Below are 70426 nucleotides of genomic sequence, written 5' to 3' on the forward strand. Positions count from 1 at the left end.
TACTTTTTTAGTCTTAAAAAATAGTTTTATGATTAATATGAAAACTCAACTATCTGCCACCAGAGTCCATGATATTCATCTCTATCAAATCAAACAAAAACCAAAATTCAAACAAAACAAGGAAACAGTCAGAATAATTACAAACCAAACACTCAAACAACACAAGAAAAACAAAACAAAATGTCACAAATCTATCAGGTTTCAATATATTATTTTATTTATTAGATTAGTTTTCCACATGTTTTCATGTCTTCACTGCTGTTGTTCTTTACATTAACTCCTTTGATTGTAACACAATGATATTTTGCATTTTTCCTTACTAAATATGGGGAACTTATTAACACTGTTGCCTGTTTACATCCAGCTGAGCATTGATTTAACGTGTGTCCACCTGCTGAATGTAAGTCCAGCATTCATTCTCCTTTAACTCTTGTTTGGTCTCCACTTAGCTACTAAATGCTTCACTTTCTTCACCAGCTAGTTGCTGATGTTGTCTTTCTGTGACATTTGGTGCTCGGCAGGTCGTGTACAATGTTTTAGAGCTTTTTGGCTGACAACAGCTGCTTGCTATGAGTTACACTGAAACAGTTAAGTTAACTCATGGCAGGATTTTTCATTTTTTAATTTCCTAAAACAGCTGAGCGATGTAGTTTTTTTATCAAACGCTGCTCAAACAGAACTACCTTAGTATTTGTGGGAAATTTCAGCCACCGATTTGCAGCTCTGAGTATTTTTGGAGTTGGTCGGTTTGACCAAAAATAAACTTCAGTGGCCTTGTTCATCATCATAAAGAAACCCAGTGCAATGACGTGGCTCATTAATGTGTTTTTAATGGATTTTGGGAAACAATGGAGCTCTAAGGCACAGAGGAATAAGCTATATAGGCCTTTGGATGCACAGACAATAACAGTTGGATCAATTCATTGTTGTTTTTCCAGCTTTTCGTGGGTTTTGTTGACAGTAAGAAAAATATAGAAATATCACCAGCCTTTTCCTTTAAGTAGGCATGAACCAACTCTCTATTTCCAGTGTTGGTGACTCAATGAAGACAACACCCATCAGTTGATCCGCTCCTCTAGCAGGGTTAAAGAAAAGTGAACGAGGAGCAGAGTGGCTGTTGTGTAAGTAAATAGGTTTTCTCTGATTGACTGAGCATGTAAATGCAAATTTTAGTGCACTAGGAAAACTAGATCATACCTCAAACAAAGCCAATTACCCATGTGAGCTAGAACTTATTGCTATTATGCCATATTTATATTTTTACAAAGGTTTTTTTTCTAATGGTGTAGTTAATTTCTAGTAAGAGACATGAGAACATTTCATCTCTCAAAAATTCTCTCAGAAGTTTCCTCTGATACTTTTATTCACTAACAGTTCAGCTGGATTTTATTTGTAAAAATGTGAGAGCACAGACATGGAAAACCTTCCCCTTTCTGCTCTGCGGCTCAGACAGATCTGCTGTTCTCAGAGATCTCTGAAGCACAACACAGAGGACTCAGTGGGTGGCAAACCCAACATGCTTTCGCCTCATCACTATGGATAAATGGATCCACTTCTTCCGGACGAGCTCAAGAGCATTTCACAATTCCATGAAATGAGAGAGTTGTTCCAAGAAAGCTTCATCTTCAGCGTTTGGTCTCGAGTCAACATGTTAACACACACACATACACACACGTACAGTATATATATATATATATATATGTTTAAACTCTCGTACGGCTTCAAGCGTATGTCGGCTCACGCCTCACAAAGACACGCAATAAATTCAGAGTGACACTTCATGAGTCGTGGTTAATGTAGTTAACCGCACAGTAAAGCAACAGAAAGTGTCTGAGACTTGCAACATAATTTCTTGGCTCAGCGTTGCATTTGTTGACCTTTTAATGTGTTTTTTACCGGATCGTCAGATATCACAACAAATTAAAAATCAGTTTGTGTATCTCATGCAGCTCGCAATATTTTTTTTTAATTAGCTCATACGAAGTGAAGTCTCTGGAGAGACGGCGTTATTTCTGCAGATTTCTGAGTTTGGTTTGTGTCCTCTGTGAGCCCCAGTGCTCCTTCAGCAGACAGTTTGGTTGTCTGATGTGTGACTGTTGATGCAGCTGAGGCGCATTGAAGTGGTTGAACGTGTTGTCGGCTGTGGCCGGAGGAGCAGACATGGGTGTCTACTGATGTGGCTCGGAGGGACTAAATCATCCATTTGCCACCAGCTTTGTTTTTTTGAACTCAGGGCAGCAAACAAATAAATACTTTCCATTCCAGGATCATCTGCTCACTGTTTATTTACTCACACTTAACTTTCTCCTGCTGCCTGACCTGTGCTCCTCAGTGTGAGGCAGAGGCAGCTTTAATAACGGGGACATAATTAGCTCTGGATTGTGTATTAACTCTTCAACAGATTAGTCTGAGCCTGTTTGTGTCTGTGCAACAGTGATACAAGTGGAGCTTCCCTAAAAAAGATATTCAAATTAAAGAACTTCTTACATTTGACTCGCCAATTTCCATTGGAAATCTGAGACAAACAGAATTTACATACACAAGTTCTCCAAACACCTGCACCATTCTGTTTAGATGTTGAGCGAGCTGCTTTTAGTTTTATGGAGATATTAAGTCTATTTTGGGTCTTGACTGTGCCGGTGTGGTTTACCAGCTAACAAAAACAAACCTCAGCGGGTGGCAGCATCATAAACATGTCAGATTAACACAAGAAAACAAACTGTAAAATAGCAGAAAAGCAACCTGCACTCCCTTTGTGCCATTAAAAAAAACTTTATAACCTACATTTGAATTTTGCAAGTTTATAATAATGTACTGGCCCACAAACATGAATTTTATAACCGATGAGAGTTCCCTGCATCCTTTACACACAGGTACTTATTGCTATAATATGTCTTGCAATACTACAGTCTATAAAATCTATAATTGCATTGAAATTGTGGTAAATAACAACTAAATTGCAAAAAAAAAAAACATATCAATGCTTCTTTAACATTTCTGTGTGTTTGTGTGAGTTTCAGTGATAAAAAGCATCACTATCACTTTATCTTTTAATGTTTTTTTGTAATATTCTTGTAAAATGATTTGTGATGTTGTTACAACAATCTGGCATTTTGTATATTTGCATTGAGAGGCTACTGTAACACTGTGCTGCTTGCAGCTCCTCCCATCCAGCTATAAGAGCCCAGCTGACCAGGTAGTCAGGGTCCATCCCTAAAATAGGCCAAAGCAAACTGATGAAAAGTCGGTCAGCTTTATTTGACACGTATTTTCTCCTCAGGTGGTTATATGCAGCTTTCCTGCTATATTGAGATGTAGCGTCCGTCCTTGAGTTGGTTTTCGGGCTGATCTTCCAGAGGATTTGGAGCTGGGACTGCTAAGTTTTAATGATGACTTTTGCCATGCTGCGGCCTGTGGCGACGCATTTGATCTATTCAGACTTCAATATCACATCCGAGGACGATGAAAACCGCAGCGAAAGCGACGACAGCTCGGAGCAATCTTACTGTAGCGCCGAAAAACGAAGAAGGATTTCAGGCAACCTGGAAAGAGACACCACGTCGGTGATAAAACAGAGGAGCGCGGCTAACGCCAGGGAGAGAGGTAGGACCCAAAGTGTCAACACCGCATTCACAGCTCTCCGGACTCTCATACCCACCGAACCGGTGGACAGAAAGCTCTCCAAGATTGAAACTCTTCGCCTGGCGTCCAGCTACATTTCCCATCTGGCCAACGTGCTTCTTCTCGGAGACGGCGGCGCGGATGGTCAGCCCTGCCTCGGCGCGGTCCATGCGCAAGGAGAGAGCGGGGCGAAGCAGCCTCGGACCATCTGCACCTTCTGTCTGAGCAACCAGAGAAAAGGGGTAAATGCTGTTTTATATCTCCATAATCAAACAGGCTTTAACTCCAGTCCAGTTTAAATACAACTGATGCGTTAAATGTGCGAAAAATATCACAGAACATAAAACAAGCTCTTGAGCTCTGAGCCCAGACACGATTTGTTGATCTTGATCAAGTTTTATAAGAAAGCTGTGTTTGCTGCAGCATCTGTTTATCTATTAATCATGGCCATTTTTATGTAACTTTAATATTTTTTTACTGGAGTAGTGTGCGTAAAAGCGCTTTTACGCACAGCATCTTGACACTGGCAGTAAATTACTCACACAAGCACACATAGATTTTTACTGTAAGACTTTCACTGTGGTGCAAATATTATGTGATATACAACATATTTTCAAGCTTAATCTTGCATTTGCAAATTAATTGGACAGGAAATGTTGCTGTTATGAATTGGTTGTTGATTAGTAGAAAATAAAAAGTTTATTGCCGTAGACAAAAAATAAAAAGACGTCTGGGGTAGATACATTAAATCTTGTTCAATCTGTGTATGACTGAAGCATTTCTTTCTTTCCAGATAAAGGATGGAAAAGACTGTTTAAAAATGCGAGGGCTGGGTCCGCTGCGAATGAGACGCTGACTGAAGACCAGTGAATGATTAGCAACCTGAAAATCCTCAAAGACTTTCTCAGGGAAGAGTCAAAGCTGGTGTTACATAGACAGACAGACACAAACACACACACACACACATGCACATGCACATGATGTACATGCTGGATCAAACGATGGAACCAAACAGACTATTTATACGTGACTGAGAAATTTAAGCATAAGTTTTTCAAAGATGCAGCGCATTTGTTTGAAACTTATGAGTGTTTGTCCTTTTTTTTTTTTTTTTTTTAAATAAAATATATTTTATCAAAATATTTCTTGATTCCTAATTTTGATGATTAGGTGTATCTCAACAAAGCTTTCACACAAAAACAATGTTAGTTTGTTGTATTCGTATACAGTGTATGAGGATAAAATGAAGAAAAACATTGAAAATGTTTATGCATCTTTCTGGGACCAACAATCTTTTGAGACCTACTGTGTTTCTAGTTGGGTGGTGTTTGAGAAAGGTTGCTCTTATTATATAAGAAATAGTTCATTTGCAGTTTGGAAAATGACTGTTCTCAACTCAAATTTTTAGCTATAATTTATTTTTATTACTATATTTAGCATATTTTTTGGCAACACTAGATGCTCAAGGAACATACTGTATTTGTTTTAGTTGTATCTTTGGCTCCATTTAAAACCATATATCTTCTTAAGCTCGAACTCTAAGATAAAAAATCTGAGATCACACACACACACACACAGTCCATTGTTTCCAGTAGTGTTGCCAAAATGTTGTTTATGAAGCCGACGGAGTCACAGCAAAGGTTTCAAGGTTTCTGGTGTCATTGCCCGGCATATTTTTTCCAAATGCTTTGAAGTCTGTTATCGATTAGTCACGGCAAATAGTAGCCCACACTCTGCTTGGAGCCCCCGACACAGCTGTTGGTATGTCAGAGGGATAAATCACTGCTGTGGGCCCAATGGACAGGGAGAGATGGGACCAGAGGTCAGAGGTCAGAGTGGAGCCCAGAAGTGAAACCCTGTTGACGTGTAATCATGGCAAATGATGCAAATATAATCGTGTTGTTGACCTAGAAGATGCTTTTCTATCTGTGATTTCATTTCTTATTAGTTCACATGTCAGCAGAGGTTGATGAATCACCCTGAATCTGACAGATCATTACTCTTATTTTTGACTCCAGGAGTTGATCAGTTTTCCCTCGTAGATGTCACGTTCTCTTGCAACATGCTCTCCGTTGCACAGAGCCAATCGAGGCCACTTGCACTTGGAAATATTTCATAACTGCTGAGAAATCAGGCTGCGAAGCAAAAGAAGTCCAGTCCCTGTGGGCTTCTTCTCTGTCTCCTCCAATCTGAAAAAGTCACTCGAGTGATCGGTCTAACAGGCGGATTGCAGCTCAGACACACAGACAGCTGAGCCCAAGTTCCTGTCTGGCATCGCTTTGAATCAGACTACAAACTCAGTCCTCAGAATGACAGAGGAAAGCTCCCCGGTGACACAGGAGGCTGTATGGAAAGTGAATTTTAAGGCAGTTAAAGGTGCATGCTGGGGGTCCAAGCTCCCCTCTTCCCCCTCCATCCCCCTCCCCCACCTGCCCTGTCAGGCTAATTGGAATTTGCTGTGCGAAGTCCTCCATGCTCGGGGTCCAGCAGGCCTCCTCAAATGGCTCCCAGAGGCTCCCACCGGCAGGAAGATGTCACGGAGGCACAGGAAGGGAAAACAACGCAGCCGACCTGTCGGAGGAACTCTCTGTGCGGCGGGCTTTGGGTCAGCGCCAGTCTTGACATCATCCGGCGCTGGGACCCAGATGTACAGCTCTCTGGTGGAAGTTGTCAGAGCGAGTGAACCAAATAGTGAGTTTTCAAGAAATTCGGAAAGGAGACTTTTTTTTTCCCTCCAAGATGACAGGTAACAAATTGATGGCAGAATAAACCGGGGAGAAAAGCAAAGGCAGCAAATAAGGTCAGTGTGGATCTGTTTAACATGTCTGACAGGCGAGGATGTGGACCCACCTGGGGACCCCTGCAAAGGTTTGTACTTTACTTTGGTGAGTTTTTCTCTTCCTCGGACACTCGCATCTCTTAATCCCAAAAGAGATTTTGAGCAGGAGGAAATTCAGTGAGGATTAAATGAAGCTAGACAGCAGTTCCAACCCCTTCTGCCAGTTTTTTGACCTGAAAGGAAAAATGACCTAGATAGTTGTTGTTTTTTTTGAGAAAGTTAGAAACAGAAAACAAGAAAAATAAACATGTTTCTTCTCTTTATTATCTTATATTTCTGCTATATTAAGTTTTTTCTTTGAGGGGCAAAACCTTGTAACTTTATGTAAATAAATATAGTTGCACAGAGACAGAGGAAAAGAGATGTTCTGTCCCACCTTCTTCTCTGAGACTCAAGGCTTAAAATAAACCAAAATAAAAAAACTTAATGACAATTTTCAGAAGATATGGGTGCAGGATTTGGATGCAAGATGGCTGCAGTATTGCAGCGTACGCCTAAAACAATATCATTAGTGTAAAAATGTGTCTTTTTTATTTTGCCCATTGAGCAGCTCAATGCTATATTGTACATGACAGATTGCAGTTTGTGGTTCTTGTTTCCACTTTTGGGGGAGATTTATTCATGTATACTGACACAATGTAACATCTTAAGCTGCTCATGTTGAATGACAACAAATACTTTTTACATGATCAAGCGTACAGGAGAGGAAACAATCACATTCAGGAAGCACAATTGAAAACATCTTTACAGATTAGACACAAATCACAGCTCTGACAGCACTGACTGCTCAAACAACCTCCCAAAAGAAGAAGAAGAAAAAAAAAAAAAGGTGAAATAGATGATCCAGAAACGGGAAGGATGTAACACATTTTTTTCAACTTCATCTGGGAGCGCAGTCCTGATTCCCAGATGGGTGCTTACCTTCAGCATTTTGTAGTCTTGCCAGAGAGCTCTTGTTAGAAACAAACCTGCACATGGTAATATTTTAATAGCTTTTGCTTGAAGCAGAGGCTGTTTCAACATGTTTCAAACACTCACTGGCTGGTGAGATGGCCCCTTGCTCAACCTGGATGTCAAGGATATTAATGGTTCTGAGTCACTTTGTGGCTCGGGACTCAGATACCTCGCTTCCGATTTTTACTGAACATGATTTTTCCAGAGGGGGAGGAGGAGGAGGAGGAGGAGGAGGAGGAGGAGGAGGAGGAAGTCTGCCTGACCGTCAGCTGAGCTTCTGTGGGGGGGAAAAGTCTGTCTGAGGAGCTGGTTGTGTCTCCTGAAACATACAAGAACAATTGTTTTCATGTGCCAGAGCGTTTGGCAAGGCCTTCAGACAGAGGGAGGATGATGGAGGGCTGTGCAGTGAATAGGGCCGGTGGGTGTGGGGAGTTGGTAGAAGGAAATCCCAGAGAAGAAATTACTGAACAATTACAGACCATCAGCTCTGTTCTGCTGCAGGCTCAGACAATCAACCCCGCAGCATTCAGCAGCCTGTCAAAGGTGAGAATCCAGCAATACAGACTTAAAGGGGCTTTTGCTTCCTTAAGTAAACAATTGAACAGTCAGTGTGATGCAGCTCTGCAGCCTCAAGCCGCTCACAAAGACAGGATGATTTCAGCATTACCCTGATCAAAGAGAAGAAAAAAATACACTGAGTTACTATAAAAGTGCTGCATATGTTTATTATTATGAAATGTATGTGTTAGATATAGGTCAATGAAACCCGCAATAACTGACTTTTTGGTCACTTGGAGGCAGCGGAAGCAAGCTGTAAACACAACGTTGACATATCATCAATTTATGGAGTTGATATGGTAAACTTGTTAGTTCATTATCATCCAGGAGATACAGCACGATATTATCATTTATTTTTGCGTGTTTCTGGCCACCTGATGAATATTATATATTATAAATAGGCTAACAATAATCAGTACAGACATTCATGGTCTGCAGAGGATGAATCCTTTTGACTTTGTTGATCCCCTGAGGTCTCCTCTAGCACCACTGCGAGGTTGATATTTGTGGCTTTGAGTAAAATGTCTCTATCAGATGGATTGTTATGTTCTGTTTATCTGAATGAACTGTAATAATGATTATAATGACAATAATGATCTCCTGATTTTTTATCTAGTACCATTATCAGGTCAAAATTTTATTTTGTCCAACGTTATGGACACATTATGACAAAAAAACCCTGCAAAACTAACAATATTCTCATTAGCCTCAGCTGTAGCAAATGTTAGCAAGCCAACAACAATACACATCCCTGCAGATGTCAAAATCACATTATGAAGAGATGTTTTTTTTTATTAAATTAGATGGTGATTACATGGTAAAAAATCACCTGCTAAACATCAGCATGTTAGAACGCTGACATTAGCGTTTAGCTCAAAGCACAGCTGTGCAGTGTACAACCTCATAGATCCGCTAGTGTGGCTGTAGACTCTAGTCATGTTAGAGCTTTTTGCAGAAAACAGCTGCCTGCCTGTTAAAACCAAAACAATGAGCTGAAAGTTGCTGAGAAGGTAGCACTGAGGTGAACTGCAGAATTGGGTGATTCATCTGTGGCTTCTTCACTATGATAGTTGGCATGAAAATACTGAGGCTCCTCACTGAGATCCCAGCTGTATAGCAGTATATAGGCTGCAGCTTTCTTGTGCTTTATTTCTGACATCTCACCACAGACCTGGCACAACATACGCACACACACAGACACACAGACACACAGACACACAGACAGACACACAGAGACACACAGACACACAGACACACAGACACACAGACACAGACACAGACACAGGCACAGACACAGACACAGACACACATCACTTGTTCCCCAGCTGTATTACCATACAGGGGCTTTCTCATGCTTTCACACATCTCACAGAACACCTGGCACAGTGTGCACGGTTCACACAGACTCACACACACGCACACAAACACACACACCTTACTGGAGATGACACTTGTGTGACTGATCAAAATAAAATGCTGTTTTTTCTCTTTTTTGCATAGGAAAGTATATGCGGTAAATTTTGACCCATGACAGATGTTACAATAATCACTCGTTTTAATGTAGAAGAAAATATAAACAAGGTATTACAGGAATTATTTTGTCTATCAGATCATCTCATGGTCTTATTTGCCTGTTTTGTTCATCATAAGAAATAAATGTCATTATCAGTTAAATGTGGTCTAAGGTACATAAAATATCAAAGTTAGTATATATATATTATGGTTATGGATGAATGATAAGTAACTTAGCACATAAAACATTTTACTGGATGATAATTCGTGTTTTTTTCAGTGCAAACACTAACAGTGTAAACCCTTTTCTAACACAATAGGTGGGTTGATTATTGATGCTCGCTACATACTGTAACCTTTTTATTAAATGATTTTTCATTTAATGTTTTCCAGAGTTTCTTTTACCTTTGCCATTCTGCCCTAAAGAGCTACTAACTAACTAACTAACTAACTAACTAACTAACTAACTAACTAACTAACTAACTAACTAACTAACTAACTAACTAACTAACTAACTAACTAACTAACTAACTAACTAACTAACTCGCTGTCTTGGTACAAGAAACTGAGCCTTGATGTGCACACTGAGGCAATATGCAAGAATTAACAGAAAAGACTGTAATTCCTGCAGAGGTTAAATGTGTTTAATGTTGACAGGAGGGTGATGGGGTCATTTTACAGATCAATCATACTGTAGAATCAGTCCTGACCTACTTTGTTAGTTTGGGAATTTAAAAGAATCAAGTGGCGACTAAAATATTTTTATGGAGTTTTACATCCTTCCTTCTGGTCAGAGATACAGGTTTAAAATTTGATGCATCAGCTTTTTATTTCTAATCCAACACAAACTGTCTCTTGGTTCCCTTTGTCTTAAGTTTTTTTTTTCTTTTATCTCATGAGCATTTCATTGTGTGTACAATACCGGCATTTTTAATGTCTTCAGTTGTCTTTGTTGTGTTCATGATTTATGTTTTCATGCTGCCTTGCTGCAAAAAGAACTTCCTCTTGTGGGACAATAAAGATTTGAACTGGACTGAAGTAAGATTGGATTTGTTTTCATTTTAGTTGAGAGTTTAATTGCCATTTTAAGGGATCTTCCCCCTGACAAAATAGACAAAATAATCTTAGAGTATCATCTTTTGGCCTCTGCAGCCTTAAAATGTTGGTACTGGTATGGTACATCAAAGAGCTATATATCTGTCAAGCCCCAGTAAACATGCACAGTCTTCATGGGAAAGTCTCAGTGCACAGGACCTGTGGGAGAGACGGCGGAACCATTGGGACGTTTCATTTCAGAAAACAGAGCAAACAGTCAGAGGATTTCCTCAATCAGAGGCTAAAGAGTGTGCAGTGAACAACCTCGCTGACAGAAACATGGAGGCCAACACTAGCAGCTGGGCGTGCTAACAACCTCTGGGATTTACTGTGGCGTGCAACACCCTTTAACCACAGCTACAGCCAGAATCAAACACATACAAACACACATCACACGTGCACTCACTCACATTTACACCGACAATTAAACCTTTAGAGAATCACAACTTTGATAAGTCGCACAAGCTTCAGCAGTTTTCGTCACTGACCTTTATTTTTTCTGCGTGTAACACATAGTTTGAAAAATTCCCCAGAGCTTGATTAAGATGGTTTACTAAAAGTTGCACTGGAAAACCAGAACATCTGCGCTGACCAACAACCGAGAGATATTTCAAAAGTCTAAAAAATGTGGAGTATCATGCTTTTGTATTTATTGCTCATACTGAGATTACTCCTTGTCATAAATCTCAAACAAGCTCACAGCTGCAGTTACTTGCTTGCAGTAGGAAGTGGCCAAAAAATCCTCATTTCCACTGATGTTCTGTTGTAACATCAGTAAATTTCTGCGTCCCTGCGCCCGTTGTGCCAGCTGCTGCTGAATGAGGTATTGTTTAATGCAGATGGTGGAATCCAAAGACCTCACTCTTCTTCCCTTCTCCAGAAAGCCAGCCCGCTATTAATAACCATATATCGACCTCCTTTGTCAACAAGAGCGACACATACAAATAATATGGTTGAAGGGGGACAATGGGGAGTTCCCTGGGATGAAAACAACAGGATGAGCCAGCCTCGTATGTGTGAGTATGTGTGTGTGTGTGTGTGTGTGTGTGTTTTATGTGAGCCTCCTGAACTTGAGACAGTCAATCTCATAGATATCTGGGAGGAACAGCTTACTGAGCAACAGCAGAATTTATCTTAGCATCTCTAGCTCTCTTCAAAGCAGCGACAATGGATATTTTTCATAATAGCAATGTATCTAATGACAATGTGTCAAAGGTGTGGCTTGTAGTGATGAACCTACAGAGAATTATCACCCAACTGCAGCTTTGTAACAAGTTTCAGCTCATTGTTTAGCTGTCCGGCTGCAGCTTTACTGTTTTGGTTCACCGTCAGCGCTCTCAGAACGTAGTTTTTGGCTGCAGCAGGCAGCTGCTTTCAGATAAAAAAGCTGTAAAAACCCACTGCACACTCCCTGCTCAGCACCAAACAGCAAACAGACACAATTACCAATTAGCTGGAGTTGTTAGAGAGCAATAACGGAGCAAACAGAGAGTGAATATTAGACTTATATTCACCAAGACAGAAACACGACTCCAAATGAATGATAATGTTGCTGCATAACTGCTGGATGTGCGAATAAGCAACGGTTTGCTAACAAGCTCAACATATTAACTTAAAAGGTGATGATATGTTGATGTTGTGTTCACAACTTGTTTTCGCTGCCCCCAAGTGGCCAAAAAAATCAGTTAATGAAGGTTTAAAGCAGCTAATCAATATGTTTACGTTAACAGTGGATCACTACTTGTATGTCGCCATGTTTGTTGCTCATAATGACAAACCCACAGAGAATTATCACCCGTCTGCAGTTCCCCCAACTCTACGAAGCATTTTAGCATCTTTCAGCTCATTGTTTTGGTTTTACAGACTACAACGTCGCTGTTTAGGTTCACTCTCGCTGCTCTCAGAGTGAACATTTGGCTTCAGTTAGCCAGAAACATATCTCCAAGTAAATGCTGATATTGATCTGTGTCTGCTAGATGTAAGAATAAGCAGCTGTTTACTAACAGCAACACATTTTTAATCTATTCCATGTGCAAGAAACACTATTCAAATATGAACTACTTCTAGGTTATTCTCTATTCTACTATATCCTTATTTCTGATTACTGTAGTCTTTTATCATGGACCTTTTTTGTCATTTGTATTGTGTCTGTGTGTTTGGAAGTGAAACATTTTAATGTCTCTTGACGTATTGCAATGAATTTCCCATTAATGCTGCTTTTCCGCAGAACTTCCTCTTGTGAGACAACAAAAGATATGAACTGAAGTGACTGCAAGCATTAAGGAAGTGATCTAAATCTATGTTTGTGTTTCCTACTAAAGACAATATGAGCTACAGTAGTAACACGGTAATGATGCACTGCTCCTTAAACACCACATGGTGTCCTCGGATGCTCTTAATAAAACCTTATTGAGTTCAGATGGTGCCCCTTCACAGGAAACTGCGCCTCCATTTCAAGTGAAGTGAGAGTAAAAACACCACTTGTTGCAGCACACTCAGTGACAGATGAAATGTAAAAGATGTTCCAGACAGTGCTGCTCATTAAGGTGAGTTAAAGCTGACTTTTATATAATTATTACAATTCAAGCTTATAATATAACAATATTTTACTGATAATTTAATCCAATATGAACAAAAGCAGTGTGTTGGTGATCTGTACACTGATAAAGTATTTCATCCTGTCTGGTTTGATTGTATCAGCTGCTGTTGGTGCATTACACAACCCAGAGTCAGACATATTATCGTGCAGACTGCAATACCGATGTTTCACTGAAGTGTTCAGATAACATTGGCATGAATTTCATCTCAATTGCATGGTACAAGGTCAGTTATATTCACCCATTTCAGGCTTTCAGACATAAATTCAAGCTACATTATGTTAAATACTAACAAAAATACTTTTCGTTTCATCTCGTATGTCTCTGACTTTCATTTAATTTGATGTGGAGATCTGACAACTCTGTTTTTGGTTGTTACTTCTAACAGTTCATCAACAAGAAAAAATGTGGCATCATCAGGAGAGGGCCAGGTATAAACTCCACACAGCGCTACAACTTCACTCGTCCTACCGAGTTTGGAGAGAGTTTCGGGAGTCTGTTTCTACCCAGTGTGACACCTGAAGATTCGGGGATCTACGAGTGTGCCATCAGCGCAAACATAGGGGGTCAAAATCTGAATCACGAAATCAATCTGACGGTTCAAGGTAAGCCTTGAATTTAATTTCCACCACCCTGATGCTTTCACTGGCTTGATCTGAACTGAGCTACACAAATATCTGTAGAATATGGGGACATTTTCTTTCATCTCATCTCTAAACTCTGGATTTATAAAGCAGTCACACAATGTTAATGTTTATTTTCCTTCATATGTGACAGTTAAAGATCGCAGGATACAATATCTCTTTTAACAGTTGCATACATACAATTACATAGTAAGTATTAGTAGCATGTCATCAAATTATCCAGTTACCCTATGAGTTCTGTGTCTTTTGAACTGTAAATAATCTAATGAACAGTTACAAGATTAGGATTAAATTAATTTACTTGTTGAACAGCTAGACATTTAACCATATGCATATTGTGTGGTCGTTCATGTGAAAATACGTTGACAGGAAAAGATGATTAAGTACATGACTAATGCAGCATTCCTGAAACCAAGAGTGAGACTAAACTGAATAACTTTATCAAAATAATCTGAATTTATCCAAATAATCTGACAGACAAAGCAACATATGTAAGCAACTTCATCTGGTAAAAAAAACTTCATGATCCAGACTTTTCCATTTTAACCCAATTTTTCTGCCTCTGCAAAAACATGTGGCGCCACATCAAAAAGCAGGAAACACACTTTAAGATGATCCATCTCCTCAAGCACACATAACATTTTCCTTTCCACTGTGACATGTTTTTGCATTTTCCATATATACATATTCTCCATGCATTCAAGATAAAATATATTCCAACAGAAAATGTCTTAAGAACGTGGAATTTCATCATAGAAATTTTGTGAAATTGTCCGCTAAGCTTTTTTTAAGATCAAAACTGTAATCTTAAACGAGATATACGTGTAAAACAATGACTTCTGTAATAGATTTACACCATTTTGTTTCTCATTTTCACACTGATGACCTATATTTTTGTGTTTCATTTTGTCAGCATGTATGACCCAGCCTAACCTGACAACAAGGACAAATGCATTGAACACGACTCAGGAACCTGACCTGCCCTGCCCTCAAAACGATAAGGACCTGCCAGTTATGTGGTGCATTTTTGGCTATGTGGCAGTCGGCATCACCAAAATTATTTTATCACTAATCAGCATTTGGGTAAATAAACTCTATTTATCTGCACACACTTTATGGATTTGTTACAGGTTATAAAACAAACATGGTCATGTGAAGTCAATTCATTTATAGAATACATAACCAAAGAGTTTACAGGTAGATTATTAAAATGAAAATAAATAGAAATTTAGGATGAAAAGGAGTAATCAGTCAAAAGATTCTGAGATCTCAGTCCGGAGGTGAAGGAGAAATTCTTTTTTCTTTTTTAGGATTATTTTTTTCAGCCTTTGAATTAATTTGATAGTTTAAAGTGGAGAAAGACAGGAAACAGGGGTAGAGAGGTGGGTATGACATGCATCAAAGGTCCGTTGTGAGAATCGAATCGCGCACGCCGCAGCCACATGGCATGTGTCAAAACCAGTAGGCCACTCGGGCACCCGCAAATCAAATCTTGAATAATGTGATAATGTGGCATTCGATCATTGATAGAGCAGATGGTCACACTGAGCCTGACCGCATCCTGTTACACAACACAAGAGCCACAGACACAATGGCTTTCCTGCTAGAGACTCCTTCTTATCCAACTTATGAACCCAAGTCTTGTCCTGCTTGTCCTTAGCTTGTTGAATGAGCCACCAAACAAACATTCACCAAGGAAAAGTGCACGACTACAGTCAGTTAGCTGGCTAGATAGCCAATTAGCTGCCCAGCTGCAGCACGTTAAACAGCATGTAAATGTAAACGATGCAAATGTCACTTTGGACCCGTTAGATGCTGGTTTGGTCATTGCCCTTCAAAATCTCAAATGAGTCATAGCTACAGCACTGGTCTTGGTTCAAACAACAAGGAGAATTTTTTTTTTTTTTGTATTTTTACTTTTTGTTTTTATTCTAACAATACAACACTATTAACAATACATTCTACATAACAATCAGTTCTATGTTTTACTGGAAACCAGTCATCTAGTAAAGGGGAAATGTGGTCTCTTTTCTTAGTAGTGACAAGCGTTGCTTCTGCATTTTGGTGAGCTGCAGGCGAGGAAAAGAATACTGACTCCTGCACAAAGAGAGTTGCAGTAATCAAAGCATGAAGAGATAAAAGCATATAAATTAGTTTCAAGGTCCCCCGAAGAGAGAAAAGATCTGAGTACAACTGAAGAGGAAAACAGAGTTTTTTTGTTTGCCTAATGTTAAGGCATAATCAAAAGTGACAGAGAGATTTCTTGCATGTATGAACATTTGAAGACCAGCGAATGGTGCTTAAACCACTGCTTAAACCACTATGTCTTGCTCTTGTTTAGCTGGAGAAAGTTTTGTCCATTCAGCATTTAACAAAAAAAACCCTGTATGTCATCTAGTTTTAAGATGAAGTACAGCTGCATATGAGTAGCGTTTTATAAAAGCAGACCTCAGTGGAAGCATGTATAATAAAAATAAAGTAGGACCTAGAATAAATCCTTGAGGAGCACCACAAGAGACAGGTGCAGTGGAAACAAAAAGTTATTATTCCTAACTGAGACTGATTTATACTACTGATGAGAATCAAGTCACTCCAAAAATGTATTGCTTTTATTTACCAACCACATGTTTGAGAAAGTTGAGAGAAGGATCAATCATTTCGAAAGCAGCAGATGTATGGAAGTAAATCAATGACAAAAGACTGAGAGTGAGCAAAAAAACCCTCCAAAAAACAGATTTGAGCGCTGTTCAAGTCAACATTTGAGAGCATGCAGGCACAGGTTTAGAAGAGCAGAAATAGCTTTGTGGCCAGAAAAGAATCTTGAGTATAGTGGATGTTTTACCCTGCAGGAAGGAATAGTGTAACAGAACTTCTCTTGGTCAAAAATATGAAAGCTACTCACTCTTACTTTCAGTTTGATTTGACCTGGAAGTGAATTGTCATCCTGTTACACCTCTTCACAATTTTAAAAATTAAATATGTGTTGCTCAGTCACTAAAATGAGATTCCATTTGTTGGAAAATTTGCTTGTTTTTAACGGGGACATATCATGTTTTTTTTGTGATTTTCTGTTATTTTTATACAGTTATGATGTAGGATGTCTATGTTAAATATTATGAAAGAGGTGAAAGAGACAGGAGCTAAAACGGCCTGTTTCAGACAGGGGCTGAACTGAGGGGTTATATAAAGAGCCAGTATAAGATAAACAGTTTTTTGCATTTTTTTAATTGAAATCAAGCAAAGATATTCCAGTAGAGCCCCAGAATATAAATATAAAATTGGAAATTAGCATGGCACCTCCCCTTTAAGCCACCATGGAAAAGTTAAATTTATTTAAAACAAATTCATTAAAGAACTTCTTACTTGATTTTTAACATTTTTTCCCTCCCCATTTTCATGTCTGTTTGAAAATGACAAAATCAAAACTAGTTTTCAATCGCCCTCCTGCGATCAGAATTTGCCAAAACAGCTGGAGAAAACATGACAGGGAATCTGCACTAATCTGCACACCGAACACTCTCAAAATGTCGATTCGCAGACTGAATAGTGATCACATTTGTTTTATGCTTGCCTTGTTCTTTTGTCATCTATTTGCTTCCATACAGAGAGGTCTAACAGGATCAAAACAGCACGATTCACTGTGGTTGCTGTGGCGTGTACTGAAACGTGACTGGAATTTGTCAGAAATGCTGTTGAAGTCTAAAATGCTAACACGCTGTGAAAAGACAGCTTATACCTGACTTGACAATTATTATCACAAATCCAAGAATGACAATATTTATATTGGCCAACAGTTATATTATTGCTACATTTATTTTATTTTATTTTTTATTAGTTTTTCATGTTTTATCATACAGTACCTGGTGTGAAAACCTTGCATGCTGTACATGAGTAATGCAGTTTGCCTCAGTGTGGAAATATGACACCTCTTACAATCTGATAGTTGTTGATCTCTTATATTTGGGAGAATGTAGGCGGGCTCACTCTGAGGTACCATTTCCTCTCACTACAGTCTCTCTCCACATTTAGGTTTTTTTTTTTTCCTCTATACAAAGTGGGTGGGCTTATTTCCAGTTGAACACTGTATTGATTTGTTGTTTTGTCTCTTTCTGTTATTGTTCAGGTTATTCAAGCCATTCGTGTCAGATCCTCAAGACGAGACCTGTTTAAGTGGTGAAGTTTACTGTCCAAGGGATCTTGTAAATACAAAAACAACTCCTTAAAATCAGCATTTAGATACACATTTACTTTTTCATACTTTATTTATTGTCTTTAACTTGTTTTCAGAGAGATTGACGTGTGTTTGTGGTAAAACTGGTACTCAGGATGTAAAAATATGCCATGTTTGCAAAACCAGACTGCCACAAAAGAGGTCAACTCAACCAACAAAGGGTCTAGAGTTTGTCATAACTTAACAGAAACAGCAATAAGAAGATGTATTGCTTCTGGAGGAACACAGGTAGCCGTACACACCGTGGACACACTGCCCCACATGTACACAGCATCTATTGTAATATATCATAACTGAATTCTAATACATTATATATGATTTATAACTAGTTTATTTGTTCAACACTGGACTCTCATCTAAACAGACTTCTGATGTTTTAATGCAACTGTGATACATTTAAATTGTTCAGCAATAAAATATAAAATATTCTTTGTTTAATTGTGTTGTTGTTAAATGTAAAATGATTCATTTGCTTTTTATGACAAAATTAAAAAAAAAAAAAGCTATAAAGGCTCAAGCTTGTGGTTTTCACTCACCGCACATTATCTTTAAGTTCCTACCATAAATCAAGTTTTCAAAGTATCAGACTTACAAGAGTGACACCACAGATACTGATAAACATTCTTTCATAGAGTTAAGATATATCATCACATCACACTTTCTTTGTTATATGTTGAGGTCATATCTTGAGGTCAGTCTAGTTCCTGGTTAACAAGTGAAGTGAAACCAAAGCTCAGCGTGACAGACGTTGCATAGGTACTTTCCCTGTTGGGGGGTAAACAAATCCAGCAGCTTCAGATACTTTCCTGCAGCCACCTAAGAGTAAAACCCTCCAGTCATCGCAGAGGATTGAACCTCCACCACTGAGCTCACCTCTGGTTTCAAAGTCAGACTAATACAGGAAATACATGAAACGGATCACAGCCTTTTGTAAATATCGATTTGGGATCATACACTGAGCGAGGCGTCTCACTGAGAGGAGCTCAGCAGGCAGCCTTTGGAAAATAACGTGCACAGATCACCACCTACTGGCAAATCCTCAGACAACAACCACCACCACCACAGTCAACTGAATCATCAGGATTTATGAATGCTGCTATTTTAAAACTGTGTTTAAAGAATTTAAATCTTTCGGATTTGCTCTAGGAAAATAATGGAGCCTGAAGTGTGTCAGTGGAATAATTATAAGCTTTTACAGTGTTTAAAAAGCAATTATAAACTGATTATTTACATGTACTGTTAAATTAAAGCTGCAAGCAGCGTTGAACGGGCCTTCACACCCTTGCGCTCGTCAGGGTGCGGTGCAGTCCAAGGGCTTCTGTCACGGGCATGTGGATGTCTCCAGACCTGCGCTGACAGGTCTGACTTTACAAACATGTAAAGTTTGGTATGACCGGAGCATGTACAATAAAGTTATAGCAATTTCCTCTGTCATGGTGAAACATCAAATCTCAACGGTGTGAGGATGACAATTTTCTGCAGGGTCATGTCTGTCCTCCTCACACCTGTGTCATCAAAATTATGCAAGTTTTGGGCCCTTTCACTGTGATTTCAATTAATAATTTGAAAACTCTTGATGAGTTTGTGTGTAAAAGAAATTCACCTCCTAATTTTCATCAAGTCTATTTTTTAGAAAAGGAAAGACTTTTAACGCACATGACCTGGTCAAAGTTTGATTGAAATGTGTACTGTCAGGTGTGGAGAGACAATAAGTAACTGCAGCTGGACACAGAAAAGCAATTATAAACTGATTATTTAAATGTACAGTTAAATTATGCATTAATAACTAATTTACAAAAGCAAAGTAAAATAAATACATTAAAAAAAGTCATTAAATGTTCTTATTCTGTCTTTTGAATAAATAATTTAATTTCAAAAAGGAATCAGAAGGTTAGTCTTGAAAAGGATTTTAAATTTTACCTCAACATCAATTTATTTCCAACCTTATTTAAAGAAACAGGTTATAAACAATAACATAGACCATGGGCTGGAAATGTGGAGTGAATTAAAGTTGAATAAACCTTTTTTTCATGAAAACATTTTGACCTTTCAAACACAGATGTAACTAATAACAGAATTAATTGCTGCATTTCATTAAAATAATTGCTAGACCAGAGTCATTGTTAATGTTATGATTTCCACCTGTGCTTGTGCTGCTATGACAAGTCAAAATATCTGCTGTTAAAAAAGGTCAATGAATCTGATTCATTTGGGAAATGATAAAGCTACAAGAGTGCTCCGATGCCAACAAAGCTGTCAAGTTTCAGGTTAGCGCAATTTATTCAGAGAAAAATGGTACGTGAAGACTTTTGACAGTGAAGAAAAGAATAACCGGTGATGCTCTGCAAGAAAACACATCAGTCAAAGTCCTGCTCTCGAGTTCAGTGTAGTGAGAGAGCCTTTTGTCTTTTGTGTGTAAAAACTGTCACAGTTTGGGAAAAGTTTAACTTGCATTTCCTATTAGCACCAACAGGCATGAATTAGAAACATACGGAAACATGTCACTCATATTCTTGATAATGCTATTTCAGTAAAACTCTTCTTGGCTCCAAATATTGTTACATATTGATAAATAATGCTGCAAATGTTTATGTCGAGGAAGGGCTTGAATTTTTTCCAGTTTCCAAATGGGGTTACGAGAGAGAAGTTTGTGAACTACTGAGTTTAGATGTTCCTGTGGATCTGTGCCATGTGACTCGATGTACTGACAACTGAGAAAACAGAGAGATAAGAGGAGCATGTATCCTGAGCCGAGGATGTGACAGCATCTGTCAAGATGATGTAATGTAAGAACCTGATCGCAACCTACCGAGGAACTTATGGTTTCTTGATTCCTTACAGGACTTGCAGATTTTGTTTAGAACTTCAACCCCCCTCTTCTTCATCATCTGCTGCTGTTCGGCTCTTTACAGCTACAGCATGTCTGTTTTTTTCTTACATTTTTAGTTGAAATATGCTCCACAATATATCTTAATGTGGAGAGGAGATAGCAAAGGCTTCTGTGATCCAGGCTCATTGAACAGGCTTGCAGCAGTACCTACCGAGATATTCCCTTCTCAAGTTTTTAAGCAGGCCTCGCTCTTTTAACCAATCAGAGAAGGTTAAACTAAGTCAGGGGTGGGAGCTCACGGCTGTCAATCAATATGTGAACATATTTCTTGCTTACTATTCCTCCTGTACCGATGCTCCAAACTAGCACCAGCCAATGTAATACATTACTATAGCTTACTCACAGGCATTAGTCGAATTGAAGAACTCTGTGACTTCCAGTGCCTGGAGAGAAATCAATACATCTGGAGTATCAGGAGTATTTTTTTTTATCTATCTCTATCCGCTGTAATCAGCAGAATGACTTAATTTGCCTGTGCTTTCCAAAGCCGTTAGAAATCACTGTTAAAAGATAATTATGTTTTATGATGTGACAACGCTGTGTTTAAGGTCTGGTTCGGTTTAGGCACTAAAACCACTTGGTTAGGTTTAGGGAAAGATCATGGTTTGGATTAAAATGATCATTTTGTTAAGGTTGTGATGTGGGTTAAAGTTACCACTTTCTTAAAATTAGGTGACCACCGTCGCTATGGCTACAATAATAACCACAGGGTAAAGATTAGGGGATAATGGTAGTTACGGTTTTTAAAAACTGTCCCAATTCATTGTTGGAAATAGGAAATGAACAGCGGTCTCTTGTTGCAGAGTCCACTGTTGGATTAATGCCTCCATCCACCGAGCCCATCAGCTCCAAATGAGGAAATTTGTAAACATATACGTCATCTTAACTGCACCACAGCTCCGGGTCATAATTACGGCTGCTAGGTGGCATCTGTTACTCAAACCTAACTATAGGTCATTTTTGGGCAATTGACAGTAGAAACTACAGTCTTGAGAAATGGGCTTCCTCAACTCAGGCTGAAAATTGGTATTGATTGCCCAGTTGCCACACCTGAGCAAGTGTTTACATCGTTCTTGTAATTCAGAGTCAGATAAAGACACTCCGGGGGTCAAGGAAAGCCAAGTCAGCATGGCGGATACAATGAATCATGAAGTAACTACGGAGGCTCTTTGTGATTGTTTCCATGACCTTCTTATGGACCCCTACAGGCATCTGTTTACATCTGTTAAACTTTAAACACTTGCCTTTTCACCAATCCGTCATCCTCCTTTTCCTGTTGCTTTTCCCCATGAAATTGATGCCTTGAATTAAAGCTCATAATCCTCCTGTTGTTCCAAGAGTTTTTTTTCCCCACAGAACAAAGGCCTGAACTGACCCAAATCTTGCCATGTTCTTACTGTAAGTGTATCATGAGGTATCAGAGCCACCATGTGCAGGCACAGGAAGTTATTCACACCTTGTGGATGTTGTGACCTCAAAGATAAGAAGGAATGGCTGGTGCAGTTAATAATGTCTCATATCTTTTTAGAGCCTTTTAGAATCCTCGACCTTTGACAAACACTACAGCTTTCAAGTTGTCCTGACCTTTACAGGTCCTCATGATTAGGGCATTTATAGAGTCTGGTCCAACCTTCCAAAGGACCCAAATATGTTCAAAGACTAGATGTTTCTCTCCAACAGTGGAAAGCATTTGTGTTGAGGATCCTGGCTTTCATGCTTCAACATATTCATCCTAAAAGAGACAAGCATTTGGTTTGACAGGGTTGTGAAGAGGCCACAAAATATTGGCCAGTGGACACTTCAAGAAGTATTTGCTGAACTGAACAATAATACTGCTTTGCTCCTGGGATGAGTTTTTCTTGGTTGCATGGATTTAGACAGAACAATGTGCACTTCATTAAACTGTTTTGCAATGCTTTTTTCTGAATCAAATGCTGCATACCATACAAATGACTGCAAGTTTTCTGTTTTATCTGTCAGATCTTTCTTTATACACATCGTATTTCCCAAGAATATTAAGCTCTAACAAATTTCCAGGATCATCTCTCTCTCTGTACCTTTTTTTTATGGGAATGTATTTACTTTTTTTGAAAGAATATCAGAATATTTTTCTACATTCAAATGTATTATTAAAATTCATTGATGACACCTGCATTTTGTAATATATTTTATTTAAAGTAGTCAAAAAGTATGTGAAATTTTCTTTGCGTTTGAATGTCTGTACTGTACTAAGGATATAATTATTAGAATATAAGTGTTGGTAACACTTTATTTTACAGGTCCCACACTGGGACATCTGGTAATTTTCTGGGTAATTTTCTGATGTGTAGCTGTTCAAGGGACATTTCACAGAAAGGACAATGTAATTTGGTGCTAATTATTAGGAAAATAGCAAAAGTGTTTAGTTTGTTAATACCCAGTCATTGTATTTGGGTTTATAAACAAAAAAGAGATTCTTAACATTTATTTGACTGACTTGAGGTCCACTTAGTAATCAAGTAAACCAAATGCTAATAACTGTAGCATATTTGGTGTTTTCTAAAAACTCTATCGTAAGTGAGTACCAAATGTACCACCTGATTATTTTCCCATATACAACCAAATGAGATTTACCAGGAAATGTCTTCAGAAGTAATTTTACGACATTTTGTTGTTGTTAGCCATGTTAGCCAGGTGCTCTATGGACGGCAATGTCCGTCACTTCACCTCCTGTTCAACTATTGGATAGATTGCCATGAAATTTGATGCAGAGATTCATGGTCCCCTGAGGATGATGCCTACTGACTTTGGTGATCCTCTAACTTTTCCTGTAGTGGCACCATGAGGTTTTGTGGGGATTGTCTCAACAACTATTTGATTGATTGCCATGAAATTTGGTACAGACCTTCACGTCCCCAATCTAATAACTTTTCATCTAGCACCATTATGAGGTCAAAATTTAAATTTAAAATAAACTTTGGTTTATGACCAAATATGTGCAAAAACTTTGACATCCCATCAGCCTCAGCTGTACTTTCAGTTTAGTACCAATTAGCAAATGTTAGCATGTTAACATGCTAAACTAAGATGGTGAACAAGGTTAACTTTATCTGCTATGTTATCATTGTCATTTCAAGCGAGCATGTTACCATGCTGACTTTAGTATTTAGTTCAAAGCAGCAGAGTACTTAAATACAGCCTCACACAGTCGCCTTTATTTATTTAGACCAAGCGGCAACCTCCGAGGCTGAAAAATGAGGCCAATGCACAAGTGCCAAAAACTGCAATTCCTCGAATGGCCACTTGAGGCTGGCTCCAAAAGTCAGTCAATCCCCATAGACCCCGATGTTAAAGGGCCCAACTTTACAGTAGAAATAAACATGTTTACAGCCTGGTCCAAACATGGTTTTGGTCTCTGTAGCTAATTCCCCCTTTCAAGACACCTGTATATGGGGTGAATTTTTATATAACTCACCCATGTAAATTTTATTAGGGCTTGAGGTTATGCATAATTAAGGGCATGGCTGCTTTGAGTGACAGACGGGTCTGCGGAGTCGCTACTGTGTCAACGTTGGTTAGGTACCGAAACCAACAACGTTGGTAAAGTTATCTGTAGCATTTTTTTAGATTGCCTAAAAAAGTCTTGTTCAGCATTTGGTTTTACTAAAAGACCCTCTGAGAGTCAGATCTTCAGTGTTTTCCACTAAGTACATTTTGTTTTAATGGTTTTAAGTCTGTATTTTGCTAGTAAAAATTAGAATTAGCATTAGCATTATCACAGTTAACCACTGACTGTAAATCCACCGCGCTAACCAAGCTAGCAGCAAGCAGCTAGCAACTAATGTTAGGGTCAGCTCCACCCTCTCGTCCAAATATGGCCACTTCTGGCTCCAAAAATCAAAGATGGTGAAGGTCAAAATGCAAACTCAAGGCTTCAAAACGGGAAGTTTGTCATGGTGGCTACGTCCATTATATTTTACAGTCTATGATTTAGACTTATCTATTTTATTTATTTAACTTATTTACATTCAGTCTTGTTATATGAGCATCAGTAAATTTCTTATTAGTAGATTTCTTATTTATTTATTCATATTTTTAATAATATTTAATGTTTATGCTAGGTTATATGCTACACGTTTCTTGAGTTTTACTCACATTCTTGTCCATAAAATGAAATGTGTGATTAAAATTGTCTTTTATTTAAGAAAAAGCAGGTTTTTTTTAAAGTTCACATTTACTGTGCATGGACTTTAGCTGAAACAGTTTGTCAGCTGAAAAAAATGAGATTTTTGTCAAATTTCCCCAAATAAATAAATCAATAAATTGTTCATTGTTTTTTCTGGGGCTGACCATTAAAGGGTTAAGGTCCACTGAGAAATCAGGGTGCAAAAAATGTGGAGAACCACCGACCAAAAACAGCAACCCAATAAACCCAATAAACATGACAGAGAGACCAGCAGTCTGTCAGTATGTGTTCGAGCTTTGCAGATGCTCTTTGCCTCTAAAGATGCACCACTCCTCTTGTCTGTGTGGGAGAGGCCTACTGGTGGGAAACCTGACAGAAAGCTGACTATCCCGCTTAACTATTTGACACCACCGTATGAGGAGTTAACCTGTAGCAAAGCGTGTAGTTAATCTTCTCTACACACTGCCAGAGGCTTCAAAGTGCAGCCCAACAGGCTCCTCTCAGTCAGTCTAGAGCTTTTTCCCCTAAACGGAGCAAACTTCACTCTGGAGATGAAAATATCAGTTGTATCTAAGAAGCTGTGGTGCACCCACAAACAGCTGATCCTCGTGCTTACTCCACTTATTTTTCTGCCTATACCTTTTACTCTACCGGAAAAGGTGAGTGATTTTTTTTACTCTATATGATTTCACGTGTGCATTTTCCATGAATAAATGAATTTCTTTGATTCATAACACAAAGGCTAAAACTGTTCTCCCTATTAAGAACATATTACAAGGGCACAGGCAAGAGATTTGTGTATTTATTTATTTCTCAGTTACTTTAACCATGACTTTATTTGTTTTCATTCATCAAGAACAGCTCACTAATCAGCTTTAATTAAGCCTCAGGGTGCCAGAGTTTTCCAAGACTGACTAAACAAAATTAAAATGTTTTTTGTTTGATTACATTCTACCATTAGACTGAGAAACTGAAGGAATGTCGGTCTAAAAGATTAAATATTAAGTGACTATTTGCCATTATATTTATGCCACACAGTGCACTGATCACATGGCTGCTTTCTCTTTCTCTTTGACGCACACACACAGTACTTTTATTTTTGAATGGCTGCTGTATCACTAATCCATCACCTGTGAAACACAATTCTGTAATTTGATTACTTTTTGCGTGTGACATCTTCCTTCTGATGTTGAAGTCAGCTAATATTAATTAACAACCATACTGCTTCTCTTTTAGGAAGGGAAATGTCTTTATGTGGTGGTGCTGATGGCGATGTACTGGTGCACAGAGGCCCTTCCTCTGGCTGTCACCGCCATGCTTCCAGTCTGCCTCTTTCCAACACTGGGAATTCTTCCGTCCAAAAAAGTCTGCCCTCAGTACTTCCTTGAAACCAACTTTCTCTTCCTCAGCGGTCTTGTGATGGCGTCGTCCATTGAGGAGTGGGGACTCCATCGCAGAATAGCCCTAAAGGTCCTCACTATTGTCGGAGTAAAACCAGCCTGGTGAGAAAATATCTTTACTGGACGGGCATTTAAAGGATAAGTCTATATTTTTTTGCTGTTATTGACCATGAAAAGCTCATAACCAACAATCTTATGATCAACAATCCTGATATATCTTATTCCTTTGTGCCATAGAACTCCATTGTTGCCCAAAGAAATTTAAAAACACATCAATGAACCATATCGTTGCACTGGGTGACATTTTCCTTCATTACCATCGCCCTCCTTTTGCTATCCTGTTTTCTATACTGTAATTTTGTTATCTTTGTCTATTCTGTACACACAATAATGCACATGTGTCTGTCCTGGAAGAGGAATCCCTCCTCTGATGCTCTTCCTGGAGTTTCTTCCATTTTTTTCTGTGTTTAAGTTTTTTGGGGGGAGTTTTTCTTTAATCAAAGGAGCTAGACTTGCTAGCACATCAAATTCACAAATGAAAATAGTCCCCAACAAAGGCACTATTGACTCCTGCTAGAGTCAAGTTTGCTGAAAACTACTGATGTATATATTTGTGACCCTTTTTAAAAAGTGTACATCTTTAGTCTTCATGGGCCAAGGGCTTAAAGGAGTTCACAACTTTTCAAGTCTGTCTTAAAACAATAGTTAGGTGTCCATATGAACACTGAAAGAGGTTTTCCTCGCTGTGATCATTCCTCCTGTTCATACTGGCTATTAAAAGATCCCTTTCAAATGCGCTTTTAATGTAAGTGATGGAGCCCAAAATCCACAGTGTGTCCAAAAATGCGTTTAAAAGTTGATCTGACACTAATATGAGGCTTCAGCAGTCTGAGTTAGTCATATCAAGTGGATATCTGCCACATTTACAGTCTTTTTGGCATCAAATTCCCTCTTTGTGTTTCCCTGTTCAGCTGCGGTGGAAGTATAATAACAAAAAGAGGAACTTTGGCACTAAAAAGACTGTAACATTGAAAGATATCTACTTGATTTGATTAACTTGGACAGCTGAAGCTTCATATTAGCTTCAGATAAACTTTTAAATACATTTTTGCACAGAAGGACTGTGGGTTTTGGCCCCAATCACCTCCATTGTTCATTTGGGCTCCTGACTGTTGTTTTAAGACAGACTTAAAAAATTGGAAGGGGAAGTCAGAAATATTTAGAAAAAGACTAATACATCGCTGGTTTTAGTCTTTTCACAGGATCTGTTGACAATTGTTGAAGATACAGAATAACATCAGCCTTATCATTGTGAGAATGTTCCTTATTCCAAAAAGACTTTCTTCCAAGTCAGCAGCCATGATTTAGATTATTGTTACTGACTTGAGATTGTGGATTGAATTATTTTTTCCAGGCTCATACTGGGAATGATGATGACCTCGTCCTTCCTGTCCATGTGGCTCAGCAACACAGCGACAACAGCCATGATGCTCCCTATTGCCAACGCCATCTTGGAGAGTCTGTTTGGAGATCTGGAGACCCTGAAACAAAATTGCAAGGCCACAGAGAACTCTGAGAGTGATATCGTTAATGGTATGTTGCATATTCTTATGCTTTTACTGACAACTGATCAGTATTGAAATAGTTTTATGTATAATGTGAAAGGTGTCACCTGTTGCACCCGGCTCTACAGAGCATTTTAGTATCTTTCAGCTCACTTAACTGTAACTGTCACCACTCTCATCGCATTGGAGGGCTGTTTTCACCAAAAGATCTCAAATAAACCCACTGTACACTACCTGTCCACCACTGAACAGCGGACAGACAAAGTTAGCGACCATCTGGGAAACATAGTGGAGCATTTAGCTGCAAAAAAGTCAGATATTCCCCCTCAGGAGATGGTGGAGACCAAAACAGAGCTAAAAGGAGAGTTAACACTGGACTAATATTCATCGAGTGTCCAGAAACAAAACTCCAAATGAACAATAATGTTGCTCCATATCTGCTGGATGTGGAAATAAGCAACTGATTGCAAACAACTTCATTGTCGGTGTTGTGGTACAGTTTGTTCTGCTGCCCCCAAGTGACCAAAAAATCAATTAATGTGGGTTTAGGTTTACTGTCAAATATGTCCACAGACAGTGAAGATGGTTGTTATATTTTTCTGACCTTGTCTGTGTGAGCTTTTAATATGTAATCTAAGATACGAACTTTGTACAGTTTTTACTCCGAGTTCTCAGACACAAAGTTAGTCAATATTTAAGTAGTAATTGATTAAGGATTCTGGATTGACTGGATTACCGTTTTCTAGTTTATCAACTCTTTGCTTCACATCAATCTATTTCAGGTCAGTCTACTGTCAAGTTGCATTCACTGCCCTCAGTGCCCACGGAAAAACAAATACTGTCAATAGACGGGTAAGAAGAACAGTGTGATCTTTTGACACCATACTTTACATCTTTCAGCATCTAACTCTTTCCAGCCCAGAGTTAGATAAGAAGGTAAATATCACTCTCATATTTGACCAGTAAATATAAGACTACAGCAAGTAGACCGTTTTGCATAAAGATTGGGGAAACAGCTAACCCGGGTCTGTCTGAAGCTACCAAAATCCAAGAAATAATCTGGCACATAAACCCCCATAAAACTTGTCATTTTAACACTTTGTTTTTGTTAAGGATTAAACAAACAAGATATAATGTGGTAATTAGTGAGCTTTAGAGGTGTTTTTGGGCACATTTTGTTACCTTGCGACAGAGCCAGGCTAGCTGTTCTCCCCTGTTTCCAGTCTTTGTGCTAAGCTAAGCCTGTTGGCAGTGGTTTCATATTTTAAGGACAGACATGAGTGTGGTATCAGTCTTCTCGTCTAACTCTCAGCAAGAATGTGAATACTGTAACTGTATTTCCTAAAGTGAAACTATCATATTGTTTTTTGGCTTACACAATCCTATGTTTATCTCCTCCAAACGCTGGTGTGGTGTATGTAATAATCCTCTGTTCATATAAAATAATGATAAGTCTCTTAAAAACTCTAAAGGGTGGATGGGATGGAGCAGGGTGACGTGAGGACAGCTGAGGAGATCCGATCTGAGTCGCAGTATCAGCTGAAGGTGTGGAAAGGATTTTTGATCTGTATTCCTTACGCAGCCAGTATTGGAGGGACCGCCACGCTGACGGGCACGGCGCCTAACCTCATCCTGATTGGACAGCTGAAAAGGTAACTTTTTTATTTTTGTGCTTAGCATTCAAACAGAACACTGAGTCTTTCTCACACACACAAAAAAAAACAATCCTTTTCAGCTGTTTAAAATCAACTCTTTTGTTTCATAGCTATTTTCCAGACTGTGACCTCATCAATTTTGGCTCCTGGTTTGCGTTCGCTTTCCCGCTCATGCTTCTCTTCCTGTTTTTGGGATGGATATGGATCTCGTTTCTCTTCGGGGGATTGAATACACGGTATTGTCGTGTCATTTGCTTATTGCAGAGAGTATTACAATTTAGTCACTCGTGTTAAATTGATACGTCTATTGATATTACTGCCATGAAAAGCTTCGCCACCCTGCAAACACAGCTTTTAAAAACCAAAACGTCATGATTGTGGTTTTAATTGAATTGGAGCGACATTTTATTGTCTTTTGTTTTTCTTTAGAGATATGGACTAATATTCTTCTCTCAGTTCTTAAAATCCATGTTACACAGTTTCCAAACTATCTTTCTCTTTCTATTTCTATCTTTTTTTAATTTTATGCAGATTGTGCTTCAAGAAACATGACCGACGAGCCCAGGCAGAGGCCAGAGCCAAGGCTCTCATAGAGGAAGATTACAGAAAACTAGGGCCCATAAAGTGAGGACTCGTGTATGTCTTCAAATCTCATGCGAAAGAGGGTGAATTAGTACATTTCTTTGGCAGATCGTTTGACTTTAACTGTACATGCTCAATTTCAGTTTTGCAGAGGGATCCATCGCTTTCTTTTTTATACTGTTTGCCGTTCTCCTGTTCACGAGGGATCCCAAATTTGTCACTGGATGGTCTGTGTTTTTTAAAAAAGGGTAAGAAAACATGCCATTGTTTGCTTGTGATAATAACTTTTCTGTTTGGAAATGATCACAGAATCTACACATTGAGATGCCTGTTAATGATCTTTTTTTTTTTTTTGTTCATTATCATTACCTCTTGTTGTCCTGCAGGTACGTGTCAGACGCAGTCACAGGTGTGATCATCGTGTCTATATTGTTCTTCTTCCCCTCACAGAAACCCTCTCTTAGCTGGTGGTTCGACCCTCAAGGTCAGTTAGCTCTTAAACAACCAACCTGTAAAGGAATGCATTTAGTTTACAAGAAATAATACTCACTCTGATTAACATTTGAATCTATTAATCGAAAATGTATGATTGGTAGTATACTGACACCATGAATAAACAAGAATGATAAGATTTGTCACATGTAAAGTTCCATAAAAAGGAACAATGTGAGCATATCATCCATCAAAGAGACAGTTAGCAGCTTTTTTATGGAGGTTGCATCAAGTCAAAAGTTAATATCGATGACCAAGTATTTGAGAAATAATTAATGATATTTATGTCTTTCTCTGCACAGCATTTGCAAAATACTGGAAATAAGCTGAGGAATGTTAATATTGTAGATTAGGGAGTCTGAGTAAATTTCCCGTCTGGATGTGAGACTATAGTTTCTCTGTTTCTGTGATTAGAATAATCTCTGGAAACTATGTCACCACACTTTGGGGTTTTTGTTTGTGCGTATGTGTGTGTGTGTGTGTGTGTGTGTGTGTGTGTGTGTATGTGTGTGTGTGTGTGGGCATGCTCACGACTGTATGCACGTGTTTTGAGTGTGTTGGAGACACGTGTGTGAGATTGTGTATATTATGTTCAGCTGGTCAAATAAACCACTGGACACAAGCAAAAACAAAAAAAAAAGCAAATCATGGGGTTCACTTGTCCCTCTCAATGTAGGTGAATTTTAGATTTTCTATTTTTGTGTTGTAACTCATATTTATGTTGTTCTGTTGAGAATTAAATTAGCTATTGATTAAAGATTACCTAAACTGTAAAATGCATCTACTGTATGTGCAGGAAGTAAAAGAGACATTGTTTATAAGGTTAAAGTTTAACTGATAACATTCTTCGAACATTATCTGCAGTCACTTTTGATGTTGTGGGAAACATTGTGCTTGTAAAACAAATCCAAAGATTTTTAAATGTCCAATTGCCACAACATCACAGCTTTATCTGAAATTATGTTTTACCACATATTATATCAAATTATTCAATTAAAACCTAGTTCTTCCCATATTTTTCCTCAGCTTCAAATACTCCGTACGTCCCTCTCTTATCATGGAAGAAAGCTCAGGACTCTGTTCCCTGGAATATCATCCTGTTGCTCGGAGGCGGCTTCGCTATGGCCAAAGCTTGTGAGGTAAAGATGCTGGTCATAAACCTGTGTGCGTAACGACGTCAGGGTCGTTGAGTTTACATGTGCTCTCATGTTTCTTAAAGTCCCCCTTCACTCAAAAATGTGTTTTGCTTATTGTTACATCACATGTTTGAGCTTCGCTGTGCAGAGTAACGTATGTGCAGTTTGACACTTAAAAGGCTCTTTTTACGTTTATCTGCTAAAGGGAGAAAGTTTCTCTGTGCTCAACTTAAATCTGCGTTTAACACGTGTTTTTAGGAGATGATTTTGTGACATCATAATTAGTTTGGGGACATCTTATATCCAGCGGTTAAACTTTTGAAATGAACAATATCAGCATGTTCATAGATACTGGATTTTTATGAAGAATTTTTTTTCAGTTTAACTGAACAGTTTTATGGGAAAACCATGTCAGACACACATTATTATTTAAAGCAGAGTATTTTATATGTTTTAAAGCATGTTTGGAGGGGATTTTTAAAGTTTAGTTTGTTCGTAGTTTGTTAAATTGCTCATAGGTGTAAAAGTTTACATGTCATTAGTCTGTGTAATAAATCATGTCTTCCCTCTCTCCTGTTTGCTCAGTGCTGCTCTGCTCTGCTCCGCTCAGTGTGGTTCTGCCCTCCACTTTGCTTTATTATGTTGTGATTTGATCTTTGACCTCGATCTTGTGGCGTTTGGCAGGAATCTGGACTCGCCTCCTGGATCGGAGGCCACCTCCAGCCTTTGGCCGAAGTCCCTCCTGCTGCAGCTGTGATTTTGATCACAGCCTTCTTGGCCTGTTTCACTGAATTCGCCAGCAACACTGCCACCATTATCATATTTTTACCCGTCATTGCTGAACTGGTAAGACTGGTGTTCAAGATAATATAACTGTAATGAAGCTGCTGATGAAGATGACAGTCAGGTAGACCAAAAAAAAGTGTTATAAGATGAAGCACTGGAAACTTGTGAACTGGACAGCGAACATGATTTGTCGCTGACCTCCACCTTAATGTTAGTGAAAGGCTTAGTAGGCTTGTTAAACTCTTGCAATAGATGCTGTTACGTTTCCAGCTTGTTGGACATTAACTGCTATTGTCAGTAATCATTATCTGGAATTTTTGTACTTTGCAATTGTGCTTATACTGCAAAGTACTCAGTCAGAGAATCGTTTACAGGATGTATAGGGAGGTTTGGTGACCTAAGCTCTCATTCAAAACTTTAAACTCATCGAACTACAAACACTCATGATTTCTCTTAAAGGGTTACAGAATTACAGAAGAACATACTTTTTCACTTATGTGTAGTGGTATTACATATCATTACATATTGTATATAACCATGCAGGTTTTGGTTTCAAAGGTTCATATTTGAACTACTCTCAACCGCAGAAATAGTCTCTATGAAAACCATTGACTGTGTTTCATGTGTAGTAACGGAGTCATATCTGAAAGGAGATTTTGATTTTTCTAAATTTCTGAATGTCTTTTTCTAATACCATGAGCACTATTAAAGAAATAAAAGCTCTTCCACTATATTGGAGTGAAGGAAGAAATCTCAGAGATGGATCTGGACAGATTAAACCAATCTGTTGCAATCTGTTGGTTCACCACTTTGGTCCAGACTGAAATATCTCTACAGTTCTTGGATAGATTGTCATGAGACATTCGTGGTCCCCAGAGGATGAGGTCCAATTACTGTAGTAATCATCTGACTTTTCATGTAGCGCCACCATGAGGTTGACATCTGTGGTTTTAATTGAAATATCTCAACAACTCTTGGATAAATTACCATAATGTTTGGTATAAACATCTATTTTACCCTCAGGATGAATTGTAATAACTTTGGTGATCCCCTTCCATCTAGTGCCATCATCAGCTCAATTCTTTTTTTTTTGAAAACTTTGGTTTATGACCAAATAACTGTAAAACTAATGACATTCTCTTCAGCCTCAGCTTTAAAGGCAAGGCAAGTTTATTTGTATAGCACATTTCAACAATGAGGCAGTTCAAAGTGCTTTACATAGAGCATAAAAGGCATTAAAACAGAATATAAAAACAACACAAGTAAAAAGACATATAAAAACAATTAAAAAGTGTTAAGTTTGGAAATAAAAAGAAGCTAAAAAGGGAATAAGACAGATAAAACAAGAGAATGAAAGTAACAGTGCAGTGTAAAATATTAACCCTCAATGTGGTTTAATGAAAGGCAGCCGCAAACAGGAAAGTCTTCAGCTGCGATTAGAAAGAACTGAGAGTTGCACCAGATGTACTATCTAGTTTTCGGTTTGTAGATTGTTCCAGATATGTGGAGCATAAAAACTGAACGCTGCTTCACCATGTTTAGTTTTTACTCTGGGGACAGAAAGCAGACCTGTCCCAGACAACCTGAGAGGTCTAGATGGTTCATAATGTAGCAGCAGATCAGAGATGTATTTAAATCATTCAGTGCTTTATAAACCAACAGCAATATCTTAAAGTCAATTCTTTGACAGACAGGAAGCCAGTGTAAAGATCTGAGAACTGGAGTTATATGATCCACTTTATTTGTCTTAATGAGGACTCGAGCAGCAGCGCTCTGAATCAGCTGTAGCTGTCTGATCGATTTTTTTAGAGAGACCTGTGAAGACAGCGTTACAATAGTCAAGTCTACTGAAAATAAATGCAGGACAAGTTTTTCCAAATCCTGCTGAGACATAAGTCCTTTAATCCTTGATATATTCTTCAGGTGATAGTAGGCTGACTTTGTAATTGTCTTAATGTGGCTGTTGAAATTCAGGTCTGAGTCCATGATTACACCAAGATTTCTGGCTTGGTTTGTAGTTTTTAACATTATTGATTGAAGCTGAGTGCTGACTTTTAAACGTTCTTCCTTGGCTCCAAAAAACAATTACTTCAGTTTTGTCTTTGTTTAACTGAAGAAAATTCTGGCGCATCCAATCATTGATTTGTTCAATGCACTTACTAAGTGCTTGTATTGGACCATAGTCTCTTGGTGATACGGTTATGTAAAAGAGAGTAAAGAGTACTCCACCGATTTAGCATTGTACGCTCTCACCCACTCCGTCATGCACTGGTCATGCACAAGAGCGCCTTCAGTAACAGACCGATACCACCTCAGTGCAGCAAGGAACACCACAGGAAATCTTTCCTGCTGGTGGCCATTAATCTTCGTAACTCATCTACCTCCCGCTGATAGACTGATGGCAGTGACCTTGGTTTCTTAGTGATTGGATTACCATTACCATGATGTGGGATTATATTCCGTTCTGGGACTAGTCATTGGACACTTTACTTTCACCATGGAACTTTCTGATATATACAGTAGTTTTTATTATATTAAATTTTAGTTTAGTCAATTTATTTACTTATGGACCTGACCACTGCACAGATTGCACATTTGCTATTGTTATTGATATTGGAGTTGATTGTTCTCTACTTTGTTTGATACTGATAAATATTTTTTCTTTTTCTCTACCTAATACTTTGCAACCTTGCAACTGTTGCACACTAATTTCCCTTATCTAACTTCCCGTTACCTCACCTTACCTCACACCTACAGCTTTGATGGACTCACAATGGGCGGTTTTTTAAAAGAAAATATCAAAATTGATCTTTTTTATTCCATGCATTTTCATTTTTAGACAGTTTAGTCTGAGAAAAATGGGGTCTGTGGTGCTAGTAGCTGCTAATGTAACACTGAGCTACTAGCCTCTAGCAGAGATGAGGATCAGGCTACAGAGGTCTGGTAACCACACTTCTCTCTAATTCCACACCCACAAATGTTTCTCATTTCCAAACTTGCAGTCTTCAGCCGCAACTGAAACTGACTCAACTGAGATCATTTGAGGCAGTTTATCAGATTTCACAAAGCTTTCTCTGCAGACACAAAAGGCATATACAACTGTTTCACATATGTAATAGCAGCACTCCCCAACACTTGTAAACAGACTTTGATTTGTAAAATCACCCTTTTTCTTTGTGTTTAGTGCTAGTAAACTAAGATGGTGAACGTGGTAAATATTGTGTCTACTAATGTCAGCATTGTGACTGTGAACATGTTAGTGTTTTGACGTTAGCATTTAGCTCAAAGCACCATTGTGCACAAGTACAGCCTCACAGAGCTGCTAGCATGGCGGCAGACTCTTAGTCTCGTTACAAAACACAACCTATTATTTTCACGGTGGCACCGTTACGTCAAACCAAACATAAGATCAATATTTCCCCTGTGGCTGAGCCCATCATATTTAGTATCTTTGGAGATCTTAAGGTCTTGACTAGAATATAAAGTTTGTCTGTTTAAACAACGCTTGTCCATATACAGTAACATTTGTAGTAATGGCCCCAACAAAAGAGGTTTTAAAAAGTCTGTTACCAGTGCAACTGGAATATTTACATTCTATCCTGACATTTTTTTGGTCTTTATGTTTGTTTCTGTAGGCTATTCATATCTCAGTGAACCCTCTGTACTTCATGATACCTGCAACTGTAGGATGTTCGTACGCCTTCATGCTGCCAGTCTCTACACCACCCAACTCCATTGCCTTTGCATCCGGGCATCTCATGGTCAAAGACATGGTAAGATCTTTTCATCAGCACTAAAAGCATTTAATGCATAAATTACAGTTCAACACCCATTGTTATGTTTTCTAACCCTGTCCTCTCAGGTGAAGACTGGCTGTGTCATGAATGTCCTGGGCATCCTATCAGTCTCTCTGGCAATGAACACGTGGGGCGTTGCCATGTTTAACTTGAACTCGTATCCAGAATGGGCTCAACCCTTCAACAAGTCAGCTGTTGTTACTGATGTGCGTCTCTCATCTGTTCAGTCGCTCAACGCTACTCTCTGATCACTCTCCGAATGAGCCCAGAGGAAGTTTCAGGAGATTGTATAAAGATTTAACACTAAACAGGGACAAAAGTCTGTCTGTAGACGTCTACTCTGTGTCACTAAAATGTCAGAGCACTCTGGGAGCCTCAGCTGTTACCCGATTAATGATTAATTTAAGTGTCTTTATAGGCTCTTGAGTGTCAATATTTCATGCTGTGAGCTATTAATTTTGGCACACTCCAAGTTTTAAGTTACAAGTTGCATTTTGTTACTCTCTGCCTTCTTAAAACTGGTCAGGTGAGACATTTAACCTCAACAACAACAGCAACTGCAACAGCTTGAGCTCTGCAAAGTTTTGTTTTTTTTAATATATATATTGAGAAACTGCTGTCAGACTGCAGCATGTGCTGTTTGTGTTGATGCTACTAGGCTGACCTCTGCTGGAAGAATGAAAGAGACCTCGGTGAATAATCCTTTAAAAAAATATATTTTTGGTTGAAATCAATAAGAGATCATGTTACTTGTTTATGTATGATATGGCGCATGTTTAGTGGCCAAAGCCATGACACATGAACAGTATTTTAAATCTTTTCTATATTAGAGTATGAATCCTGACTAATGAATGTGTAAATTTTTGTTACAAAGTGATTTGCATTCATATAGCTGCTGTTACACCTCAAATAAATTGTTTGAGTTTGTATTATGATAATTTAGTTGCATGTAGTTTCCATATTCGCTTCTAATGAGCGCACAAAGCAGGTTTATTGTTAAGAGAAGGACTTTTTTTGCATCAGAATCTATAAAAACAGCTAAATCGTGTTTTTGATTTTAATAGAAACAACCAAATTCAACCCTCAGTCCTCAGGTTGTGATTAGCTGCTGCAGGTTTAACACACATTTTAACACATTTTGTCTCCTGCACACACAAAGAGTACATAGGTCATAAAGTCCTTACAATGTTTGTTTGGTGTTGTAAACTGTCTGAAGTCACAAGGCCGACAACAATGGTTAACTTGTGCAAGGCTGCGGTGGTTACTCAGTGTTAGCAGGGTCATTGCAAATCATCCTGTAGCATTTTAATGCCAAACTATAAAACTGAGAACTCAACCAAAACCCACAGACTGTGACAGGATGTAGCGAGCTGTGTGCACAACACAAACACCTTTGAAAACTACAATTTGAACCAAAGCTGATTTATATTTTTGCTTTTTGAGAATCTAGACAGATTAAAAATATTTATTATTCAGATATTTGGCATATGCATTTTTGTATTAATCAGAACTGAAACTTAATTTTCTCTCTGGTGACACATGAGATTTTTTTTTTTATTCACATATCTTTTACCACTACACATGACTTGTAGAGATATAGTGTGGTGTGTTGTGTTGAGAGAGTGTCTAAGAAATGTTTGATATTCTGTGAGGCTCTAACATTGATTTATATTTGTTTTGTTAATTTCTATCCTGATACAACAACAACAAATCTCTTTTTTCAGCTTGTTAATTGTTGGAAAAAAGTGCAGCAGTCATTTTTATATTCTTGTGTCGAAACATAGAACAGAAACAGTTCAGTAATGAGCCTGAATGCAGGCGAACATCAGTGATGTGTGACGGTGTCCTTTCATTTTCATGCTGTACAATTCAATAAACTGAGTGTGATCACACTGGCATATACATCATCACAGTTTCATTGCTGACTGATACAAAGACCACAAATCACGCCACACTTCAATATCCTACTGGCACTCCAAAACCGCACTTGGGTTGGTGTGACCTGTGTCACATTATGAGTGTGTGCCTGTGTCATTCCTCTACATATGATCTTGTGTCATGTATGGTTGACAGAAGAGTCTTTCCCACGAGGGAGCTTGTAGGCGAGCCACAAACTTCAACATGACAGTGACTGTTCAAGGAAGTTCCTCTTTTAATTTGCACAGTCCTCACTTCACTTCCCAAACCTGTTTATCCTAAAGATCATAATTTCATAGACACAATGAAGTTCATCACAGAGAAGGTTATTATCCCTCTCAGGTAAGAGTTGTAATTATCTTTAGTTTTCTGCATTTTTAATTGAACTAAAATGATCCAGTGACTTCCTGAAGGATGTTACAAATTAAAACTGATTATCTGTCTTCATATCCTATAATTATAATCCTATAATTATTTAACTTTATGTGTTTTATATACATAAAGTATTTTACTTGTAAATTGATCCATAATAGGCCTACATCATTAAAAATTGCTGTATTATTCTGTAAAATTACACTTAACAGTACAGACTTAAAAGAGATGTTAAGTTAAAAATCTGTTGCACTTTATTATTGTGGCTGACAGTAGCCAGATGATCTTTTGGAAAACTGATCCTCTATTGAGTTTTTCATTTTGAGAAGTTAAAGGAATTGTTCAACATTTTGGGAAATACATTTATTCTCTGTCTTGATGAGAGTGAATTAATAAAAATAACCATTTGTAGTTTCACTGGGATTTGTGCACTGTAACTTGTCAAACAATGGTGAAACTGCACAGAAGTGATGGGCGGAAATCTGATGTTTGTCAAGAAAAAGTTACAGCATGTAACTGTCCTCAAAACCCCCAATTATCATTCATACATTTCGCTTTGTGCTTGAATTAAACATACAATGTTTTAATTAGTAAAATTTAGAGAAGATAGTGGGCTAGCTGTTTCCCCCTGAGTGCAGATTTTATGCTAGGCTAAGCTAATCACCTCCTGGCTCTATCTTCACACTTAAAGTGGCATAACCGATATTTTTAATAATAACAATGTATCAAATGACAATGTGTAATGTGACAGAGAATTATCAGAGACTCTGCAGCTCCCCTTGGCTTTATGGACTGAATTTCATCACAATGTTTAGCTCTGCAAATGTACTGTTTTGGTTCACTCTCATTGCCTTCATAGTGTCATTTTTAGACTCAGCAGGCAGCTATTTTAAGAAAAAGAGCTCTAAAAATCCACTGTCCACTACCTGCTCAGCACTAAGCAGCGAGCAGACATGACTAGCTGGTGAACATAGTGGTGCGTTTAGCAGCTAAAGAGCCAGATATTTCTCTCAGGAGTCAGTAGAGACCAAAAACTGAGCTAAATGAATATTAGACTTACATTCACCAGGTGGACAGAAAAGGGAACAGTTTGAAATTTAGGGAAATTTGCTTAATATTTCTTGCAGAGAGTTAAATAAGAAGATCAATGCCACTCTGTTTGTTGTTAAATATTAAATTGAAGCCAGAACGATTAGCTTAGCTTAGCATACAGACTGGCGGAAGGTACCAGCTAGCCTGGCTCTGTCCAAAGGAAACAAAATCTGCCTACCAGCACTGCTCACTGATTAACACGTTACAGTTTGTTTGCTCAATTGTACAAAGAAATGTAAAAATAACAAGTTGTGTTGTTATGGGGGTTTATGTGTTGAAATATTTCTTAGCAAAGAGTGGTGACTTCCCAGGGTCTCATTGTCAGTGAAATTGCCAGGCAACCAGTGGAGACTTTCAGACCATAGATTGTATATTATATACAGACCATATTATTATATACAGTATATGATTCAGAACAAGGTCTCAGGAAGAGTGCCAGAAGTGAAGCCAAATTGGCATAGTCGCCAAACCGTGTCATTTCAACTTTCAGGTCTGTTATGTGATGAACACTGGCCTCAAAAGCACCCACACACAATGATTGGAAAAGGGGCAGCAGTAAAATGGTGAATACATTTTTTGAGCATCATATCCCCTGCAAAATGACTTGTTTTATTATCAGAATTTGATCCATGAGCCACACAATTTAATTATTTTATCCCATTCAAGTGAGCAAGGAGCCAACAGGAAGTTAGCCAATTTGGCCAAGCGGAAGTCTCTAGTGAGCATGCCCAACAAACCGAGCCCAACAAACAGGAAGCGTGAGCAACATCATAATTTCATGACATCATTTCTTTACAGCCAATTTTTTGGCTTCATGTGCCACTGAGCAACTTTCATTGAAATTAACGGGACGCCATCTTTGGATCCAGTATCCAGTTCTCCTTAATACTTGCATGGTTCAGACAGAATGCAAAGCGAATTTTAGAGACAGCTTGATTACATAGCAAGTCAATGGAAAGAAATGAATAGATGCAACTTTGCTCAGAGTGGTGCGAATTGACACAAGGATACATCTGCGCGAGTTGAAAATGTTCCAATTTCAGTGAAAAATTCATCCGTATCGTGGAGGACTTTGAATTAACCTCATAAATATACAGGGACGAAAGGGAAAAGATCAGAGTCTGGAGGGAAGTTATGTCATGTTAGCATTGTCAAACAAACAGACACAGTCTGTTGCTAGCTTGTTTACAGTTGATAAACTAGCTAGTTATTTGGTAATTGGCGGATTGTGGCAAATACACACATACGGTCCAGCGGTTACACTTGAGCAAATGACACAAGGTGCAAATTTACTCTGTCTGAACACATCATTAGAGGTGTTGGTAGGCAGATTTTGGGATCTTTGGACAAAGCCAGGCTCCCTGATTCCAGCCTTAATCCTAAAATAAGCTAATTGGCTGCTTACTGTAGCTTCATATTTAGCGTGCAGACGTAAGAATGGTATCGATCTTCTCATCTAATTCTCAGCAAGAAAGCGAATATAACTCAAACTCTTCCTTTAATTTCGTTTTTTTTTCTCCTCAGGAACAGACAGGTACTAAAATCCATCCTGCCTTACCTTTGGGATGTTTACTCTGCACCTTCACCGGCTGGCAGAGACGTCCTGACTCTGCTGTCTCTGTGTTTCACACTCACCATCATTACTGGCGGCCTGCTTCACCACTGGCTATCCAAGACTCTGAGATACGACCATGATGCATCTATCCAGACCGCCTGCATCTACAGCGTGGCCATGTTTCTGGTCTCGTTCCTGTGTCACCCCCTGCGCTGTGTGCTGACCATGATTCTGCCCACAGTCTGTACCAGACAGGGGCGTAAGCTCATCATCTCAGCCTCTGTTATGATTTTACTGTTGAACGTTATTCCTAATATTACCGTTAACGTAGGGGCGGTTGTACGCATCCTGAAGTGCACCGCTGAGGGTTTTACAAAGACTTTATTAAACTCATCTGAACCTTTGAACAAAGCAAAGCGAGACCTTTTTGAAGAAACCATCAAAGTGAGACAGGATATTGTTACTAAATTAGAGAAGTTGCATCATTTCACAGATGTTGAGTCAGAAGTGTCAAAAGTCAAAAGCACATTTATGAGGTTGATTGGGCAGATAGAAGTCAACTTCTCACATGCCAGGAACCTGCTAAAAGACTACAAACTGCTATCAAACCGAATTCTTGCTGCCATTTTTGTTGCCTTACTAATCTTTGAGTCTGCACGCTATTTGAAATCGTATCTGACATCAGTCCAGTTTGATAATGGCTACGTCCCTAAAGAGCTCCTGCAAAAAACAACTCATGATGGCAACAAAAGGCGAGCTAAAAATAAAACTTATCCCGCAAACTGTAAGATAACCACTCAGGAATGTACTTCTTGTTTCATATCACTGGTTGTGGTAACATTATACTTCATTGCAATAACTGTAATAGTTGCTCTGGATCATGTTGTGTATCATATAGTTCAGATGATTTTGCCGTGGCTTCGAGACTTCCCATCTACATCCGCCAGCATAAATGTCAGTTATAAGGTAAGACAGCACAGCACCGTACCTACAGTATTTGCTACCTCGCTGTTAGGGTTTTCATGTGTTCGTTCTCCTTTTTATCTCCTTATAGGTTCAGATGTTTCCGCCTGCATTTTGTATTATCCCACAATCCTGCGTCACACACGAGCTGACAAACTTCCACAAAGAGTACAGGTGGACCTTCAGCCCCGAGCCTTCGCTCTGTGATGTGACAACTTCAGCTCCAAACCTGGGAGTGACACTCCTGCTGGGATGTCTGTGGCTGATGAGCTACTCTCTGGTGTTCCTTGAGGTCTACGCCAGACGGCTGCGCAGGAAAATCTCTGCATCCTTTTTCAAAAAGCAGGAGGAGAGGAGAACGGCTTACTTGATGAGGAAAATAGAAGCAAAGCAGAATAGAGAAGAGCAAGAAGGGACTTTGCCTGTTGAGGTTGCCTGTCAGTGAGCTTCACTTTACAGTGCAGTTTGTCTGATTTTTCTGGTAAAGTTTTTAGCCACATGTGTGCCTCTAAGAGGTGGCAATGTTGGTCTGTAGGCCAGTCAGTCCAGGCTACAACATCTCAACAAAGAGTCCTAGTGACTTTACAAGTAGGACCACCAACAGGTCAAAGATTTCACTGATTTAGAGAAAGACGTATCTCAACATCTACTTGAAAATTTTGTACAGACATTCATGATTTCCAGATGATGAATCCTAATGACTTTGGTGATCCCGTGACTTCTCCTGTAACGCCCTGTAGCGTACTTACAATATAAGTGATAGGAGCCAAAAACCACAGTGTCCAAACAAAAATGCATTTAAAAGTTTATCTGAAGCTTATATGAGGCTTCAGCAGTCATATTTAAGTCATAGTTAGTCATATTAAGTTGATATCTGCCATATTTACAGTCTTTTGAGCTGCAGTGGGAGTACAATAACAAAAAAAGGGACTTTGACACTAAAAAAGATGGTAACGTTGACAGATATCTACTTGACTGTTCATTTGGACACTTGTCTGTTGTTTTAAGACAGACCTTGAAACAACAGACGGGGGAGGAAGTGGGAGCGTTTGACCTTTATTTGACGGTTGATGATGGGGGGAGACACAGAAAAGGAAGACAGAGAGAGGTGTATGACATGCAACCATTTGGCTATCAGAGCGCCACAGTCTTTGCTTATTTCTAATAATAACCACATCTGAAGGACAGGCGAGAGATTGCCTTACATGTTGAGATGGAACAAGAGCAGTAGGCCAAAACAACAACATTTTTTTTTTGTCTTTTTTTAGAGGAGTAAGGAAGCCATTCAGGATGACAACAGAAACTCAAAGAAGTTGAACCTTTTCTAAGGAACTGAATTAAATTTAGCAAGTCAAATCATTTCCAACTGACAACTGGCTCTTGGTTCTTCTTTCAGGTTAATGTCTCATCATTCAGGGCTTTTATGCTGAGTTTCAATTTTGATAAAACATAATCTGAAGCCAGAGCATCCTGTGTGTGAGTCACTGTCATAACACCTTTCCTCTGAGAGCATGCCACCACTCGACTGCCTGTCTCCAAGGCGCTCACACTTAGACATGTTGTGGTTTATGTAGATGCTCAACCACGTCTGCTCGCATTGCATCCACCTTATTTGTCATAAACTCACATGGTGACTTTTTTTTCCCCCCACAAAGGTCACAGAGCACTTATTTACAGTATGTGTCTCTGTATTGTGCGTGGTTTTGTTTTTCCTCCTATTGTTTCTTGTTTTTTTTTTACCCCTCAGCCCCACTAGATGCCACTATGGCGCTTTGGAGAGACAAGGACAGAGATCACAGAGTATTTTTTTAAATACTATAATGGCCTAGATAACTTTAATAGATTAAATGAATCTGTTTCATGCACACATCTAATATTTCACCAGCCTATTTAAGTCAGTGGCCCTTACAAAAAAAAATCACTTCCTTCTTCACTTCCTCCTGAGAAAGTCCTTTGCATTTCGTCAGAAAGCTCCTGCTTAAAATTCCCATGAGGTTTTGAGAGTTTATTTTAAGACCTAATGCCAGAATAATAATAGAATATCTATTTGTCATCTATTTTTGATCCTGACTTTTTGTCCACTTGATGGCTGTCTCAAAACTCAGCAGCCTGTGTGAAGATGACACACTGTTGTTGGTCCAGAAATGATAAATTATTCATATATTTTTTTGTTACTATGAATTCTCACATCAGTGTTTTGCATACTGTGTGTGTGACAGCTCTGTAATCGACTCAGTGAAAATGCGCTGAACAAGATGATTGTTTTCAAAGTGTAAATAAAAATGAAGACATACAAGATAAAAAGTTCTGCTAATTTTTTCTGCACAGACTTTTTTTCTACACAGCGGCAGCTTTTTTTGGCCAAACTCAGATTCAGACAGTATGAAATAAAACAAGTGTGGGACAGACTTCTTAGCATGCAGCGGTTCAATCAGACAATTATTTGAAGAAAAACTATTCTGCATTCTGCTGTGAAGCTATTATCTGTTCATTAGAGGACGCCTCGGTGGACTGAATGTTCTGCGACTGAGAAATATTCTTCTATTAAAATGGAAGCATCTGTCGTGCATTAGCATTCATACTGACAGTCCTGTCCACAGATAGAGAACAAAACAGCTTTCTAAACTCTAAATTGTTTTTTTAGAAAATATTTTCTTAGTTCTGAGAAACAGATTTTGTGGACGATCAGTTTGGCTGGAGGCTTAGATGGAGAGTACAAGGCTGTAACGGCATCAAAATCTACCACACAGTCAGATTACCATGAGCTGTGAAAGCTTTCCCAGACATGCCTCACAGGAATAGCAAGAATCTTATCATGTGTTCCTCTTTTTCCCTCAGGAGACAGAAAAAAATTCTAATTCGACACTCTTGAGTCTGTGCAAAACCACAGAATCCAAAGCTGCTAATTTGCCCTTTCCCATAAGATGAAGTGTTAACTAAATTATGTCTGCTGGTGGCAAAAAAAAAAAAGTTTACTTCATAATTAGTGTCATTTCAATTCAATAGCCAATCATTGCAGTGGATGTGTTGAATTGCCGGCTACCGCCTCTGCTCTTTCAATAATTGCAGGGTTTATGGTTACAGCCATGGTCACAGTGCCTTGACATGACATTCTGAGCCTGGATTGGGGAGGTGGAATTGATTTTTAAGTTGGTGGCTGCACGAGGAGGTGTGTTGCACTGTGGATGTAATGGTGTGTGATGTGAGAGGGAGGGTTGCACTGGGAAAAATAGAGAGGGAGAGCGAGAGAGAGACAGATGTGGATGGCTACAGCAGCACTGGAGGAGGACTAAGCAGTCATCTGTGTTTCTTGGTTGATTGCACCTGAGCACTGCTACCATGTCAGAGTGAGCGCTGCCTTTGCAAACGATGGTAAGCTGCCCGTTTCCTTCTCTTCAAAATATCTATTTAGTCTCCCACACTTCTATTTTTATTGATTTGAATCAACTGTAAATGTTTAATGTTTAATTTATTTCCGCTTAGTCTTTGTCACAGGCCACATGTAAAATACTTTGACTAAGGGGTTGTACAAAAAAATGATTAGGGGAGGAGGTCAGAAAAGGGGGAGGGTGATGTGGTTTTTCCTCTTTTCTGAAGGGAAGATAGTTTGACCATTTTTGGAAGACCAGGGGATTGTCTTTAATTTCCACTCACCCTAAATTTATATTTCAGCCTTTCCTTGCAACATAAAAAAATTGAAAGTCAAATGAGGGCTTTAGTGTGTGCATTTGGTCCTTAAGGTGCACTTTTTGCAGAGGGCAATAAACAGGGTTTTATTCCCACCACAGTGAACTGATACAACCAATATGTCAGCTATGAGAAACACAGAGTACACTGTATGTGGATCTTTATGGATATTAATGATTAAATTTGATCTCTTCTGGCAGTCATTCCCCCCCCTCACTTTAGTCTGCATCATTACAGAAAGAAAGAAAAAGTTATGCATCATATAAAGTTGGCCTATTTTATCATTCAAGTTGAGCCTTTTTATTTAGTATCTCTTTATTCTAAAACATAGAGTTGTTGGAATATACTGTGCTTCTGCTGTCAGGGCTCTGAGGCTCTGGAACAACTTGCCTGAGGAGATCAGGCTCGCTGAGTCTCTTTCAAATGTCTTTTTGAAACACACTTATCATTCAGCATGATCCTGGTTTTAGCTGATGTCTGCATGATGCAGGATTTTTTTTTTTTTGTCTGTTTCTGTTTCTGTGTGTACCAGATTTCATTTTATAGTCTTTTAATGCTCAAGAGATGCTTTACTGTTAAAGCACTTTGTAATATTGTGATTTTTAAAGCTGCTACATAAATGAAGTTATTATTTATAATTTACTAATTTCACTTCTAATGTGCATATTGGTGTCTATTGTGAAAATTATTATTTCATTAATATATTAAGCTTTACATTCGATTACATCTCAAATTCTTTATGCTTGGCCTTTTTCAGTTATTAATAGTGAAACAAGTTGTATGAACTACTGCAGGGGAAGGGTGTTGCTCTTTCAAAAAGTGAAATATAAGATTCAGACCCTCCACACCCCAATTATTTTTGAACAGTACCCAACTATTGTTTCCCTCTATTTCTGTCTCTAGGATTCATGTTTGTGCCCCTGAAGATCAACTGAATTGTGGCCACTGGACTTCAGCACAATGGAGAACAACACAACCATCTTTCAGGATGTCACTAAGCTTGTAAATCTGACACAAATACCTTTGAACCCTCTTGAAGAGCAGGTCATAACAATATTTTTGACCATGCTCATCTGTGGAGTTGGGATTGCTGGGAATATCATGGTGGTGCTGGTTGTGCTGCGCACTAAACATATGGTGACCCCGACTAACTGCTACCTCGTTAGCCTGGCTGTCGCAGACCTCATTGTGCTCCTCGCTGCGGGGCTGCCTAATATCTCTGATGTTGTCGCCTTCTGGATTTACGGCTACACGGGATGCTTGTGTATAACTTACCTTCAGTACCTGGGCATCAATGTGTCGTCCTGCTCCATCACAGCGTTTACCATCGAACGATACATCGCCATTTGTCACTCCATAAAGGCACAGTTCATATGTACCGTTTCCCGCGCCAAGAGGATCATAGCTGGAGTCTGGGTGTTCACCTCACTCTACTGCATCATGTGGTTCTTTTTAGTGGACACAGATGAAACCGTCTATACCAACGGAGTGGTGGTTACCTGTGGCTACCGTGTCTCCAGGAGCCTTTACATGCCGATCTACTTCCTGGACTTCACTTTGTTCTATGTGATCCCGCTCGCTGTGGCAACTGTGCTGTACGGGCTCATCGCCAGGATTTTGTTCATGAGCCCTCTGCCCTCGCATCTCAACGACAGAGACGGAGGAGGGTCGGTTCACCAGGGTCACTCCAACAGTACTAACAAGGCCAATAAGGGTGCAGTCTCTGCAAGGAAACAGGTACAACACTGGAAAACAAACATCTTGATTGTTCAGTCAAATTCATAATTTTTAGGCACACAGCTCTGTAGATGGTAAAGTCGGTCAGTTGGTCCGCCACTTTGGTCCAGAGTGAAAAATCTTGACGACTATTGGATGGATTGACATGACATTTGTAGACATTCATGGTGCCCAGAGGATGTATCCTACTGATTTTGGTGATCCCCTGATGTTTCCTCCAGAGCCACCATGAGGTTGATATTTATGGTTTTGAGTAACAACTATTACATGTAAATGGATTGCCATGAAATTTGGTTCTGACAGTCATGTTCCCCTCAGGATGAACTGTAATAACTTCCTTCCACTTTTCCATCTAGTGCCATCATCAAGTCAAAGTTATTTGTCCAAAATGTTGGTTTAAGACCAAAAAATAACATTCCTGTAGGAAGTTTAGTACTAATTAGCAAATAAAATGCATGCTAACACACTCACACACAACCAGAGCTGCAACAATTAGTCAATTGACAGAAAATGTATCTTCAACTATTATATACTATGATACTCAAATACTCATTTTAGTATTCGGTTAAATGTTCAGTGGTTGCAGCTTTTCAAGTGTGATAATTTGAAGCTTTTCTGAGCCAAACATGATAGTAAACTGAATATCTTTGGATTTTGCACTTTTGCCAGTTTACAAGACGTTTGAAGACGTCGCCATGAGCTTTAAGAAATTATAACGGGCATTATTCAAGAAATTGAGTGTCAGATTAACTGACAATTGAAAGAATCGTTAGTTGCAGCCCTATTAAACCTGCTTAACATCAGCATGTTAGCATTGTCATTGTGAGTATGTTAGCATGCTGACGTTAGCATTTAGCTCAAAGCACTGCTGTTTCTAAGTAAAGACTGCGAGTATACTTAGAAATATACTTATAAATATATTTAGAAACATGACCGTGAACTTAGTCATGTTATTACAACATCTATTACACTTACAATGAGTCATGGCATGCAGCATGTGTTTTAACTTAACGATAATTGTACAGTTCCTCATTATTGTCACATAATTACATTCTGTTCCTCATTCCCTTGCTCCTCGATCTTTTTTTCTGTGGTGCAACAACAGATAACCAAGATGCTGGCTGTGGTGGTCGTCCTCTTCGCCTTGCTGTGGATGCCTTACCGAACACTGGTGGTGGTCAACTCCTTCATCGACCCTCCTTACCACAACACATGGTTCCTGCTCTTCTGCCGGATGTGCATCTACACCAACAGTGCCATCAACCCCATCATCTACAACCTCATGTCGCAGAAGTTTCGCGTCGCGTTCAAAAAGCTCTGCAAGTGCAACTACCAACACAAAGAGAAAGCGGCCGAGTACCATGTGCCGATGTATTACAGCGTGATGAAGGATTCATCTCATGAGAGCAACGAGCTCGTCACAGACCAGGAGGAAGTGAGCAGCAAGGTCAACAGGAGGTTAAACGTGACGGATGATGATACAAGCACATTCAGCATTTCTTAAAAATGAGTCTCATTTAGGAAATTATCTGTAAAAGTCCCTAAGATTGTTGTTATTTCTGCCAGTTAGAGTTATTTATTAAGGCTGAGATCATTGTTCTCTGTGACGGGGGTTTTGTTTGTGGTGTAGTAGTTGTCATACTTTTGCATCAGTATTGTAACTGTGTTGTAAATACTGGCTTTAGTGTACTTCAGACTGCTAGTGGGACATTATAGTGGCATTGTAATGTATGTCATCACTACAGAAAAATGAGTGAGTTCTTTGAAATGCTTTTGGAAATATTTAAATAACCATTTTTAGTGCTCATAAACAAAAAATGAAGTAAGAACGACTGTGAAAGATTGACATTTTATTATATATTATACATGTGTTACTGATGCTTTGATTATATATTTTGAAGTAGATGTTAGAACTGATGTTTGAATAGACGATGCCAGTATGAACTCAACAACAATGATCTAATCTTCAGCATAATGTATCTCTGTGTCTCTTGATAACAAATGCACTTGTGCTTTTCAGGTGCTCAGGCTGCGGGTACACGTGTTACTGGAGTGGAGCACACTCAGATGAATCACACTCTTCAACAGCACTAACACACAGAACCCTGTTTCATCTAACACTTATTTATACATTTATTCCAATTCAACAAGAAAACATTAACAGGACAGACAACAACAACAACAACAAACAGGGGGAAAAAAAGGAGAGTAAGTGTAACACATCCTGTTCATACAGAACAAACCCATCATGTTGTGTAGACTAGAGGTCTGGTTTAATGTTTCTAACTAAAGCCATTTAATGCATCACATCATGTAACTGTACCAAACTGTGGCTCACATAGTTGTAGGTATTTATATAATTGAACGGTCTCATTGGTGAACCTTGACAACAAGAAACAAAAGAGCCACATTTGCTAACACAAGCAAATTGTCAAAAATATGAAAGTTGAGATGAAATGAAAAATGCCTTTTTAACCCTTTTAGATGACGGTCATATTGTGCATCTATTTAACAATATATGCCAAAAAAATCCATTTCTTTGTATTCTTATATTAAAATCCAATTATGTTTTCTTCCTGTAAAACAAAATATGAAGTTTGCTTACATAGATTTCAACCAATAATATCATGACGTCCACCCATCAATCAATCTTCAACTTTTAGTAGCACAGAGCTAAGGTTCGTTATGTCACACCCTCTTCTCAATGTTCAAATCAAAGCCCACCTGTCTATCCTGTTTAACTCGGAAATATGTCACGATACGGAAGTTAAATACTCTTGAAATGCTGTTTCATCTGGACTTGAATAAATAATAAACAGTATTATATAAGATCATTACAATTGTGAGATATATACAGTAAATCTCAGCAGGATAGTGAACCAGCTTCTATAGACAGCTGGACGTTAGCATGGTTACATTAGCAGCTAGGCTAACAACCTAAACTACATAATTTAAAGCCCCTACACACCCATGATTCACCTACACAGGTGTTTTTACTTATGTTGCCTGATTATAGCTCGTCTCAAGACTGTTTGGGGAGCTGTGACATGCAGATAAGTGGGAGAATTTGAAATGCTCAATATGTGCACAAATACACGCACTAAATGGCATGAAGAACACAGAAAAGGCTCAGATCTTGGACTGTTAAAGTACAGTCGGAACAGATTTCGCTCCCTATTAATTTCTACAGAAGACTTATATCCTCTTTCAGTCATGAATTGACCCCTGGCTCTTTTCCTTTGCACAGTGTTAAATATGACTGACCTGTGAAATCATGAGACTCTGAAACAGCCAGTTTGAAAGAGGGGTCGGGATTGACCTCTCATTTTGGAAATATTGTTTGTGTATCTTCTTGTTTTATAACTGCAGGGCGAAATAATACGAGCAGCGGAGAAGGAGGGAAGCAGCTTGGCTGGAAATGCAATAAGGGTGACAGAATAATAACAGTGAAGTGTTTATAATTATAATTTACAACTTTGTGGAATGATGTTGTTAGCCTGATAGCCATGCTAGCTTCCACAGTTTATGTTTACAAACCTACTCACACTATTTCCTGTCCCGCCTGCTTTTTTTTTTTTAACGCATCATGTGAGTAAATTTCACCTGGTAGGACTGCAGCTTTAGTTTGTGACTATTTACACTGTTATCATTGTTACTAGTTCATGTTTGGTGATATCATGTAATTCACAGTGTAGCTCCACCAATCTCAACCTGACTAGAGGTCTAATTAGCCAGAATAATTGAAAACAACTCTGTAGTTCTGCAGGGGCTTTAATATTAAACGTTTTAGTAGCACAAATGTTTGTCTTTGTAACACCAACTACCTCCTCTTATACTCCTTGAGTCTGTCACTGGATTTACTTCCCAACTAAAAAAACAACACAGAAACTCTCCATCAGACCGTCCACTGACAGTATTTTTGCCCCCCAGAGCTGTTCTGCCTCTGCCAAAGTCTACAAATCAATTTCAATTCAAAACATCAGTCAAGTCAGAGAATGAAAATAAAGTTGTCATTTTTAGCCACTGGAGATGTGCAACTAATCTGACAGCAAGCCCATAATGGAACAAATGTTGCTGTGATGCTAATTGTTGTCAACAAGTTTGCAGATCGTCTTGTGCTGTCAGGCACTTTACCGCACGTCTCTGCGCTGACCTTTCTGTTTGTTATATACCTTGGTGCGAAGTATCTACAGAACACCAATAGGAGATCTGTTTATAAATCCCTTTCACAATGTGTTTAATATATTTATCTATTATGTATATTGTCAGCTAGAAGTTGATCTCGTGTAATAACATTTTGTAAACAGGCTTTGTAGTTTCATGTGAACTGAATTTTACAGACCTCAGAAATGTAAACATACATGGTATTTATTTATGGAAGACATTTTATGTGTCAAATTGAAATAAATCTTGACAGTTATTCATGTGATATTTTCTTTAGAAGTGTTTTAATGTAAGAGAGAAAGTGTAGGTACAACATAAACATAGCGATCTGCTGTATATTAGCACTGGTTTTTGAGGAAATAACAGAGGAATCATTTCAAGGACACAAATATAAGGACGACACTTCAACATGTAAATAACATTAATAACAGTTGGAATAACAATCATTAGATAAACATATGCCACTATGGAAATGTAAAGCAGTTGTAGGAACTAATCCAGCTTCACCAACATATAAGGTCGGGCACCTGTAGAGTCAATAATGAAGGAGCCATATTCTCTGTCACATCGAAAATAAAGCAATTAAGTCCTTCTGGACGCCGTGCAGACTGTATAGCGTTGATAAATTCCATATGAGGAGTATTTATGATGGGAGAGACGTCTCGAGGGTCTGAAGGAAAGAATCAATGAAGGCAGAAACACAGCCGAGACCTGCAGCATGGAAGCTAAGACAGTATCTCTCTTCTGAAGGCTGCTATTTATCTTTTCTTTTCATCTCTACAATGTAACAACAAGGATCAATAATAGTTTTTTTTGTTTTATGTCAGATAGTAGAACGCCTTTTGCTGTAACTGATAATCTGTTCGTGTTTACTTACTATCATTCGTTCCCTTTAACACAAAATTCTTCCCTCAGAATATCCAGCTACTGTCCAGACAGACACTAAAGATTCAAAGTAATGCCGTCCACTTTCTGCAGAGATACAACTTATTTTAGAACAACAGCTTTGACAGATAGTGGCAGGTTTGCTCACTGTGTCTCTGCTTGCTAATGGCTGTTCTAAACCAGGACTTGTCAGATCACAGATTTTTTTCAAACTCCTGCAGAAAATAACCAGCAAGATGATGTCTGAAAGTTTTTCACCTTCGTATCACAAAGAATTCAACATTTCATGAACCGTGTAGACAACGTAGTGTGTTCTCATTCTGTGATGTGTTGCCAATTATGTTTTAATAATTATTTTCCTTCAGTTGTTTTCCCCCCAAATATTCACATTTGACAAAGATGTGTCAATATGAATTTAAGTATGGTTTATTATCTGGTGGGTTTTTCAGTATTTTTTTTCTCTATTAATCTCCTTTTGCACTACAATAGACATTTTGCCTGCTCATTTGTACTAAATCTTTTATAAAATAATAACTTGCAAATGGCAATTTAAAAAAAAGACTTATCTTTTCAAATATGTTCAATCATTTAAAAAACGATTGCGAGAACACACACTGAAGAAGGGCGTCTTGCCCGAAATGTCCGTGTGGCAGTTAAAAATAAGTTAACTAGGTGTGCTGTCCGAGCCCTTTTTTATTTCATTTTCACTACTTTAAGGACTCAGCACCCTGCGTTATTATTGTGAGTTGAGCACATTGTACTAAATTTTTCATCTTTTCAAATACAGAAACCTCAGATGTTGCAGGTATTTAATTTTTGAGAGTGTTTCATTTAAATGAATTAATTGTCAGAGAGAAAAGAGTAAAGTTTTCTTTAAAAGAGAAAACTCTGAGTTGACCCCAGAGTCCTGGCATCACCATTGGGTTGCCAGGCAACCAGTGCCGACTGGTGCATCTGGGTGAGAGCCAGCACATAACTCATCATAAAACTATATTGTTTTCACATGTGTTGGTAGATGGATTTTGTTACCTTTGGACAGACCCAGGCTGTTTCTCCCTGTTTCCTGTTTTTGTGCTAAGCTAACTGGCTGCTAGCTGTAGCTTCATATTGACTGTACATTAGAGTGATATCATCTAACTATCGTCAATAAAATGAATGACTGTATTTCCCAAACTGTCAAACTCTTCCTTTAAAACTTCTTTGTTTTATCTAAATTGAAACATTTCCAAAGTTAAAACCATGAAATTTAAATGTGAATAAGCTAATAAAGAAACAGACATATTTATAATCTCCTGTATTAGTAATCAGTTCTATCTGGAGATCCCAGTATTTATTATTTACGTCACAGCCTGCTGGAAAATTCATCTTTTTTTTCTCCACCAAAATATCAGATGTTGCAGAACAATATCTGCAAGTACAAACTACAACCTTATTAAACTTTTTATGGTTATATTTCGGCACTGGCAGCAGCTGGTTAAGGTTAGGGAAAAATCATGGTCTTGGTTAAATACAGAGAAAAAGTCTGCAATTACGTCTTGCACAACATGTTCATTAACATTTAAGCAACACCACAATCTTTCACCAACTATAACCAAAGTCATGAACCACACACGAGACTCAAGATGTGAAGTCTCTGGTGCCAGAGTCCTGCATCTTGTAGCGATTACATTTGTTAACGCAATATTGTAATTTTGTCATTTCAAGGAGGCAGCGTTGGTCGGTTTACGTCAACCTTAAAGGTCACTCCTGGTGCAGAGTGAAACCTCACCAGTCACTCACAGGTTTGAGCTGGGACTTCACCACTGGGCATATTCAAGGTTTTAATGACCAAACAATGCAGCTGCTGCACAGATGTGAAGGCTGTTGTGGCTCATGATGAGGCTATGTTTGCAATTCCTCTGGTCCATGGGCAAAAAATGCACAAAACATGCAGGGTCACACAGAGTGTAAAAAGTCAGAGCACTTTATTTTCATATAAAGGCTTTCTTTTAAAATGTTTTGTTAGGTTTCAGGGATTACAGATGCATACAGACCACAGCATACACTGGATAACCCTATGAAGAGTATTTTTCTACTGTAATACTTTAACCTCTTAGCATCCACTGGATCACTGGTGACCCACTTAAGCCAGTTGTAACCAGCTTAGCATCACGCAGTAATGAGTATAAGCAATTGGCACAATTTGGCCACTTGGAGGCGTTTTGGAGAGTTTTGGGGACACCAGTGATACCACAACCTAAAAACTCTCTAGCTCCCATAAGGTTAGGTCTAGAGGTCTGAAATTTTATACAGGTGTGGTTGACAAGATGTAGAAGGTATGTGGTGATTTACACAGTTCTGGCATAAAGCATGCCCTAGTTATTGTTATTCAAACTCATTAATTTAATTAACTCATTATAGACAAGGACCAAAAATGCTGTTTTGAGCCATATTTGAACTGATGTAATTTTTGTTGTGTTTGCTAAACAAACACATTTCCAGAAACTAGAAGATGTTTTCTTTCAAATGAAGCCTAATACATGGATTTTGGCCTCACAATTCAAAGCGTTTCCATTTGGGTATGCCAAATAGGTGAAAATTCAAAAAAAAAAAGGGTGGATGTTAAGAGGGTTAAGAGTTAACAATGGATCATTATTTTGATCCTAAAAAGATTTTATGACAATGTTTTGGCAGTTACATCCTTATCCTTACTTACATCACTGAGAGAAAAATGTTCAACAGCTTTTTACATGTGGTGATATTTATGTTAATTTTCATCTTTGGATCTCTGATAACCTCTATCTTCAAACACATTCATCTCATTGGCAAACGTAGCGTTGAGGAATAGCGTATGATCAGTTAGATATCTTTATCTAAGAACTTAACTAAATGCTGCTGAACATACAGTATCGCAGATTAATCTCAAAAAGCCATCACACCACACTGAGCTTTATTTAAAGACCATGAATAAATCATAAGATGAGTAACAGCTTGTATGATAGGTAGTAGTATTATGTATCTGAATCCCTTTTGATAATGGAGAACACGAAGAGCTGTTCTTCTGGGAGAGTGAATAATTCATCCACTGCATCCGTCAAAAGCTCTTGTCTTCTTCGTATCAACACAATTGATCAAAGGGCAGCCGGAGCGTTTCGTGTTGTTTCAGGAAGCCCATTACACTGTCCTGAAGAGACAGTTTATTATTTCTTGTCCATTAATCCCCCCTCCCATGTTTGAATGAATTTGTCTGTAGAGGCTCCCTCACTGAAAACTACATAATACAGACTTTGTGAAGACACAAAGCAGGGAGGCAGGAGATGGGTTTTAGCATATATAATGCTGTATTGTAGTGCCCTCGTAGGAAAAGTTAAAGTAGAACAAGATGTTAATCTGTTGCATGTGCCCGTGAGTAATTAAATATAATACCTGTTTTAACTGAATATTGATTTAAAACCTGATCTCACAGAAAATTATTCTCCTGTTGTACAAAAAAGTAATTTTCTTGCGGCCTGCTACGCAAAGAAGTGCAATCAGTGAACAAAACAATAACGAACTCAAATGTTAAACAACATCCCCTCATAAGCAGATATAAGGACGTTTCAAGTGTTTATTAACGTACAGTATTTGTCAACAGTTCAAACTTCATTATAATTGAATTATAATTGACATATTTTATATTATTACAACAGTGTTTTATTATATTGTCATTCATTATCTGTTTATATATGTGCCCACAGGAGAAGTTATTGTTGTACAAATACAGTAATAGACACTAACATTAAAAACTTTAAACTATATAAACATTTATTAAATGCTAAATAGGAGGACTTAAAGTAAAGTGTTGCCATAACTTTCTCTAGCCCTGCAAAACAAAACAAACACTAATGTACCATATTGTACTATTGTTTGACTATTTCCATGTTATTAGATGCTGAAAAAACAGATTTATTAGATGAAAGTGAGAATTTTGAATTTAAGTATAGCTAAAAATACTTTCAAATGTTTACTATTATTGCATCTTAATATCTTTACAATTGTCACTCATCAGTTATAGTGTAGATGATACATACAGTATACAGTATAATGTATATAATCTGGTATATATCTGTACACTAGATTATATATTTTCTGTTACACAAAATTATGTTATTTTCTCACTTTTTTCAAATGATTAGGCAAGGCATGTTTATTTATATAGCACCTTTCAGTGCTATGTGCTTTACATAAAACATAAAAGAAACATAATGCAATGCAAAAAGACATGAAAATAGGATTTAAAAGGTGTAAAATAAAATATGAGCTGAAATAAGGTCAAATAGAATAAAACTGAGGATAACAATTACAGTGCAGTGCAAGATATGAATAAATAGTCCCAAAATTAATTAAATAAAAGGCAGCAGCAAACAGAGAAGTAGATAATTTCACATCTTAGTACTATACTATACTCTTAATACTATAACCATTTATTTAATGTTTATGTATTACTTATGTTTAAAGCTTTTTCAGCTTCTTTCCAGTCATCAGTAGCTCCACCAAGTTGAATATTTGGTTCATACTATCCATCGCCACTTCAGTCATGTTAATATGTATTTAAAGAATGCAGGGAATTAATTTCTTGTCAGTATGATCACACTGCATACTAAATGAAGTGAGGCACAACTTCTGTGTCCATGTGAGTTTGTTCAGCAGCAGATGTTGGAATGGCAAATCCTCCATTTATTACTCTGAATTTATTGATGGCAAGCGTCATAAAACCCTCAATGTGCTGTTTTTATGACTTATGAGCTAATACTATTCATCCAACAACCATCCAGGCTTAAATCCTAAAGGAGTCTCCTCACCTCATTACCACATATGACAGTTATACCGTATGAAAATATACACTAAAATAATATTGCATCTGTATTTCGTGATGTATTGAGTTTTCCCCGGGCTGAACATCTCACATACAGTCGTTTAGATTCAGGGGGTTATTAGCATCAGAGACCCCATTCAACGTTGACGTTAAGGAGACGTTGCTATGAGACGACCTGAGCTTTTATACTGTGATGTAGATTAAAGTGATAGTGGATAAGACGTGTACAGCTGCATTTGTATGTGTTTACGGGAGTTGAATGAGTCTTTGTTTGAGTGTGTTTGTGGAAACCTCTTTGGCGTCTGTTCACTTATGTTTTTTACACTATATTTCAGCCCCGTATTACCACCATCCACCAATCCACGAGGGTCTCTGAGACACGGTCAACATGTCTGAGCTCTTTGAATGCGTTCCTTTATTTTGGGTAAAAGCTCAATGAAACGGGATACATGAAGAAAGACATCATGTCATTGTTTGACAGTTTTAACTCACATAATAAATGTTCTTCTGCCTAAACATCTGGCAACATATTAATTGTTTAATTTAAATGTGCACTCTGGGGTTTAAAGGGGACTAATCATGATTTTTGTGATTTTTTTGTCATTTACATACTGTAACAATGTTGGATGTCTATGTTAAACATCGTCAAAGTTTAAAGACTTGAGGTGAAAGTACATAAAAATGCACACTTCAAGTCAAAATTCGGGGCTTCATCCTGCTGTGAACGCTCCGTTTGCAAAGTTACCTCTACTTCCTGACATCAGATGGTCGCACATGCCCACATGCTATGGTTGTTCCATGTGTTTTTCACATTCCTCCATATTCATTTGCATATTTCTGATTGGATTCGAGCTCGAACACATACAGATATATTTTAGAGGTTTCCATTTTGAATAAAGAACAAGAAAAAGAAGTGAAATCCTGCTACTGAGCCTCTGAATGCAGACGGGCAGCTTCCAGGAGCTAACCAAATGAGAACATATAGGGCTCATCGGGAGGGGGGCCTTAAAGAGACAGGAGCTAATAGTCAATATAAGATAAATAAAGAGAGCCCCAGAAGAAGTTAAGACATCATGTCATTGCTTGACAGTTTTAACTAACATAATAAAGATGCCTCTGTCTAAACATCTGGCAATATACTGCATTCCTGGTTCAAGTCCACTGTTGACTCTAGACTGTTGTTGTAATCCTCATCTCTCTCCCTCGCCTCATTTCCTGTCAACGCTCTAGTAAAGGCATAAAATATATTTATAAAAAGAAAAAATGCACATCATGCATTAAATCTGAGAGCAAAATGTATTTATTTAATTTATAGGGACAACTATAGTATAATTATAGCATGAACTAACGCCCGTCCCTCGATGGGCCTTTAAAATACATAAAGCCCAACAATAAATACATTTGGAACACAACGAATGAGAAAGTGTGTCCAAACTTTTGACTGGTTCTGTACATTAAAGTACATTAAACACAAAACTCAAAAAGAAAATATAAACAAAATAGTTCAAGACACAAACAATCTACAAACAATGATGCAATAAAAGTATCATAAAATGACAAGCACAAGGGTCACGATGAACCAAACGTGTGAATGAATGCGTCTGTAGATGTGCAGATGTGTAGATGTTTACAGCCGCAGCGTGCATTTTGAGATCGATCGGCGGTTATCACAGCGAACTTTAAACTTCTCTGAGGCCTCACAGCATGTTTGGTTTTCAGTCAGTATTGTGTAATGTCTGTTATGTCATATTTACTTTATAAATGTCACTAAGTGCTTGTCAAACCAAACTGTGTGACGTATTAATGAACCTTTATGAGAACTTTGTTGATTAAAACGTGCTGAGACTGTCAGACTGAAATGAGGTGTATGACCTGCATATGTTTCCACAATTCTGCCTAATTGCATTTATTTGAATCCTGCAGCATAATTTAAAACAGAAGAATATGAAGCTGCCCTTTCAATAATCATCGCTACAACCAATAGATTGATAATCTTAGTAACAGTGACCGTGCATACATGCTGTGTGTTAAGTAGAAGCCTCACCCTCCTTATCTCTAACTGATAGTGTCACCACCTGCAGAAAAAAGCAGTTTATTCTACAGCGTATTTATAAACCTTTAAGTTTTATTTATTTTTTTTATATTTGCAAAGATCATTAATCAAACGTCTGTATTGTACCTTAAGTTAAAAAGTGTGACTATTAATGATAACTCATAAATGTAGTTGAAGCAAACTTGACATGGAAAATAATAATAATAAAGTTTATTTATATAGCACTTATATAAAAATCAGCAATTATAAAGTGCTTTATAAGGGCAGACATGAGAGGAACAAAGGACAGAGTAAAATATACATGTATAACATTAAAAACAAATACAAATAAATCAATAAATAAAGATTATAAGAAAGCCTTGTGCTTGAAGGAACCTTTAGAGTACTGGAGTACATATAGGGCTCCAACAATTGAATTTTTTCCCTTTTTTTCAGATACAAGCCCGAGGCGGTCAGCAACAACAACAGTTCATACACATAATTGATTCACTTCATACAAATGCCAAAAGTGGTGCCAAATAGGAAATGCTTAGTCTGGTCAGCATCCATCTATAGTTGCTTGATGAACACAAAACATTATTTAGCATTTGAATTTGAAAAATGTCTGATTGTTTTTATAGATTTTAGATGCCTCTAAAACTTTGAGTGAGACATTTGAATCAACCAACTTTTAAAAAAATTGACTACAGCAATTAAAAAAACACACACACAGAGAGTCAATCTAACCTCCATTGAATGGGTCTTCAAACCACTCAGGTGAAAAACACATTTTATTTACATGACTGAAATGGTCATGATCAATACACCCTGCTGTGCAATCAGAGGTGTCATAAAGAATCGCACACAGAGAGGTCTCATGAATCGATTGACCGCATGTTTTGATATTTCAGGGAGCAACAGGGCTATTAACAGTGTGTTGTGAATGCATATTTTATATGTCCCTGGAGGAGAGGATTTTACTCTCACCTCTCAACCCCTGAGCGATTTTTATTATTTGATCTCTTAAAGTAGAGAAATATAGATAGTATAGTTAAGTACAGTATATCTTACAACAAAGGTAGAAATGTGTCTTTTGCCCACATTGCATCAACAATTCCCCTTTAAAGGACCGGTGTGGAAAATTTAGTGGCATCTAGCGTTGAAGTTGCAGATTGCAACCACTGAATACAATCGCTTCCCTCTCCATCCCCTTCCAAGGAGAACCTACAGTGGTCGCAAAACGTGAAAGGCCCTCTCTACAGCCAGTGCTTGGTTTGTCCATTCTGGGCTACTGTAGAAACATGGTGGTGCAACATGGTGGGCTCTGTGGAAGAAGAACTGCACCCTCTGTAGATATAGAGGGCTCATTCTAAGGTAACGAAAACAATTCTTATTTTCAGGTGATTACACCAATTAAAACATGCTTATGAATATTATATTCCATTTCTGACAATATTTCTGCCAATAGATCCCACTAAATCTTCCACACGGGTCCTTTTAGGAAAGTGATACAGTGCTTCAGTTGAAACTAACACTTTAGGCACATTAGAGAGACAACATATGAAAATAAGAATCCCTCCACAAATTGAAGATAATTATTGAGGCTTGTGATATGCAAACAAGATCTACAGCCATGCTAGCCGCTCTGTGAGATTGTAATTACAGTAGGAACAGCAGTGCTTTGAGCTGAATGCAAATATCAGCATGTTAAATGCTCACAATGACGATGTTAACATGCTGTTGTTAAACAGGTGTAATGTTTACCAGCTCGCCAGCTTAGTTTAGGGTTTTAGCACTAAACAAAGCCTTGAACCTTTCAGAACTTACTGTACCATCTAATCATCCATGTATATATATATAATATAAACAATATAAACATATTGTCTTATAACCAAAACGAACAAAATGCTCAAAATATCTTGTAATTTATTTTATAATATTTTACTTTTCATACAGCCTGTTCAAGGCGGGAATGTTGCACCATTATTCCACCTCATCGTTCTATATAAAAAGTATGAACATAGAATGAGGGGAATTGTTGTTCCAACATTAAGCCGGCAGCGGAGGTAGTCACATCATTGGACAGTCAACACTAAACTCAAAATGCTGTTGTGTTACACATCACACCTCTGATTCCGGCTATTTAAAATCACACACAGGGGCAGCATTATGCCGACTTTGTTTCAGTGTAAAAAAGCAAAGCCGACATAATGAGGAGTTTTCTTTACAGCAATATTGCAAGATCTCTGTATAAAAGTGGCGTCTACAGCTGCTCGGTGATGCCCTTCATCATGCCCTTCCCATAATTACGAGTTTCCAACTTGTAAATAGCGTTCACATCACCCTCCAAATGGAGGGAAACTGGAATTTTTCTGAAAGCTCCAATATATCCAACCCAAGCAGACATGGACACTTCACATCAGTCAAAGTATGTCATTCAATGTAATTAAACCTGAAGTTAATGGATATAATATAATTTTGCCAATGCGTAGTATTTTAAACCCTCACACGACCAACTCAGTTATCATACGACCATCCTGAGTTCTCAGATGACAGCAGGGTTTTGAGCTAAACACTCAAATAAAAAAAACATGTTTAGCATGTTCACTGTCTCACTGTCTTTGCTAACATTTGTTAAATACTAATTTACAAAACACAAAGTACAAGTGAGGTAAAAATTTTGAACTGATGGTGATGCGAGATGAAAAGTCAGAAGATGACTTTAGTTATTGGGGTTCATCCTCTGGGCACCATGAAAATATGTACCAAATTTGAAGACAATCCATTTTAGACATTGTTGAGATATTTCACTTAAAAACAAACTCCTCTTGGTAGCACTAGAGGAGAAGTCAGGTGATCACCAAAATCAGTAGGATTCATCCTCTGTGGGCCATGAATGTCTAAATGTACTGAATTTCATCACAATCCACCCCACTGACAGACATTTCTATCCTTAGAGACACATACATGGCTAAAAATAAATTTCACCATTTCTCACAAAGCACTTTTGTCAATGTTTATCTTATCTTCCAAGTTTTAAAAAGCATGTTTTTCTTTTGATCTACTGAAGCAGACAACAGAAAGATGACTGATGAAAGGACACTAGCTGGTGTTGTCTTTACTGCACCTCTCACAAGAGGAACTTAATTCTGCCAGACAGCTTCATTTCACTGGCTATGTCAACCTTATTGCAGCTCAGTGTCCCTGCAGTTATGACGATCCACTGCTGTCATTATAAATCTGCTCTTTCCCCCCCTGACATTTGTTGTTGTGTTCGTGCCATAATTCAGCCGTTGACTCGATGTGAGGTCTTTCATGCTCTGCTGAAAATACATGGCTCTGTTGGTGAGGTTTTGCTCTCGTTATTGAAGGAGACGTGTAGTTTTATACCAGTACAGTTTCTGTATGAGTAACAGTTTTGCTTTACTGCGTAAAATATTAATATAATGTAAACTGCTCAAAGCATCTCACTCTTAAATAAACGTTAAAGTGAGCAACTTCTAAAAGACTAAACACAATCTTCCCTGAAGAAAAGGTAAGTTTAATTCATTATAAATAAAAAATTCACTCATGCTCTAATCAATATACTCAGGTGTTTACGCTACGGCCTTATTTTGTTTGACATGAGTAGCTTATGTTGGCTAATGTTAGCAAACCTAAGCTAGATGTTGCTTTGCTGACTTAATGAGTAAGTTCCTAGTACTACTTGTGCTTCTCTCACTACATTTTAGCATGTTACAAATAAATATGATGTCTGTAAAGCAGCTAAATGAGGGAAGTTTCAATGTGCCTTTATCCTGTTATTGCAACTTGTGGCCACAGGGGCTGCTGTTCAGCAAAAGTTACATATGGTAATTTTCCTTTATTGGGACTTAACTACCCATAACCTGGAAAACATGCTCCCTGCAAGTTAAAAGCCACTTTACTTTGTTGCTAACTTGTTCTATGGGGTTTTTCACGTTGTCCATTCGCATATTTCAGATCACATTTCATCTCAAACAAAAAAAACAAGTGACATCCTACTACTACTGTTTGTTTACATAGCCTCTGGAACAGAGTGGGCTCATCGGGAGGGCGGCTTTAAAGAGGCAAGCAGACTGAGGCTGAACTGAGGGGCTTCATAAAGGGCCAGTATAAGACAAATAATCCAGTCCAGAATATAAATATAGACCTGGAAATGTGCATCATATGTCCTCTTTAAAAGTCCTCACCAATGCACACACACAGAGCTGGTCACTGCTATGTTGTGTTTGTTGTGGTTGAGATGTGACAACACATCTGCGAGTACCTTGAGTAAATTAGTGGTGGATTTAGTATCACCTCATGAAGGGAGCTGAGCGGGTGGAGGACAGTGGAAACAAAAGCAGAACCTGGAACAACGGCTTCAAGTTCAGTCAGGGGTCGGTATGTCCTGGAATATAATGGAAAAACAGCAATAGTCTCGCCTTAACTCCCATCGTCATCTTACTGTAACAATGTGTGATTATAGGAAAAACAAAACATCACATGGCTCAAAGCAGACCTCCATCCTTTCTCTGGCTAAAACTTACACAAGGAGAGATTGTCATGGAAAGGATTATCATACTTAATCGATAAGTGAGGCTGCAGTAAACAATGAATGTACCACACCAACTAACTGAAATCCCATCGATTCATTTTGTTTACATAAATAAATTTGGTCTGATGCTTCTCCCATTGGAGATGATTTAATTAAACTTAACTCAGATATCTGCTCCTTTTAATACAGCCTGTCAGCTGTAACTGACCACGCAGGTTGGTTAACATGACAATCCTAGCTGTTACTTGATTTATGGATATTGAACATTGTTCTCGTTTTTATTACTGTTTATCTTGTCAGCTGGAGCTGCAGTTGTGCACAGTTTCACGCTTTGCCAGCTAACATGGAATAAAAAAGGAAGTCCTAAGGCAAAGGGCAAAGTATGACTTTACCTTTCACTTGATTAGGAAACAAGTTTTATTACAGTCTGGAAAGTTTTAGTGTTTTGACGTTCATTTTTGGTATGTCTATTGTTACTCCTGCAGTGAAAAAGACATGCATGAATTATAGTCCCATAATAATGAAGTTCATGAGATTTTGATTGAAAAACTGTAGTTGTGCTTCATCGACCGTACAGATAACAATATTCCTCGTAAAGCCTGTCCAATAACAAAGGGATTAAATGAGATTCTTTAGGAAAGTCCCATAAGTAAAGACATTTTGGGGGTCAAAACAGGGTCCGAAGCAATATCCCTTTATCTCAAGCCAACTTAAACCGTAATGAAAAGTTCCACTGAGTGAAATAAAGCTCAGAAATGATCATTCTTTATTCTTTTTGTTAGCATCAACAAAGTGGTCGCCAGTGGGTCCAAACAAAACAGCAACAACAAATCAAACAATAATTTAAAATCACATCGATCAGTGAAACAAAAAAAGCAAAACAGGCCAAAGAAAACCAGAAAATAAATTCAATAACTCTACAAAAAACAAAAATGTCAACAAAAAGATGAAAAGTCATTTAAAAGATTGAAACACCATAATAAATCTATTTGAGATTCTTTTTTTGTTTGTTTGTTTTAGTGACTTTTTGAAAGAAAATCAATGTGTTTTATATTTGTGGGGAGTCCGTGCGGAGGCCTAGTCGAAGCTCCAGTAGGATCATGGGTAGTGAGAGCTGAACTCAGCTGGCTCGGCCTTGGACTTGGCAGCAGCCTCATACTGTCGCTGGGGGCAGATGGTCTCCCTCTCAGAGTCAGGCGTCAGCTGCTCACATGAGCACAGATGAGGGACTTAGTGCGTCGGACAGTGAGTCTCACCACAGCTCGCAGAGGGAACCACACAGTAACATAAACTCCTGACAGCTCGCTCCCTGTTGGCTTTACTAGAAATTTGAAAGAACTTTTTTTTCTGTTTCTCTGATAAAACTCACATTTACTCTGTGAAGATATGCCTCATTCCAGGTAGGAAATATTAATTTTTCTTTTCACGTTTTCGTTTGTCAGAGGTTATTTGTTATATTGTTATTTGTTGCTGATATTACACATTTGTTAAGAAATTATTTTAATCTTATAGATGATGATACTGTCACTTATTGCAGAAAGTCATAACGGAAACATTTTTCATGAAACTAATAAAACAGGAATAATTTCAGTGGCTTTTTATCCACCGCCAAGCATTTATTTTTAATTTATAAGCTTTTTTTTTTCAGAAAGTTTAAATGTTTTTGTGTTTGTACTTTTACACTCACCTTTACAAAAGGACAGATAGTTGACATAAACAGACAGGAGGAACACTCACCTGCTAAAGCTCCTGTAATTCCATTTGCTGACCGTGGGATCTGCCTGAACAGCTTATAAGATCCCTACACTAACGCAAACAGCAGCTAGACAGTTGTACTATGAGCTACGGTAAGAGCAGTGTGTAAACATGATTCATGCCTTTATGCAGTTAGGTTTTTAGTCAGCTTGAGCCCAAAAATATGACTTTATATTGATTAATTTCAGTTAATAAGCGATGCAAGGCCGTTATTTTCTTTATTGGGCATTCAAATATCCTGTATTATTGTTTAGGTGTTTGTTTTTTATCACATTGTTCAGTCAACAGAGTACCTAACCACATGCCCAGAACAATAAGTCTATATGACGGTGGCACTAAGCCACAAGGTCATTTCCTTCATCTGTATCCTGCTCTTGAACAAAAGACCCAAGAGAAAGAGACGTTAAACTCAGAGGGGATCCCTAGTTTCCTCCTCTGGTTCCTGAACAGGGAAAGAGCCGTATCCTCTCATATATTCACCTAAATAACAACACATGTTTCACTTGAATGCATAATAATGTCTCAAACTCGACAAAAGTAATAGTTTGGCAGGTTTATTTCCCAGGATGGCCTTAAGTCTGGAAGAGATGGATTTATATTTCTCGTTGTCACGGAGCTCACAACGATTTCCTCTTTTTGCAGGTGCACAACAGGAAACAGCTCAGTCCAGGTTTTTCGTTCAGGAGCTTCCTCTTTCCCTGGACGCTACATGCAGGACGTGTCAGTCTCCCCCCTTCCATGAACAAAGCGGATTCACTTCCCAAACCAACCACACAGCAATAGAAGTAATAATCCTCCAAGATGGCAGTCACTTCCCTCTATGTTACTGAGGAGCCTGGAGTCGGTTTAGCTGAAGTGGACATATGTACGCTTGAGATTAATATCAAGTATGAAGTCATCCCATCTATTGTCTGCTCTGTTTGCCTTTCATTCGGCCTCATCTACAGCTTTTTCGGTATGTATTCATGACACCAGAATTAATACAGATACTTCAAATGTGAATGTAACTTATATAGGTTAGGACAGGCTAATTAAATTGGTGTATCATACTCTAAATGTTTCATTAGCTCACCTGATAGCTTAAACCTGCAGTGGCAGGTGTCTGGAAGCTGCCAGGGGTTTAGGGTGGATAAGCCCAAAGCTGGAGGAGGCAGATGGGCAGAGTGTCTGTGAGGCAGAGGCTGTGTCTATGACATGCCACCTGTTGCACTGACTGACATCTCACTGGTTGCATAGTGTTAAACCAAACAAAAGCTCGTGTGAGTTTGGAGAGTGGTTCTGTATTTTATGTAAACAACCTCTCCGTTCCAGGAAACTGCAGTTTACAGAGAGGTTGAACTAACTGAGAAAGATTAACCAAAAAAAGTCATCTCAAGCAAAAGAGTTCATGATTATGATTATGTCGGTCTCTGTTTTCACTGAGAAAATATGTGGACTCAAATCCAATAAACACAAACTGCGTGTGTGATTGGGAGCTGTGTGAACCTATGGACTGACTCCCTAAAACATGTGACATTAAGCAAACACACATGTTGCCAAACTTTGTGTTCCCAGTAACTCACACAGAATAAATCAGGGTTTGAGTTGCCTGTAAAGAATTTTATGAATGTAAATAACTAATAAATTGAAAGATAACAGCAGTTTCAGTAGTGCATGCAGGCGATGAGAATATTCTCAGAGTTGTGTTTCATGATCTAATTTGATACTCTGACCAAAGAGATAACCAGAGAATGATCTCTGAGTAGTGATATCACTCACAATCAAAATATTAATGGCAGCAGTTGGAGCCGGACATTAATTCACTTATAAAATGTATTTCAGTAATGTGTGATTCATCAACATTAGCAGCACCATCTAAGCAGCTCTCAGTATGTCTCAATGAGATTCCAGTTCACATTCAGAATCCATGCTACATGCTGAAATTTTTGAGCAAGTGCATGATTCACACCAAAAACAGGCTCTACTTTTTCCCTTTTCTTCTGATCAGAATGTGAATGTCACCATGAGCCATGTTGGTCAGTTAGTGCACTATTTTGGTCCAGACTATTGGATGGGTCGCCATGACATTTTGTACAGACATTCATGGTGCCCAAAGGATGAGGCCTAATTACCCACCACCAGCAGGTTAAAAGTTTCACTCATCAAGTGAACATCTACATGATGGATTGGCACAACATTTTGTATAAAACCTTCACAGTTGCCCTGAAAACAAATCCTAGTGACTTTGGTGAAATTTGTAATGTGTCTAATACTTTGGTTAATGACTAAATTCCTGCAAAATTAATGACATTCCCATCAGTCTCATTTGTACTTTGTGTTTAGTGCTAATTAGCAAATGTTAGCATGCTAACCTGCCAACTAGCATGCTAACCTGCCAAACTAAGATGATAAACATTGGTAAACAACATGGTAAACAAGGTAAGCATTAGCCTACACCTGCTAAACATCAGCATGTTAGCATTCTCAAGGTGAGCATGCTGCTAGCATTAGCATTTAGCTCAAAGCACTTCTGTGTCTAAGTATGGCTGAAGACTATTATGTTTTGCATTTTGTTCATTTTGCATTTCAGTCAACACATTTAAGATGAAAGTATGCATGAATTAATAGATGGTACAGTCATTATCTGTCATAAATGAAACTTATCCTTATTTTTATTTTACTTTTCAGGATACCGCTGCTTCAAGATGGTCATGTTCTTCTCCGGCTTCATGTTTGGATCAGCAGCCGTCGTCCTGTTGTACCACAAAGAGCCTGTTCTGGACGCCCAGTTGGGTACAGAGACCAAAGCAGGGATCGGCCTGGGCGTTGGTGTGCTCTGCGGGCTGATGACCATGCTGGTGTCCACTATGGGACTCATCCTCAGCGGCATACAGCTGGGGGGCCTGATCTCCCTCCCCATCCTGGTGGTCATCGGACAGTTTTACAGCCTTACTCCAGTGTGGGTGCCTCTCAGTGCCGTAGTGGCCGTCAGCGTTGTCACTGCTGTCTTCACAATTCAGTGGCAGAAACTGTTCACCATCATCTACACATCTGTGTTTGGAGCGACCGCCGTGATGCTGTGTGTGGATTACCTGGTTGGGACGTTCATGTTGCCAGATCAGGTGTACGATATGCTTTGTCAAGCTGCACCACGTCCACTCTGCTGGTTTAACTGGGTGATCACTGGGATCTTTCCTGTTTTGAGTCTGATAGGTGTGTTGGTGCAGTGGAAGTTTACTGGCAAAGGAATATCACACACAGAAGGTAAATGCAATCTGCACTTAGTGATGCATTCATGTGCAGGCTGTTTTCATGTTAAATATGCCCTCCTGAGCTTAAAACCTCCTTCTGCAGTGTTGTTTACTCATCTTTTCCGTCATTTTTCTCCCTTTCTTTGTCTCTTTGGATGCTCCTCAGCTGCACAAAAAAAACAGAAGAAAAACACCAGGAAGCACAGACATAGAGAGTCAAGAAGAGGACCTCAACCACACCGTCGGCGCAGGCCTCCACCTCTGAAACGCTACGCCGGGGACGTCCTGGCACCGGTCAGCCCATTCAGCTTTCATATTTTCTAGCTCTGACAATAAATGTTTTCAATTTCCTCTGATTGCAGGATGATGGAAAATATGTAAACTTACAATAGATTGTCAAAGCTAAAAACAATGTGTCTTCCTCCTATTTGCCTTGCAGAGTTATCTCCAGAGCCTTCAGGAGCACCAGATGGGAACGGGCTCCTCCTGCAGCAGCGTCAGCACTATCACACATACTCTAATTGACTTTGACTTTGAGACAGGCTCCATGGTGCCTCTGACTGCTGCCTCTCCGGTGTTTGCGGTCTGAAGGAATAGAGCGTCAAATACATGTAAACTGCATATATATCTGAGGAGTCTGTTACGTTATACCTGATTATTTCAACATTACTTTGACCTGTTCACTTTCACGGAAACAATTCAACCATTTTGATGAGTGGCTTCGTCAGATAATCGTCAACATGCACACAGAGATCCTTGGAGATCATGCTGTGAATGATGATAAGACAAAATAACACAACATACACAGCGGAGACTTTGAGTTTTACAGTTGTGCTGTTTTGTTTCACACCATGCCAACGGCAAAACAACTTTTTATTCTCCAAATATTATCACATCCTCTCGGAAGAACTCCATGTGAACGGATACAAACACAGGCTTGAAATATGTAAATCTGGTTAAGATTACTTACTCTTGGAACAATTTTCAAGTTATAAACAATAAATTCATACCAGCACAATATGCAATATTATGAAGAAATAGATAAGGAGGAATACTAAGCAATAAACCACTGAATTTACAGCAATCAGACTGCTTGTTACTGTGCTGTTTTGGGGAGTATTGTCAT

The 70426-nt window shown here is 38.4% G+C and overlaps 6 protein-coding genes across 9 annotated transcripts; all 6 read left to right on the plus strand.

Annotated features, from left to right (window-relative positions):
• Positions 1-259: 259 nt before the first annotated feature.
• Positions 260-4713, plus strand: tcf15 (transcription factor 15). 2 transcript variants are annotated; one of them, XM_044351878.1, is made up of 3 exons: positions 260-1121; positions 3281-3863; positions 4415-4713. In XM_044351878.1, the coding sequence occupies exons 2-3, from the start codon at positions 3387-3389 to the stop codon at positions 4475-4477; spliced, it is 540 nt and encodes a 179-aa protein (XP_044207813.1). In that variant the 5' UTR covers positions 260-1121; positions 3281-3386; the 3' UTR covers positions 4478-4713. The 2 variants fall into 2 exon arrangements, with proteins under 2 accessions (XP_044207813.1, XP_044207812.1); XM_044351877.1 differs by lacking the exon at positions 260-1121 and having other exon boundaries at positions 1135-3863.
• Positions 4714-12988: 8275 nt separating this feature from the next.
• On the plus strand, positions 12989-18479 carry LOC122983212. The gene is made up of 5 exons (XM_044352992.1): positions 12989-13125; positions 13280-13402; positions 13565-13781; positions 14734-14903; positions 17944-18479. The coding sequence occupies exons 1-5, from the start codon at positions 13099-13101 to the stop codon at positions 17995-17997; spliced, it is 591 nt and encodes a 196-aa protein (XP_044208927.1). The 5' UTR covers positions 12989-13098; the 3' UTR covers positions 17998-18479.
• A 6934-nt stretch (positions 18480-25413) lies between these two features.
• On the plus strand, positions 25414-38426 carry slc13a3 (solute carrier family 13 member 3). 2 transcript variants are annotated; one of them, XM_044352595.1, is made up of 13 exons: positions 25414-25765; positions 26343-26608; positions 27921-28099; positions 28854-28923; positions 29544-29723; positions 29837-29962; positions 30258-30350; positions 30452-30556; positions 30695-30792; positions 31827-31939; positions 32621-32782; positions 36358-36495; positions 36585-38426. In XM_044352595.1, the coding sequence occupies exons 1-13, from the start codon at positions 25658-25660 to the stop codon at positions 36765-36767; spliced, it is 1821 nt and encodes a 606-aa protein (XP_044208530.1). In that variant the 5' UTR covers positions 25414-25657; the 3' UTR covers positions 36768-38426. The 2 variants fall into 2 exon arrangements, with proteins under 2 accessions (XP_044208530.1, XP_044208531.1); XM_044352596.1 differs by having other exon boundaries at positions 25489-25765; positions 26516-26608.
• Positions 38427-38740: 314 nt separating this feature from the next.
• On the plus strand, positions 38741-44658 carry LOC122982287 (osteoclast stimulatory transmembrane protein). The gene is made up of 4 exons (XM_044351473.1): positions 38741-38778; positions 40567-40658; positions 41337-42421; positions 42510-44658. Exons 1-4 carry the CDS (start codon positions 38741-38743, stop codon positions 42861-42863), a joined length of 1569 nt encoding a protein of 522 aa, XP_044207408.1. The 3' UTR covers positions 42864-44658.
• Positions 44659-47031: 2373 nt separating this feature from the next.
• Positions 47032-50009, plus strand: LOC122982717 (thyrotropin-releasing hormone receptor-like). The gene is made up of 2 exons (XM_044352232.1): positions 47032-47842; positions 48948-50009. The coding sequence occupies exons 1-2, from the start codon at positions 47066-47068 to the stop codon at positions 49344-49346; spliced, it is 1176 nt and encodes a 391-aa protein (XP_044208167.1). The 5' UTR covers positions 47032-47065; the 3' UTR covers positions 49347-50009.
• A 15269-nt stretch (positions 50010-65278) lies between these two features.
• LOC122983060 (transmembrane protein 198-like) lies at positions 65279-70387 on the plus strand. Of its 2 annotated transcripts, XM_044352773.1 has the most exons (5): positions 65279-65715; positions 66713-67025; positions 68738-69313; positions 69467-69594; positions 69740-70387. In XM_044352773.1, the coding sequence occupies exons 2-5, from the start codon at positions 66872-66874 to the stop codon at positions 69887-69889; spliced, it is 1008 nt and encodes a 335-aa protein (XP_044208708.1). In that variant the 5' UTR covers positions 65279-65715; positions 66713-66871; the 3' UTR covers positions 69890-70387. The 2 variants fall into 2 exon arrangements, with proteins under 2 accessions (XP_044208708.1, XP_044208709.1); XM_044352774.1 differs by lacking the exons at positions 65279-65715; positions 66713-67025 and adding an exon at positions 67066-68488.
• Positions 70388-70426: the final 39 nt, after the last annotated feature.

This window comes from Thunnus albacares, chromosome 5 (assembly GCF_914725855.1).
Source record: "Thunnus albacares chromosome 5, fThuAlb1.1, whole genome shotgun sequence".
Taxonomy (NCBI): domain Eukaryota; kingdom Metazoa; phylum Chordata; class Actinopteri; order Scombriformes; family Scombridae; genus Thunnus; species Thunnus albacares.

Excerpts from the sequence above, each read along its gene's own strand:
- tcf15 (XM_044351878.1), top strand. The coding sequence starts at position 3,387 with ATGATGACTTTTGCCATGCTGCGGCCTGTGGCGACGCATTTGATCTAT. Across the intron at positions 3,864-4,414 it reads TGAGCAACCAGAGAAAAGGG|ATAAAGGATGGAAAAGACTG; the intron begins GTAAATGCTGTT and ends CTTTCTTTCCAG.
- LOC122983212 (XM_044352992.1), top strand. The coding sequence starts at position 13,099 with ATGTTCCAGACAGTGCTGCTCATTAAG. Across the intron at positions 13,782-14,733 it reads AATCAATCTGACGGTTCAAG|CATGTATGACCCAGCCTAAC; the intron begins GTAAGCCTTGAA and ends TCATTTTGTCAG. Across the intron at positions 14,904-17,943 it reads TATCACTAATCAGCATTTGG|GTTATTCAAGCCATTCGTGT; the intron begins GTAAATAAACTC and ends GTTATTGTTCAG.
- slc13a3 (XM_044352595.1), top strand. The coding sequence starts at position 25,658 with ATGAAAATATCAGTTGTATCTAAGAAGCTGTGGTGCACCCACAAACAG. Across the intron at positions 26,609-27,920 it reads GTCGGAGTAAAACCAGCCTG|GCTCATACTGGGAATGATGA; the intron begins GTGAGAAAATAT and ends TATTTTTTCCAG. Across the intron at positions 30,557-30,694 it reads TCTGTGTTTTTTAAAAAAGG|GTACGTGTCAGACGCAGTCA; the intron begins GTAAGAAAACAT and ends GTTGTCCTGCAG.
- LOC122982287 (XM_044351473.1), top strand. The coding sequence starts at position 38,741 with ATGAAGTTCATCACAGAGAAGGTTATTATCCCTCTCAG. Across the intron at positions 40,659-41,336 it reads GAGCCCAACAAACAGGAAGC|AATGGTATCGATCTTCTCAT; the intron begins GTGAGCAACATC and ends TGCAGACGTAAG. Across the intron at positions 42,422-42,509 it reads GCATAAATGTCAGTTATAAG|GTTCAGATGTTTCCGCCTGC; the intron begins GTAAGACAGCAC and ends ATCTCCTTATAG.
- LOC122982717 (XM_044352232.1), top strand. The coding sequence starts at position 47,066 with ATGGAGAACAACACAACCATCTTTCAGGATGTCACTAAGCTTGTAAAT. Across the intron at positions 47,843-48,947 it reads CAGTCTCTGCAAGGAAACAG|ATAACCAAGATGCTGGCTGT; the intron begins GTACAACACTGG and ends GTGCAACAACAG.
- LOC122983060 (XM_044352773.1), top strand. The coding sequence starts at position 66,872 with ATGGCAGTCACTTCCCTCTATGTTACTGAGGAGCCTGGAGTCGGTTTA. Across the intron at positions 69,314-69,466 it reads AGGAATATCACACACAGAAG|CTGCACAAAAAAAACAGAAG; the intron begins GTAAATGCAATC and ends GATGCTCCTCAG. Across the intron at positions 69,595-69,739 it reads CCGGGGACGTCCTGGCACCG|AGTTATCTCCAGAGCCTTCA; the intron begins GTCAGCCCATTC and ends TTTGCCTTGCAG.